Here is a 60,948-nt window from a genome sequence, read left to right on the forward strand (position 1 = left end):
CAGGTCATCATAGGTTTTGGCACAGTGATGCCAATGTGCTTGCCACGCTTCGTTCTTATAATGATAAATCATGCAAATACAGTCAGTGTGAGATGTGTCTTCAGTTGTGGTACTCATGCTGGAAAATGCAGGCCAAGAAGCAAACTTTAAAGCAATAGAGTTGATTTCCTTGAAAGTTGGAGCATTAAGGAGCATTTCTCAACTGATGCTTAATATGAAATATTTGTCTGCAGGGGACAGCACAAAATAGGCTATGTCTACTAGTCTTTATGTCTATTCATGATTTTTATACTGCAAAAAGAAGCATGTGAATAGTCACCTGCTCTGTCCCATGGTAACAAGTAGGGTTGCCCTGCAAAAAAAACCCCCAGTATTTGAGAAGTTAAACCCCCCAAATTGTCTTTCCTGTTTTTGCTGCAAATATAGAAGCCACATGGTCATGCATTTCTAGAGGCTATGCATAGGGGCCTGACTCTCCATCTGCAGACATAACTGTTTCCTCCTGTGTTCCTCCTTGAGAGTAAACAGAACTCATTAGATTTTAAAGGGAAATCCAGCATAAATACCCAATTTATATGAGGAGGACAATAGCTCATTATCATTACTATATTTAGTTCAGTATCTTTAAAAAGATAAAGTCGATGTTGTTTTAGTTTGAGTGGTCAGTACTAGACTTACTGAAGAGGAGAATTCCCAAAAGTGATCAGGAACTTTGGAAAAAGAAAGCAGAGCATGAGAACACTCTCTTTAATAGCCCACTTAAAATTGGAAAAAGAATCCCTGGGCAGTTCCAGATCTTACTTCCTCCTCTGAAGATCTTTCAGAGACATGCAGGCCCTTTGCTTTGTGATGGCTTCTCCATAATTAGCAATGCTCAAAGTAAACCCATACATTCCATCATAAGGTTTTTCTTTGTCTGAGCACACATCTAGGTTGTTTGTACTTGTGATGAAGGCACCCTACCAATTCCATTCTCTCTCATATAACTATTGGCTTGGGCATGTTTGCTTTCAAAGCACATGTTCCCCTGCTGCTCATGTTCTTCTTTGAGATGAGGTTTTGTGATGACAAAAGGATGATAAATGGCTTTTTTTTTTTTTGGTTCAAATCAGTCACCTCCTGGTGACTGCATTGACAAGTCCATGCAGTTTTCTTGCCAAATTTTTTCAGAAGTGGTTTGCCGTTGTCTCCTTCTTCAGGCTGCGAGATAGTAACTGCCCCAAAGTTGCTCAGCTGGCCTTGTGCCTAAGATGGAACTAGAACCCATGGATCTCCTGGTTTTTAGCCAGCTGCTTTCAACCACTACTCCAAACTGGCTCTCTAGATAGCATTCAACTAATATTTACTACTGCAAAGGTTAAAGGTGAGACATATGAGAAACAGGATTCAGAATTATAGCACTGCTGCAAATTCATTAGAAGGTAAATTCACTAAAAATTATTATGTTATTGGTCTTAGTCTCTCAGTTACAATAAAATAATCTGTGCACTGATGTTGTAAGGAAATAATATTACTGAAAATTTATGAAAATGTAAAAACAAGGAGGGAAGGGAAGAAATAGGTGATTGTATATACTGTGTATTTTTTTTTCCTGTCAGTTGGCCATGTCTGCAGTTAGCCTAGTTGTTTGAATTCATAGAATAAACTGAACCATACACTACAGTCTAGGTTCAGTGCTGACAATTTATGTTGTCCTTGGTTGCCATTATGTATATATATTATTGTTTAGTTATATTTGAGTTTTTAACCCTAACATGGGTGGCTAACCCTACATTAGCCATCCAGAGTTGCTGTTACAAGATGGGCAGCTGTATAAACTGATTACAATATATATATACTAGGCTAAAATGTTGACTAGCGTGTCACTGAATGTATCATGTGAACTCAAGTGGGATATGGAATCTAATGGAGACCATTGGAGGTTTCATACCAAGGACCTCTGTGTTTTCAGTGCTAATAATATGCATGGATAGAACCTGTTATTGATCAGATTACTAACATATAAGGATGTTCAGAGTCCATGCTGGATATGTTTTGAAATTGAGTTTCACCTCCAAGACAAGACAAGACAAGACAAGCTGCCAAAGCAGACTGAGACCCATTGCTCCCTGTGAGCCTATGGCAAGTAACGTTCAGCTACTTCCACCATGCCAAGCCTAAATATCAGAATATTACAAAGTGCAGGTGTAGGCAACAAGGTGCTTATAAGAAGCTGTGTACTAATGGATAGCTGCTTTGGCACCCACCAGTCTCCACACTCCATTTGACGTTAATTTTTTAAAAATGATTTTACTTAAATAAATCAGAAGCAAAGTACTTGCTTCTAGTACCGCCTTTCTTTGCAATGGGGTATCAACAATGGTTGACTAGGCAAAATGCATGCCCAGGCTTCCAACACATAGCCAACTCATCAAGGAATGATGTAAGGGGAACCCAACATCAGCTCTTTTTTCCCTGCCCTGCTGATCTCAGTGCTTGTGACATTAGGTCTGACCCTTGAGGTATATGTCTGATGATGGGAAGTTATCTCTGTGCTTGATGGGGCAACAATGTCTGCTGACCATTTTGAATTGAACAGGCTGTCTCAAGCTTTTGGACCAGTATTGTGAGAGCACTGCTTTTGAGTATCTCACATGTTAAAAATAGTTCCATGTCTTTTCCTGTCCTGAGGTCTTTACGTTATCATCTTGCATTAATAATCTGTTCCACCTTCAGATAACCTCTGCCTTTATATGTTTCAAAGCAAATGCATCTGTCTCTTCATTGCCTCTTCATATAGCATACAAATTGTGGTACTTGACCCTGGGCATAGCCAAAGTTTTAAAAGGGCCCTGGATTGATTGATTGATTGATTCATCATATTTATACGGTCGCCCATCTCACAAAATGTAACTCTGGGTGGGGTACAATAAAAAAAACTATAAAATTATAAAAGCAACAAGTAAAAAAAAAAAATTAAAACTGTAATTAAAAGGCAAGGAGAGGGCAACAGATATTAGCAGCAATGGAGCCACCTCAGTAACTTACCATCCCCTTGGGACCTCCAGGCCTGATGACATAACCAAGTTTTGAGGGACTTACGGTAAATTAATAGGGACAGAGACAACCTCTTGGCTTTTTATGATCAAACTTTTCAAACTGCAAAGTGGGATTCCCACTGCGTCTTGGCGGCCACATAGTCTCTTTCCTCCCTTTTTAAATACTTAATTATTTCTTTGACTATCTGTTTTTCCTCTAGAGACTGAAGATGTACTTAGCATTCTTTTCCTTCAAAGTCACCCAGCACACTTCCATATTTGAGGGTGAGCTTGAACCTGAGTATCCCTAGCCCAGCATCTTAACCATGTTTACAGGTGGTCCTCACTTAATGACCACTTGTTTAGTGACTGTTCAAACTGACAACAGCACCGAACGAGTGGTACTTACAACTGTTCCTCGAAGTTCCGTCTGTCACAGAATCCCACAGTCGTGCAGTTACCATTTGCAACCTTCTTTGCCAGCTTTCTGCAAGCAAAGTCAATGGGGAAGCCGGCAGGAGGTTGCAAATGGGGACCATGTGATGTCCTTGCTTAATGATGGTGTGGGATTTGCTTAGTGATGACAACTGGGACTGCTGGAACTGCTGTTGCTAAGTGGCACAGTCACATGATGTTGTGGTTTATGACCATGTCGCTTAGTGATGGAAATTCTGGTCCCAATTGCCGTCTTTAACTGAGGGCTACTTCTATATGTTTTTGTTTCAAAACTGAGTTCATTTCAAAAGCATTGCTCTCAATGAATGGATTGTATTTGCACGTCCCTTCAATTCAACACCTCCTCACGTGCCACTGGACTAACGTTGTTCCATGATTCTTTTGGTCTGGGGATGTATGCTAATAATATGGTACTTAGGGTGCAATGAGAGTAGTTCCAGGGGAAGTAAACAACTGTACGCAGAAAGGGCTATCTCCTGGACTCTTCTCATCACTCTATAAACATTAAGAGAATGTATCATGTTTATATTTAGGAAGAGTGAGCTAGGTAAGGTGCAGTTTTCCTACATTTTGCTCATAAAATTTATACCCCCAAAAACTTTTTTTATTGGCCATTTTCTGTTGCTGAGCAAACGCTTCCCAGCTGCAGCTGGATTACTGCAATGTGGTGCTGCCCTTGAAAAACATTCAGAAGCTTCCGTTGGTCCAGAAGGCGGTGGCAGGCACGCGGAGGCCTACCCATATGAGACCAGTGTTGTGTCTGTTGCATTGGCTCCCAGCATGTTTCCAGATGCAATTCAAGGTACTGGTCATCATCTTTAAGGCCCTGCATTGCCCAGGACCAAGTTACTTGCGGGATCACCCATTTCCAGTGGTTCTGCCTGTCCCATAAATCTAACAGGGAAGCATGCTCCGGGCCTCATTTTGAAACAGTGTCATCAAGTGGGACCCAGGAGATGTGCCTTGTTTGTCGTGGGGCCTGCCCTATGGAATAGCCTCCCCCGTGAGATCTTGGTCTTCTGTGAAGCCACAAAAATCTGGTTTCCCCCCCAGGTGTTAGGCCCAGGATGCTCGTGGAGCCTAAAATGTGTGTTCTTGTGCTGAGAGTTAGTTATACCATGTATTTTTCATTTTGTTTACAAGAATTTTATCATATTGTTTCTTCTTATGTATTGGTTGTTAGCCTTTCAGAGTTACTTGTTTAAGACGGGTGGCCGTATACATTTTCTAAACAAATAAATACCTAATCCAAGCAAACAGTTACACTAAGCTGCTAACATAAAATCTTAATTACTTCAGATTTTGGCAGGCCAATTTGTTCTCATATCCAAATAGGTTTTTATATTCTGGCCCTGATTAAAAGCAAACTGACCCTAAATTAGAGACCAAATATATACACAATGCTTTATGTGTAATTTAAATAAGATCCAATTTCAGGAACAATCATTTGCTGCCACCTACAGACTGGTGTATGAATGACCATCTCTTTATTTAAAAATGCGATACCTGCACATTTTTAAACTTTGAGAGATAAACTTCAACATTTTAAAATCCATAATTAATCACCCAGTGATGAGATGAGTTTTCTTGCTCTTCAAATTCTTATTGGTAAGCTTGTCACCATAAACTGGTGTCACCTCTCTCTTTTCTTATTTTGGAACGGTGAAGTTGGCTGCTGCAATTTTTTTTTCACCCTTACTGACTTCAAAGTGCCATGTGGAATTCCACTAGTGAGAAGTATGAATAAGAATGCTGATGGATCAGTCAGATCATACTGTTTATTTTGGGGTGCGCAATGGCAAGCAAAGCACAGAAAAAAAGTATAATAAGTAGTAAGCAAAACAGAGGCAAGAGGTAAGAGAAAAGAAAAGGAAATCTTACTAAATCTAGTTTACACCAACACTGTTCACTAACTTCACTGTACCTGTTCTTACAAACCCTCCTTGTTTCCACTACAGTCATACTAGTTCATAGATTGTTCTTTAAATTTGTCGCCACACATACTCCTTATAGAGTACATTTATCCATAAATACATTAAACAGCTAAGGAGACATCATATATCTCCAATGGAAGAGAATATATGTACCTTAGGGGTAAATTGTGGAATCAGGTAATGAAATGTCTGCAAGCAGAGAGCACCAAGGACTCCACATCATATATCTGCTTGTCTTATTCCCTGTTCAACATTGAGCATCTGATGTGCATTCCATTTATTCCCACACATGCTTTATCGCCATCCTATATGGCTGTTAAGACATTCAGCAACCAACCTTCAGTTCTGTATTTGTTCTAAACATTTCATAATTCAAACCTGTCTGTTTTATCACATGCTTTCTCTAAACCAACAAATGCATAGTAAGCTTTTCCCCCCAAATTCATACATTTCTCAGTAACTTATTGGAGACCAAAAATCTGTTCTGTACACCCTTTGACATAAAATTGTGCTGCATTTTCCAGTTTGCTCACTGTCACCTTTCCTTCCACTCACAATCCTTCCAAAGAGATGTAGAGGGCAGAGGGAAAGGCCTTAAGGGACAGGAGGAAGAACTGCTAACAAGGGAACGGTTAGATAAGAGAGGGCTGAGTCCAGGGAAGAAGGTAATGTAATGCTAAAAGGCTAAGATTATGGAAACTGTTATGTAATACAGTGCAGCATAGATGGTATGATATAAATGTTAACAAAATTATGGAATAATAGTTAAGAGTAAAAACAGCTAACACAAGAAATAAAATCAATATATAATTGAAATGTACTAGAAAATTTATAATATTAATGTTGAAACAATGAGAACTGTAATACCGTGTAATATAAAGTAAGGTGGTATAGAGAAATCAAATGCGGTAAAGCTGAAGCACTAAACAATTAAAAATAAACCAGTAGTATACAGATGTATAGGCGTGGTCTTGTCTTTGTCAGACTTGTAGCTCTAATGGCTGTGAATGAGTGAGTGAATTATTTTAGTGAGGTTGTAGACTATGACATAATAAAGTAAGTACCTAAACTACATCACTGGCTATCGCTGTTCATCTATCACAGAATTTACACATGATATAACAGAATTTTGCTATATTTAGGGAAGTACAATTATCTTTGTTGTCTAATAAGTAGCATAAATAAAACATGCCAGAGTACTCTGAAAATTTGAATTAGAGGGAGTGATCAGATGAAGATGAAAAGAGGACATGGGCTCTGGTTTTCATGGCATCCATGCTAGAAGGAAGGCATTGTGCTGCAAAGGACATTTTTCTGTTTTTCCTCTCCAAAATTGCTGTGGAAAGAACATTAAAATGGGGCAGAGATTGATCTTAGATATAAATAAGACTTTAAGAAGCAGAATAGATAAATAAATGAACAAGCATAATATTTTTAATACTTTTGGTTCATTTGGTTCTCTTTAGTTCTAGGGCCTGAGTGAGAACAGATCACGTTTTAGGTCACATTTATGCAAAAATATTGAAAATTCAAAAGGGGTCACCAGCTTTGAAGCACCACTGTATTTCTTTTACTTTTCAGGAGTTTAACCTGTGCTGCCATATTAGCACTGTTATTTGAGCTTGTCCATATTAGCTACTAATGCCTTTGTGACATCAATAACTAATGCTCCAGTCTCAAAATCCAGATGATCACTGTGGAGTCATTGGGGTTCTTTGAGCTTGGTTGTTTTCTTGCAAACGTTTCATTACCTGGCTAGGTAACATCTTCAGTGCTGGAATGGGATGGGGTTTGTTCTCTGTTTATATACTGTGGCATGCTCTGCCAGTGTTGGTGGGGGTGTGGGTTTGGTTTTGTTCTATTTTTTTCCTCTGATAGTTCCTTGATTAAGGTATTGTTTACTGTTTGTTTGTCTAGTGGTAATCTTGGTGTTAATCTCTGCTTATCTGGGTGATGATTGCAGTGAAGCCTTGATTATTTTGCCTTTGTGTCCTGCGTTTTGATTCCACACATACAACACTACTGGAAACATTTCTCTCAGTCCTAGGAAGAAAAGGGCATTGGCAAACCACTTCTGAAAATCTTGCTAAGCCAACTGCATCAACTTGTCCAGGAGTCAATTAATACCTATTTAGAAATGTTTAGTACTCCACTATGATAGCCATATTTTTTAATATAAATATGTATGTATAAACACTTGACATAAATTATCTCGAAATCCCTTTAAGGTAGACTAGTATTATAGATTCCAAATTACATGTACAGACAAACAAACTGTGGCTACGATTAATTTCTCTAGAGGCACCAACAAAGTCCATAAAAGATATGAAAGTACACTATCATATATTAGTGTGAGAGCAGGCTTGCAAGATTTGTCAAAGCAGAATTTGTTAGCATCCATCTTTACATATATTATAATATGAAAAAGGACATAAGTAGCAGTTATATATGAAGAAATAATTTACCATGGGGAATATGCTAGTGGAAAATTTACATTAATGAAACAGATTAAATTACAAATTGGTTTCTTGATAAGTTCTATGTACGTTAAGTTACAAAGGCTCCTATGTCAAAAAAAGTTGTAAATGAAATAATGTAGGGGGTTTTTGTACAGATCTTTTTTAAAAATAACCTTGATGGACTAGAACAGTGGCGTCAAATTCAGATAGAAACAGGGGCCACTAAATCATACATAAGGATCCTTGTGGGCCACATATTGACTTAGAAAACCACACATTTATATATATATCATTTTTTATTAATACATCAACACATTAATATCAGGAACTAGATATAACTAATACATAAAAAAGAAATATATTTTTGTTATGAATCTGACAATTTGTTTTCAGTATTTATGTGTATTCATATATATTTGTGTATGTGTGTATGTGTGTATATATGTGTGATGGAATGGAATTATGAAGGCCACACTCAGGGAGGCAAGCATCCTCTTTCATCTCCAGAGGGACGAGGAAGAGATAAGAGGATGAGGCTGGCACCTCCCTGAGGAATTCACTCTGTTTTCATAGCTACTGTGGGAACGGAGTTTTCAGTCTGGGAAGATTCTTGATAGAGGTTGTAGCTATAAACATTGCTGAACGGAACTTGCATGGTCTCCTGGAGTTCCTTGGGCTAGGCCTGACATCAGTCTTCCCAGACTCAAAACTCCGTTCCCACAGTAGCTATGAAAACAGAGTGAATTCCTCAGGGAGGTGCCAGCCTCATCCTTTTATCTCTTCCTCATCCCTCTGGAGACGAAAGAGGATGCTTGCCTCCCTGAGTGTGGCCTTCATAATTCCATTCCATCACAATATGTATGTGTGTGTATTTATTTATTTATTTCCCCACACTGAGTTTTCTCCTGGCTACTGACAAATTATTGGACAAACCACCTCCTACTCCCACTTATCATCTCCCTGCAACGTTCCCTCTAATTTCTCATGTTCCGTGTGTGGAAAAAAAATTGTTTTGTGCAACTTTTCCCAAACCAAGTACAAATTTGTGTGCCACAATATGAGAAAATGAGTAAATTACAAATACATGTAATAGTGACATGTTAAAATATTTACATATTTCTTAGTTTCTATGGAAACTAGAAAGTATAATACTGTAGTATGTTCCAATAGAAGAGAATATATGTAGCTCAGAGTTGTACTACATCAAAAACATCTCAGAAACAACCAACAGACTGTTATAACCACATGGCATTACTGTGGCACAAAACCAACTAACGTCCTCCAAAACATCTTAAGTAAACCAAAAGACCCAGTAGCCTAAGAAGAAAAAACAGGAGTCTTCTACAACATACTGTGCAAGAATTGGACAGTATGTTGTCACTATGTAAGACAGACAGAATTGGACAGTATGTTGTCACTATGTAAGACAGACAGGCAGAAGACTAGCAGAGCGCATCCATGAACACCAACTAGCAGTCAGAAGACACAAATGAGAACTACTTACTGCTCCCTATATATAAACAGAGAGCAAACCCCACATACACTTGCATTGATGATGTTACCTAGTTGGGTAATGAAATGTCTGCAAGCAAACAACCAAGTTCAGAGAGCACCAAGGACTCCACTGTAGTATGTCACATACATCCTTGAAAGTTCTGCCTTCAAGTCATTTTGGACTCCTGACCACTGCGGTCTGAGCTTTTCTTGGCAGCAGTTTTCAGAAGTGACCTGGCAGGGGTGAGAGAAATGACTGGCCCAAGGTCACCCATCTGGCTTTGTTCTCAAGGCAGGGCTAGAACTAACGTCTCCTGGTTTCTAGTCTGATACCTTAACCACTACACCAAACTGGCTCCATGCATAGACACTCACAGATTATAATATAAATTCATTAGTCACTGATAATATTTTGTAATTTAATTTAAATTTGTTCCTTTTTTTTTGGGAATTTGATATTGTGGTTAAAGATTTTTTTTAAAAAAAATGAAAAGTAGTATACAAAACCCCTTCATGGATCACTGCCTTGTCATGGTGAAGGGGCTTGCGTAACTCAGTGAAGCCATGAGCTATACCGTGCAGGGCCACCCAAGACGGACAGGTCATGACAGAGAGTTCTGACAAAATGTCCACTGGAGAAGGAAATGGCAACCCACTCCAGTATCCTTGCCAAGAAAACCCCATGGACAATGTCAAAAGACTAAAAGATATGACGCTGGAAGATGAGCCCCTCAGGTCGGAAGGTGTCCAATATGCTACTGGGGAAGAGCGGAAGGCAATTCCAAGTAGCTCCAGAAGGAGTGAAGCGGCTGGGCCAAAGCCGAAAGGACGTTCAGCTCTGGATGTATCTGGAAGTGAAAAGAAGGTCCGATGCTGTAAAGAACAATATTGTATAGGTACCTGGAATGTAAGATCAATGAACCAAGGCAAGTTGGATGTCGTCAAACATGAGATGACAAGATTGAACATCGACATCTTGGGAATCAGCGAATTGAAATGGATGGGAATGGGTGAATTTAATTCAGGTGGCCATTATATCTACTACTGTGGGCAAGAAACCCTTAGAAGAAATGGAGTAGCACTCATAGTCAATAAGAGAGTGGGAAAGGCAGTAATGGGGTACAACCTCAAAAAAGACAGAATGATCTCAGTGTGTATCCAAGGCAAACCATTCGACATCACAGTAATCCAAGTCTATGCCCCAACCACTGATGCCGAAGAAGCTGAAGTTGACTGGTTCTATGAAGACCTACAAAACCTTCTAGAACTAGCACCAAAAAAAGATGTCTTTTTCATCATAGGGGATTGGAATGCTAAAGTAGGAAGTCAAGGAGTAATCGGAATAACAGGCAAGTTTGGCCTTGGAGTACAAAATGAAGCAGGGCAAAGGCTAATAGAGTTCTGTCAAGAGAACAAGCTAGTCATAGCAAACACTCTTTTCCAACAATACAAGAGACGACTCTACACATGGACATCACCAGATGGTCAATACTGAAACCAGATTGATTATATACTTTGCAGCCAAAGATGGAGAAGCTCTATACAGACAGCAAAAAAGACCAGGAGCTGACTGTGGCTTCTTACTGCAAAATTTAGGCTTAAATTGAAGAACGTAGGGAAAACTACTAGACCACTCAGGTATGACTTAGATCATATTCCATAACAGTGAAGGTGATGAATAGATTTAGAGGATTAGATTTGGTAGACAGAGTGCCTGAAGAACTATGGGCAGAGGTCTGTAATATTGTACAGGAGGCAGGAAATAAAACCATCCCAAAGAAAAAGAAATGCAAGAAAGCAAAATGGCTGTCTGATGAGGCTTTACAAATAGCTGTGGAAAGAAGGAATGTGAAAAGCAAGGGTGAAAGGGAAAGATATAAGCAACTGAATGCAGATTTCCAGAGAATAGCAAGGAGAGATAAGAAGGCCTTCTTAAATGAACAATGCAAAGTAATTGAGGAAAACAATAGAATGGGGAAGACTAGAGATCTCTTCAAGAAAATTGGAGATATCAAAGGAACATTTAGTGCAAAGATGGGCATGATAAAGGACAAAAAAGGCAGGGACCTAACAGAAGCAGAAGAGATTAAGAAGAGGTGGCAAGAATACACAGAAGAACTCAACAAGAAAGGTCTTAATGTCCCTGATGTCCATGCTGGTGTGGTCACTGACCTTGAGCCAGACATCCTAGAGAGTGAAGTCAAGTGGGCCTTAGGAAGCACTACTAACAACAAAGTTAGTGGAGATGACAATATTCCAGCTGAGTTATTTAAAATACTAAAAGATGATGCTGTTAAAGTGCTGCACTCAATATGCCAGCAAGTTTGGAAAACGCAATAGTGGCCACGGGATTGGAAAAGGTCAGTTTACGTTCCAATTCCAAAGAAGGGCAATGCCAAAAAATGCTCAAACTATCGCACAATTGCACTCATTTCACATGCTAGCAAGGTTATGCTCAAAATCCTACAAGCTAGGCTTCAGCAGTATGTGAACCGAGAACTACCGGATGTACAAGCTGGGTTTCGAAGAGGCAGAGGAACTAGAGATCAAATTGCCAACATTCGCTGGATCATGGAGAAAGCACGAGAGTACCAGAAAAACATCTACTTCTGCTTCATTGACTATGCAAAAGCCTTTGATTGTGTGGATCACAACAAACTGTGGCAAATTCTTAAACAGATGGGGGTACCAGACCATCTTACCTTTCTCCTGAGAAATCTGTATGTGGCCCAAGAAGCAACAGTTAGAACTGGTCATGGAACAACTGATTGGTTCAAAATAGGGAAAGGAGTACGACAAGGCTATATACTGTCACCCTGCTTATTTAACCTATATGCACAGTACATCATGAGAAATGCCAGGCTGGAAGAATCACAAGCCGGAATTAAGATTGCAGGGAGAAACATCAACAACCTCAGATATGCAGACGATACCACCCTAATGGCAGAAAGTGAAGAAGAACTAAAGAGCCTCTTGATGAGGGTGAAAGAGGAGAGTGCGAAAGCTGGCTTGAAACTCAACATTAAACAAACTAAGATCATGGCATCTGGACCCATCAGTTCCTGGCAAATAGAAGGGGTAGAAATGGAAGCAGTAACAGACTTCATTTATTTGGGCTTCAAGATCACCGCAGACAGAGACTGCAGCCATGAAATTAAAAGACGCTTGCTCCTTGGGAGGAAAGCTATGGCAAACCTATATAGCATATTAAAAAGGAGAGAAATTACCTTGCTGACAAAGATCCGCATAGTCAAAGCTATGGTTTTTCCAGTAGCAATGTATGGCTGTGAGAGCGGGACCATAAAGAAGGCTGAGCGCCGAAGAATTGATGCCTTTGAACTGTGGTGCTGGAGAAGACTCTTAAGTGTCCCCTGGACTTCTAGGAGGTCAAACCAGTCAATCTTAAAGAAAATCAATCCTGATTGCTCATTGGAAGGATTGATAATGAAGCTCAAGCTCAGATACTTTGGTCACCTAATGCGAAGAGAGGAATCTTTGGAAAAGACCCTGATGCTGGGAAAGATTGAAGGCAAAAGGAGAAGGGGACAGCAGAGGATGAGATGGTTAGATAGCATCACTGAAGCAATGAGCATGAAACTGAGCAAACTCAGGGAGGCAGTGAAGGACAGGAAGGCCTGGCACGATATGGTTCATGGGGTCATGAAGAGTCGGACACGACTTAACGACTGAATAACAACAACAACAAAATTATACAAAAAGCATTTAGATCACCCCCTTCTCTTTTATTTCCCCCCCTTTCCTTCTCTGAATGTATTCCAAACTTAGACTTTAATTATTATTAATTTAAAAATTGATTTTTTTTATAAGATTAACAATGATTATGGACCTTGTATAGCCTGAAGCTCAACAGATATTAATTAAACCTTTTTTTGGAGGGAAGAGGGAAATTCAACTTGTTTGGGAGTGGGGAGGTCCTTAGTATGCTGGAGGCTCTGTGGTCCAAAGCAGCTGGACTACCAATGCAAGGCTGCCTGTCTGCTGTCCTGGGGAAAAGACACAACTTGATACCTCGGCTTATTTGCATCAGCAAGGTTGTTTGGTGCTGCTGCAGCACAGACTTAGAGGGAACTCCTGTCAAGTGGTGCTCCTGCTCAGTCCATGCCATGGCAGCATCAAGCAATCTTTGCTGTTGCAACTAAGCCAAGGGAGTGAACTTGCGCAGGACTCCTTTTGAGTTGTGAGCTGGGAGTTTTATGGTAGTTGGTAACTAAATTTATTATTATTTAGTTTTAAACTGTAATGTTACCTATGTTTTACTGTGGTTTTATTTTATTTTGTTAAATATTTCCCAATTGCATTTTGATCTGATTTGGCCCACACTCAGTGTTTGACACCTCTGACTAGAATATTGCCCTAGTAATTCAAATAGCAAACTGGATTAGATTTAACTGATCTGCACATCCCCATTATGTCACAATTCCCATATTTTTATTGTATCATTAAGTGATTTAAAGTTTTTTTCTCATCCTATTAATAGTTAAAGTAGTCAGCCAATTCAAAATATCTGATTTTCAAAGATATTGCAGTTCATGCTAAAGATTATATTGATGTTTATTGTCATTCTCTTTCTAAATTGGATAGAGTATTGGGCGGAGAACATGTATACATAGGAATACTCATAAATACCTGCTGTGAAAGTTTGTAACTGAAATCTATCCCTTCTGTTTCTCTTTTTCTGCTTGGATATGGAGGTATTCATAAAAATTTGCCACAAGCTTCTTATGTATCTCAATAGGCATTAAATGGAAAATTGGGTTATCAAACTAAACTTCCTGTGCACCTTTCCTCAGATAACCAAAAGTTCCCCTGCTTCAGAAGGAGCATTTGGTGGTGGATGAGGTGCTACGGTCTGCTTCTACCAACACTTTAAAGCCTCCTCAATAAAGAGATTGAAATTCAGCTTCATTCCCTGCAGCTGCTGTGGTTTCCAAAACACTGTCTGAGAATGCAACTGAGCATTATACCATTTCTTTAAAAAGGTGGTTATAACTGAACTCATTATTTGTTGCGAGTGCATTTCTAAGACAATGCCAGAAATAAGCCTGAGACTGAGGATTGGTTGGCCATTCAAGACAAGATCTACTACACAATCTCTTCCGGAGACAGAGACACTTTGACATTTTCAGAAGCTTCTCAAGAAATATCAGGATAATTACATCTACTTTTTCATCCACGAGGCGCTGGTGTGCCATATAAAAGGCTGTTCTGAAGTTGCCACTTGCAATGTAGCTGTTTGTCAGCACAAATATTGTTTTTCTACTCATTTGTATGCTGCTGTTAAGGTTTTCCATGAGTGGGTGCCCTGGTAGCCAGTCCCTTTCTTCCAAACATATATTGAATTGTTTCTCTCTCCGATCTTCCAGTTTTTCTATTAGTTCTTTCAGGACCCATTCAGTTACAGCTGCATCTTTATTATCATAAACAACAAAAGCATCATACTTAACTTCAGATGAAAAGAGACGTTTATATCCTTTTAAGTTGGCAGTACAGAAATGGTAAATATACCAGACATCCCAAAAATATAGGTGGCTGATAACTGTAAGCATCATGAGAAATATGATTGATGAAACTGACACTGAATAGAGGATATGAGAGAAGTCCGACTCACAAGTATACAAATCTAATAAAACCAAATTTCTATCTTTCCATACACTTGGCCCTGCACAAGCCACATCTGTTCCCAGGAAAGGAATTTTCACATTTGTCTCATTAATCCACTGGACAAGCCATACAATATCACAGTTACACTTGAAAGGATTACCATTTAAGAGCAATGTTTTTAGTCCATTAATAACATTTTTGGGGAAGCTAGAGTTCCTGATTGTTTTGATCTTATTAAAACTAATATCTAAATGCCTCAGGAAGGAAGCATCTTTGAGAAAATTATCTGTCAGCTTTCTGATCTTGTTGTTTTGCACTATAAACTGCTGAAGTGTCTTAGTACAGTTGGACAGTTCACGGGGGACTGTAGTCAACAGATTGTTGCTAAGATCCAAAACTTCCAAGTTCTTTAGAGCTGGAAGGCACCCCCAGTTAAAGGTCTTCAGTTGATTATTGGTCAGCTTAAACACTTTGAGTTTTGGAGGCAGATTGTAGAATACGTCAGGAGGTAACGAAGTCAGAAAGTTCTCAGAAATGTCAAGAGTTTCCAGGTTGGTCAAGTTTTTGAAGAATGCAAAATATTCACTAGTCCCTTCCTTCCATAAAATATCTAAGCGATTCCGCCTAAATTCTAATGTTTTGATGGAACGGCTTATCATTGCTTTATCAGTGGACACAGAAATCTCATTGCCATTCATGATTAGTATTTTCAGATTAACCAGGTATTTGGTAAAGCCCAACATATGTGTGACGCCTTCTGCCTTAAAATAATAGCTATTATCACTAAGGTTGAGAACTTCCAGTTCTTTCAGCTGTTGAAAAGCATACACATATAGCAAATCAATCCGATTGTTAGATAAATCCAAGTATTTTAAGCTGGATAGATAAACAAATTCAGTTCCATTCAAAGCTTGGCTCATAGCATTATTGGAGATGTTAAGGCATTTAAGGTCTGTAAGTTGCTGGAAATCAGAAGATTTTATAAAAAAAATATTGTTTCTGCTTAAATCAAGTGTTTTTCCATACTTGCTGCACATAGACTCATTTCCAAAAGGCAAAGAATGAGCATCCTCTATATGTTTAGATTTGCAACTTCGACCATATATATCATATCTGAAATACTGCGTATCTTTCAGTACAATGCTATTATAATGATCATTTGATGAGTTGAGAATAGAGTAAAGCCTGATACTTGGCTCATTTGCAAAAAGAGATATTTTATTAAAAGAAAGAATTATTGTTCTAAGACTGTGGAATTCTTTAAACATAGCAATGTCAACATTCCTGATAAAATTGGTTCCGAAATCCAGGACACTAAGTTTTTTAAGAGGAATCAAATTGCGTATAGTCTGTTGATTTAGTTCCTTGAAAACAAATCCTCTTATTCTTAAGGACTGCAGATTAGACAGGGTAGAAAATGTTTTTGGGAGAGTAAAATTTGATGGGTATGATCCCAGTTCATAATTGAAAGATAAATCGAGTTTCACAAGATTGGGGAGATAGCTTAGAAATTGGGCTTGCTGAATTTCTGTAGCCAAATAATTTTGTGAGAGATCAAGCTCTTCAAGGTCCCTAGTATTTTTAAACCAGCGTTGATCCACTTGTTGAAGGGACGTGCTATGCAGCCTCAGCACCTTTAAATGCTTTAAGGAGTCAAAGGCTTTGGGATGGATGGAAATACTTGCCTTTCCTGGGCATTCCTCACAATGATAACCCGCATTGTGACAACGAGGGCAGTTTCCACTTAAATCAAGTATTTCCAAATTATTCAGAGAGGACAGATCATGCTCAGTGATAGTTTTAATTATGTTATTATAAAGGTAGAGTTCTCTTAAGTTTGATGGTAGATTCTGTGGGACACTTGTTAAGTTATTAGCTTTCAAGGACAACACCTTTAAACTGGTGAGAGATTGAAAGGCTGCTTCATTAATGTCAAAAGAAATATTGCAGGGATTGCGATAATAACAGTTCTGCCCTAGATAGAGTACTTCTAGGTTTTGAAGTCCTGACAAATTTTCTTTCTTGATAGAAAAAATGAAGTTAGCTTCCAGACTCAGAAGACGTAGGTTTGGTGGCAGATGCTGAGGGATTGCTGTGAGCTGGTTGCCATCTAAATAGAGTGATTTTAATCTGGAGAGTTTGGAAAAACTGTGAGCTTCGATTTTCAGACCATGGGTGCAAATGTTGTCTTTTGGTCCCAACCTGGTTGGCACACAGTTACATTTGAAATTAAATTCTAGAAGTTTCTCCAGGTCCTTAAAGTTACTTTTGGAAATCTTTGGAATGTGATTAATGGCAAGTGTCAGGTTGGTAACATTGGTAGGAATGTCCCTTGGAAATTGTGTGAGTTTACGGTCACTGCAGTCGGCTTGCACATACATTCCGGAAGTATCATTCACATCATTCATATCACAAGTCAAAGTTTTATGAAATGGCATTACTAAAATCTCTTTCAAAGCCAGTGAAATAACAAAGAAAACCAATCGGCTTGCGAGCCAGAGATGAACAGTCTAGAGAGAAAAGGAAGAAAAGCAATGTCACACCAACTAAACATAAAATAATTCTCTTAAACAATTGAATACTGAAAATTCTTAAATAATTTAGTTTGAGAAGAGGTGCTTGAAGCTCTACCATGAATTTCCCTTTCCCAGTTGATCTTTTCTTCACTTGCCCTTATGCACCACAAATATGCCCCAGAAATCTCTCTCCCCCTTTCCCCCCACTGGTTTTCCAGATCGCACCTTTGTTACTCCACTCTACAGATCTTGGCTGCTGTCTTTCTAAGCTCATCAAGTTTACCCAAAGCTCCTCCCTCCCTCCCTCCCTCCCTCTGTTCTCTAGTAGGAGCACAAATCCACCTGCATCTGAATCATCTTTCCTTTTCCTTCCTTTTCATGCTGGGCATGAGGAAAATCAGGAGTTACAGGGCTTTTGATATCTATCAAGGGATATGCCCGGAGGAGCAATTAGGTCAGCAAAAGAGCCAATAGGAACTTTTTTGATGATCCAGGTATATTGAAGAAATTACTGGCATGATATTATTTGAACTTCCTTATACCACCAGATATCTAGAGCAAGTGTCATCTATATACTACTGAAACTCTCATGTCTATAACCTTCAACTGGGTGAAACAGTGTATCATAGGGCAACAATTTTTGAACCAAGGTATCTCAAATGGGCTAACTTACAGAATGCATCCAAATTCCAGGACCCAATACTCCTATGGGATTAAAATTTGGGAAATTTGTGGCTGTTTCAGCATGCACTGCGGCAATCAGCCCTGGCCACGTGATCGTCACAGGCATATTCCTGACCTCTTTCCTACCTCCCTCTGTCCCCTGCGCCCAATTGGCTGGTGGCAAGTTCTGACAGGCAAGCACTGATTGGCTGCTTTAGAATGAGGCAGAAATTTGAAATCTCTTAATGGCAGTTGGCAATGAGAGAAGAACGAGAGAGCGACTCAGAAGCCTGCTGGCAAGGTAGGGCTGCTGGGGGGTGCTGGGGGTTGATGGATGAGCCCTGTTACTCCCTTGAAGGAGGGGGTCCTTGGGGATATGCTGGAATGGGGAGTAGGGGTGCAGTTTTCCTCACACTCTGCAGCTCCCTTTGTTCCACATCTCTCCAGCAAAGTGGCAGGCTGAGGAGAAGGAGAAGGGGAAGGAGGGGGAGGAGGAGAAGGAGAAGGAGGCAGCAGCAACTTTACTGGGGCTCTCCTGAGGGTTGTGAGGGGAGGGCAAATGGCACAAGCCTATATTATATGTGGAAAGGGAGGAAGGAAGGAAGTAGGTAGGTTTTTGACAGCTTCCCACTAGCAAATTCAATGGGGAAGCTGGCAGCGAGTCATAAGTCGCTCACATTCCCACTGCTTTTTTGCCCTTGGCCATTCTGTTTCTCTGTTTAGGTAAGGAAGTATCTCTGAAATGATGACCCAACTGGTCACAGGTTGTCTAGTTTTGCATAAAAAGCTGCATTAGAAGACTGTCACCTAAAATCATGCGCACATGGGAGAGAAGTGACATTTGCCTTCTTTTCTGGCTCACAGCCCTGTAATCCAGTTTTCTGCAGCCTGAGAGGGAGAATATTGCTTTGATCAAGGATGGGCAACCAGTGGGTCTAGCATGTACCTGATGCTTACTCTACAGAGCCTTCCATAGTTAAGGAAGAGGACCAAAAGGAGCCTTCCCCAAAAGCAGACCTTATTGTGCCTGGCATTGATGTCAAGCCAGGAACTAATCCCTCTCCCTGCCCTGGACTCAGCAGAGATTGGACCAGACCAGTCTTCCCCACTTCCCCCTTCAGCAGCTGAAGGACACTAGAAGCTAAAGAGGAAGCAAAACAAATCAGAGAAGCAAAGGAGGCTTGGCTACATTAAGGGGCAGGTGCACTTGGTGGAGCTACTTAGAAGGTGCTCGCTGAAGTGAGATAGAGCTTGTGAAGGCCAATGGTGCTTCCGTAGGGTCAGAGGCTAGTGAGCAACTGGGACTCAGGAAGGCTGCTTGAACAATGTTGCCCTGTGAAGGTCTTGTGGATTCCTGCCTTAAAAATGCCTAGTTACTAAGACATACTCATGGAAATATGAGTGTGTCTTTGGATTCTTTTGGTTGTTTCCATGTATAGCATCTGTTGGTAAATCTTTGTAGGTGTCTATGATACTTTGACTGGATTTATAACCTTGAGATAAGCCTATTGTGTCCATTACTATTTGCCGACAGATAAATGTTTCTATTTGTGAGGTTCAGACAGCATATTTGACTAAAACTCTCAGGGCAATCTTGGTTAAGAATTAAATGTTCTTTGTATCTGGAGGGCAGCAGGATAGAAATAGTTGCTTTATTGTTCTATCCAAATTCAGGTTTCTTAGCACCCAGTGTTTGGGTCTGGGTGAAAGAAAATTGGTTTCAGCATCTTCTTTAATTACTCTTACTCCTAGTCTTACCCAAGTGGAGCACAACAAGGATGTCCTTCTGTATAATCAGCATAAGGACAATTTTTGTTTTCTTTCCAAGCATCCTTCCATAACCTGATGTAGAATTCTAAAGTTGGCTGCCTTAAGAGTACAGGAGCCTCTTATTTGTTGAAGTTGGGCTTTACCCATGAAGAACCAACGAGGAAAGAGAGATTGAATGAGCAATCAACCAGTCTGGGCTTCAGAAGGGCAGCAGAAATGATAAGTAAGTAAGGCAGTATAAAAACTACACTGGCCAATGTTCTGTCATATAGAAGGCCTGAGCATTTAGATTGCTGGAGTGCCTTTGTGCTTGGTAGAGTTCTTTTGACAATCATTATTTTACTTCTTCTTCTTTTTTTTTTAAAGGAAGTGCTAAATATGGGTGTGGATATCTTGTAAGCTTTTTTTCCCTCTCTTCTTGGCCTCTGTATGTGTGCATGCCTATGTGTGAAAGAGAGAAAGAGAGACAAAGAGAAGTGGCAGAGAAAGGGTAATGTTTCTGCACTTACCTGGTGGAAAGCAAAAGACATTCTGTCTACATTCAGAGGCACTCTTAATAGATCTCTTCTGGGTGGCAGTGGAAACTTACACATTCTTATATGCCTCTAGATCTCAGGGAGCCTAGAAAGAGACCTGATAGTAAATTTCCAAGCTGAAAACAATATTTACAGAGCTTGATTATCTGTTTGGGAGAAAAGCTAGGACCAGCAATAGTTTCCACTTGGTCAATTGTTATTTGAAGGAATTAGGGTTATGCAAAGTCTTCATAGGGTAGAGACACGTGGCTTTTTTTTCTCTTTTTTTTCTTTGTTTGGCTAAAGGCTGCTTTGGAAGCTGATCCCAGCTCTGTGCTTTGACTGCATGTTCTGAAGCATCTCTTTGGAAGGATTTGCACAGTTCTAGCAGAACCCCGTGAACTATATGCACCATATCAAAAACTGTCATCTGGTAGTGGACTATGTTTTATTACAGGACCATCTGGGGTCAAAGAGATGGAGGAACCATGTCACCTTTAATAAATTATGAGCTTATTTATTTTGGCAATATTCTACAGATATCAAATTATTTTTTCCCTTTGTAACCCCATTTTAAACGAGGCCACCACTTAGATGATTTACATTTTATTTAAGCACCCATTATTACAATTTTTGTGCAATTTTCTTTTTACATGGAACCTTTATGAAGTAAATGGAGATCAGTAACTAACCCCAAAACCTTAATATTATACCTTTACTGATACCATTTCCAACCCTCATGACAAACTACTGCATACCAATGATTTCTACTGCAAAAATAACTAATGGCATGACACAATGCGCGTTAAGAAATACAACTGCTCAGTTAGGCAACTAATTGTGCTGAAAGATAGATGCTTACCCTGATGGTCAAGAGAACGCAGGAATATTTCTTCTCTTTCTTTGTGATCTTGGAACATGAATAACTGTGTACAGTGAAATACTACCTGCTAAATTGAAGGGAGAATAGGGTAAGGGAGATGAGACTGCTGGTGCTGAATAAAGCAATATGTTGAACAAGAATGGAGGCTCTTTTCTGCCTAAATTTGTGTGCACTGTCCCTCAAATATACCTCTTTTTTTTTTTTTGGGATAACCATTTCCTTCTGATAAATATATTTTTATATTCCCATTTCTTCATACATTTTTGTTCTACATATTGATTAACTATAAGGCAATGTCCAGAAAATACAGTGCAGATTTTGTCATGTGAGCAGTTTCCAATCCACGCATACATTGGAATAGGCAAAGTAGCCAAGTTTACAATGAAATGCAGGCCAAACAAATGCGTCCTCTGTCTGCTGAATAACCTGTGCTTGGAATCCCAAAGAAGAGGCATACAGTGGTTTAAATAAACAAGGATTTCTGGATAAACACCACCATGATATCTGTTGCAGTAATTATTGTATCATCTGCTGTAAAGTCCACAAACTTCTAATACTGTATACTGTACATCACGGTATCATTGATGTTTTTTAATTTCTCTATTAGATGTGAGATACAAATGTGAGACTCCCCCCAATGCATGAGAAAACTGGTCAAATATATAACTTTATGATTTAAGTAAAAATAAGGATACTAAGTAGTTAACTTGCATTACATTTTATTCATCTGTCACTGACATAAAAACTTCAATTAGTAGTTATATATTAACGCAGCTTCCAGGGAGTAATGGCAGATTGAAGATGGCTCTGTTTTTTGTGGAGCTGAGAGCTGTGGCAGTTAAGAGGAGCCGACGAAGGATCCAGCTCTTCGGAACCATCTCCGGACAAAGGAGATGATTGGATCACTCACAAGTACTCCTTACAGAGGCTGTCTATGAAGTAATCACAAATTAGTGGTCTCCAGTGGGCTGAGCACTCTGGGAGTCAGGGGAAACATCAAGCCCAAGCCATGGTTCAGAGCCTTCAAAAGGACCCTAGATTTGCATACACTTCCTCTTTCAGTTGACAAAGAAAACTACCAGTAACAGTTTATTTGGTATTAAAAACCTGAAAGACAACTTACTGCATATTGGGAGAATTTCCTTCTATCTTTGAATAAAGAACATTTAAGTAAGTTTAACGATTAAAAAGGAAAAGAAATCTTCAAGTTTTGAAACAGCAAAAGGGAGTTTAGAACATTGACTGTGGACAGTTAAGGGGCCAGATGGATTTTAAATAATAGTTTCTATAGACTCTTTTAAATTTTATAACAATACAGCTGAAGATTTTGGAATTAATTGTAAGAAACCTTAATATGGGAAAGTTTTGACTCTGAAAAGAAACAAAAGATAAGACTGGGCTTTGAGGATTAACTGGAGAGATCCAAAGAGCAATTAAAGGAGAAGATACTTACTAACAAAATGGAGGAACATTATCTTACTATAGAAGAATTTAAGTCAGTTTGGGAACAATGTGTTCAGGACTTGTTTTTAAAAAATTTTGATACTCCTAAAGTGGAGTTAAATTATTTGAATAGAGATCTTAAAGGGACTTCCGGTGAAGGATAATGGTGGAAGGTTAATTCAGGCTGAAACTCCGCTGAAGCCAGAATTATAAACATGGTAAATTGGATGTCTCAGGATTTTTTTCCGAGACACGAAGCATTCTCCGGGCAAGGAGAAGCCATCGAATCGCACCTCGTGTCTTCCAGACCACTATAGCTAATCTAATGATTGTGGATCGTGACTGAATGGTGAGCAATCAGCTGGGAAGCGGGTGGAACAGCTTGTTGGAGCTGTGTGTAAAACCTCAAAGAAACATTACTTCCGGCCACCCCACTTCTAAAATCACTCCTGTTGCATGTTACTTAAAGAATTAAAAGAGGCTATCCCCACTACAGAAATATTTCTTCTCTTGGTTGGCTTTTCATTATTTTTTGGGACTTTTAAAGTGCATTGTATTGAATTTGAAGGTCTGAAATATGAGCATGCAATTTGGAAGTTTTAATGTTTTGTAGGAAGTTTTCTACACTTTTAGGAGATTATTTTTACTTACATTTTACTTTTGATTTTAAAAAGGAAGATTTTTATATTAGTGTTTTCTCATGGAATTGAGAGTGATCTATTTTTAGATGCTGTGGGAAAGTTTTGGTTTGGTGATTTTCTCAAGTTGTGATTGGCTACAGACTCAACCCTCCCTTGCTTTGTTGCTAGTTGTGGATATCTGGTTACATCTGACTTTGGGAAATATTATTTTGGGCCACAAGAGGGAGCCAAAGCATTATATTTGGATTATTGGATTATAGAAAGGAAGAAACAGCTTTTCCTTATTGTTTAAGCAAGGGAGGGAAGAAGAAGATAGAAATAGAGAGAATGGCTGCTAAAAAGCAAACAAGGCATGGGTCTGATGAGGCAGACTGGATGAAAGCTATGTTTGAAAAATATGCTTGGAAAACTACACAAATGGATACCCAAGCGCTTGACCTAAGGATTGCTGAACTGGAAAAAAGGCTTGATCAAAAAATTGCTGAAATGGAAAAGAAATTGGAAGGAGGGATCAAAAATGTTAATGATAGTGTTGATTTGATGGAAAGGGAAAGGGGAAAAGAGCTGGATAAAATAGCATTATTGGAGTTGAGAGATAAAGAGTTTTGTTTAAGGCTCAGGGGAATCCCTGAAGTTAAAGAAGAAAATTTAACAAATATGATTACATGTGCTTTGGCGGAACTAATTGATTGGGAAGAAGATAAAATGTCAGATGAGATAGATAAAATTTTCCATATAAATTCTAGATATGCAGTTGCACATGGCAAGTCAAGAGATGTGTTGGTCCAGTTTTCTAGGAGAAAAACGAGGGATTTGATTTTGCAAGCACATTTGGACTCCAAACTTAATATTGAGAATGTGGATATAATGGTCCTCAAAGAAACACCAGTAAGGATTTTAAGGAAGAGAAAAGAATATGCATTCCTGACAAATGTCTTGAAAAAGAACAAAATCCCCTTTCATTGGGAAAAACTAGGAGGGATAAGTTTTTCTTACCATCAACAAAGATTCAAATTAACTTTGATTTCTAAGGCTAAGGACTTCTTAGATTTGAAACTAACTTGAAACAGGATATATCTGGAATTAAACAAATGTATGTTGCTACATATGGGGAAGAGACAGCTGTCATTCCCAAAGACTGTGGTGAATCATCTGTATAAAGATGGCTCTGAAGTGTCTTACATGGAATATAAATGGGGCAAACACTCCACAGAAAAGGAAAAAAGTTTTTCACTGTCTGAAGAAATTGAAATATGATGTAATTTGCTTACAAGAAACACATATAAAGAAGAAAGATATAAAATACTGTACTTGATAAATAAGAATTTGGGACAAGAATTTGCTTCAGTTAATTCGAAGAAAATAAATGGACTTGTATTATATGTTAAAAATCACTTGAAACCATGTTTGTTGTTAATAGATGATCATGGTAGATACATAGCAATTGAAGTGGAGATATATGGACTTAAAATGATTGTTGTGGGAATATATGCTCCAAACGATAAGAGCTATTTCTTATGCAGCCTTTGAATGAACTGTCAGCTTTCTTGTATCAAAGTTGGTGTTTGATGGGAGATTGGAATGGAGTTCCAATCTCCCATCAGATCCTGGTGGTTTTCCCAATTTAATTCTCTTTATAGCTTTAGCTATTTCAAAAATAGTTATAGGATTGTTCAATATTAATTTCTGTGACTGTGAAAATTTTGGTAAACTATTGATTGATAGAACATCTGAAAAGCAAATTAAAATCAAGCAAGGAAAATTACCAAAGTCATTTTTTGATTTAATGGATAATTTGGCATTGGTGGATTCATGGAGATATAAAAATGGACCTGCAAAAGATTTTACTTTCTATTCAGAGAGACATAAATCTTTTTCAAGAATTGATATGATATGGGTTTCAATGGACTTGGTAAATAAAATTTCTACAGTGGATATTTTACCAAAGACTTTTTCTGATCATAATCCTATGAGTATGGTAATTAAAAAAATTTCTAGGTCTTTTAGATAGAGATTGAATGAATCTATTTTGCAAAAAGAAAAGGTTGTGGAGGACTGTAAGAGGAAATTAAAGGACTTTTTTGAAATTAATCTAGATAGCTATAGATTTAAAAACAGTGTGGGATACTAGTAAAGCAGTTATGCGGAGAAATTTCATTTATCATAATCGTACTCTTAAGAAAAAATCTCAACAAAAATTACAAATGGTCTTGTTGTTGTTGTTGTTTAGTCGTTAAGTCGTGTCCGACTCTTCATGACCCCATGAACCATATTGCGCCAGGCCTTCCTGTCCTTCACTGCCTCCCTGAGCTTGCTCAGTTTCATGCTCATTGCTTCAGTGATGCTATCTAACCATCTCATCCTCTGCCATCCTCTTCTCCTTTTGCCTTCAATCTTTCCCAGCATCAGGGTCTTCTCCAAAGAGATCTCTCTTTGCATTAGGTGACCAAAGTATCTGAGCTTGAGCTTCATTATCGATCCTTCCAATGAGCAATCAGGGTTGATTTCCTTTAAGATTGACTGGTTTGACCTCCTAACAAATGGTCTTGGATCAGATTAAGTTAAAAGAGAAGGAGTTGCAGAAAAAAAGTGAGAAAATAACATTGCCTATCAACTTAAGTTACTATACCAACAAGTCTCAATGTTGACTGTGATAGAAATTGAAATGAAATTAAGATATCCTAAACAGAGACATTTTGAATTTACTAATAAACCAGGAAGATGGTTAGCATACAGATTCAGAAAAGAGAGAGAGAAGAAAATGATTTCTAAAATTCAAGAAGGAAATGTGGAATTATTGGACAATGAAAAGATTAAAAAAGCATTTTACAACTTCTTTTCCAATTTATACAAAAAACAAGAAATCTCTTTGGAAAAGATGAATATTTGAATAAGCAAAATTTACCAAAATTTTCACAGTCAGAGAAATTAATATTGAACAATCCTATAACTATTTTTGAAATAGCTAAAGCTATAAAGAGAATTAAATTGGGAAAACCACCAGGACCTGATGGATTACCTGCAATATAAATGTTTTGAAGATGAGATTCTTTTACCTTTTAAAAGATTGATGAACTCTGTTTTGCTGGGTGTGGCAATGGCTGATTCATGGAAGGAAGCCAACATTGCACTTTTACCAAAAAAAGGACAGGACCCTCTCTTAATTAAGAACTATAGACCAATTTTATTGTTAAATAATGATTATAAAATATTTGCTTCAGTGTTGGCAGAAAGGTTAAAAAAAATCTTATAGGAATTTATTCATCATGACCAATGTGGATTTCTGCCTAAAAGACAATTAAGAGATAATGACAGAGTTGTGGTGGATATTATAGAATATCTACAATATCATAATGAATGTCAGACGGCTCATATTTTTTTGGATGCAGAGAAAGCTTTTGATAATTTGAACTGGACGTTCATGTTTAAAGTTTTGGAAAGTATGGACTTTGGAGAATATTTTATACAGGGAATAAAGTCATATTCCTATACGCTCAGAAGGCTAGTATTATTGTGAATGAAGAATTAACTGAACCATGTCATATACAAAAAGGAACAAGACAAGGTTGCCCGTTATCGCCTTTGCTCTTTATCTTGGTTCTCGAAGTTTTTAATAGAGATATTAGAAGAGACGAACAAATAAAGGACAAAGATAAAACAAGTTTTTGTTTTTATTTTATTTTGGTTTTTAAATTGAGGGCTTTTGCTGATGACTTAGTTCTGATACTACAGGACTCTCTAGAATCTGCTGAGTGTCTGATGAAGAAACTGAGGGAATTTGGCTCATTGGTGGGTTTTAAAGTAAATAAACAAAAAACAAAAATGTTAATTAAAAATATGACCCTGCCTAATCAAGATTTGCTGATGAGCAAGATGGGCTTCAGGATGGAAAAAAAGATGAGATATCTGGGGGTGATTTTGTCAACTAAAAACAGTATGTTGTTCCAGAATAATTATGGTAAAATTTGGAATGAAGTGAAAAAAGATTTGGTAAGATGGGAAAAATTACAATTGTCTCTCATGGGCAGAATCTCAGTGATTAAAATGAACATTTTGCCTAGAATGCTGTTTCTTTTTCAGACTATACTGATTTTGACCAGTATAGAGATGGTCAAACAGTGGTAGAGAGATATATCTAAGTTCATTTGGCAAGGCAAAAAACCGAGAATTAAATATAAATTGTTACAAGATGCCAAGGAATGAAGAGGTCTGGGTCTCCCTAATTTAAAATTGTATTTTGATGCTTGTTGTTTGCTTTGGATGAAGGAGTGGATAACTTTGGAGAATAAAGAATTATTACAACTAGAAGGTCATGAATTAAGATTCAGGTGGCATGCCTATGTGTGGTATGATAAAGTTAAAGTTAATAAGGAGTTTAAAAACTATTATATTAGGAATGCCTTACTGAGGATCTGGAATAAATATAAGGTAAGACTGTCTCCTAATGTACCTTTGTGGTTGTCACCTCAGGAAGCATTTACTAGAAGAGAAAATGTAGGAGAAATGAAGTGATTAAAATATAAAGACTTGTTAAATTTCGAGGAGGTTGAACCAAGTTTTAAAACAAGAGAACAGAGTCAGAAGGTTTTATATGTCATTGGTTTACTCATATGCAATTGTTTGAATGTTTTAAGCTGGACAAAAAGAATTATAGATTTGCTAATGAAACATCTTATTTTGAGGCTCAACTTTGTACAAATGATGAACATGTTATTGCTAAAATGTATAAGATATTTTTACAGATGAATCTAGAAGATGAACAAGTCAAGGAATGTATGATTAAATGGGCTAAAAACTTCAGATATAATATGTAGGAACAATGGGAAAATATGTGGAACAAAGGTTTGAAATTTACGTTGAATTATAATTTAAAAGAAAACGTTTAAAAAAGATGTATCATTGGTATTTAACTCCTGATAAGTTATCAAAAATGTATACTGGTATAACAAATGTTTGTTGGAAATGTTCGCAGGGAGAAGGAACCTTTTATCATCTTTGGTGGACCTGTGAAAAGGCTAAAAAATGTTGGGATCAGATATGTATTGTTATTCAAAAGATTCTTAAAGTGAGCATTCAAAAAAAAAAAAAGCCCAGAACTGTTCCTGTTGGATTTGATGGAGAAAGGACTGGAGAAACAACATGGAATCTTGCTTTTATATATGATCACAGCTGCAAGACTCTTATATGCACAAAGATGGAAGGATTCACAAATATCTACAGTGGAAGAATTGATTATTAAATTAACGGACTTGGCTTAAATGGCGAAATGAACAATGTTAATAAGAGATAATACTGTTTCTAAATTTGTCTCCTCATGGCAACCCTTCTTAGGGTTACATTACATGCTTGAGTGGGAAAAAAATGAAGCTTTGATTGTGGGATTTAATGATCAGATGGTTTGTGCTGATAGAAATAATGTAAATTTGGATTACATAGTAGTAAGAGATTAACCTTTTTAAAATTTGTATTTATATCTGTACTGGAGATAGTCGGAAGTCATTTTCTGTTTTATCTTTCTATCTATTTTAACTATTTTAGTTTTTTGTCTTTTTCTTTTAGTTCTTTCTTCTTTCTTGCTATACTTTTCGATTTGTATTTTAACTGTGCTTTTTATACATCATAATAAAAGTTTTAATTAAAAAAAAGAATAGGAATCTTAAAATGGGCTTTAAAACTATATATAGTTTATATAGTTTTATAAACTATATAAAACTATATATAGTTTTAAAGACTATCTCTTTTATACAGACTATAAAAGAGATAGACACGGAAGACACAGAAGAAGATGTGGATTTGAAAAGGGACTATGTTTGACTATAAGAGTGTCATGGAGAAAGAAGCTGCATGGGACCTACAAGTTATGTTAGATGATGTTTTAACAATTAAAGAGGATATTCAGATTATAAATCAGAAGAGTGACTCTGAGAGCCATATTATTTTGGATCCACAGAAGGGAAGTATGAAAACAGAAAGGGAGAAAATGACAAGAGATTATTATATGGGACTTTATTTGTAGAAGTGACTGAAGATCAAGCCTCTTAAAAAGAAGAAAAAGGAGTTCAAAGTGGACTTATTTGATCAGGGTTAAATTGTGATTCTGGGTTGTTACTATTGGAATCCTTTATTATGACCAGGATTGTATGATGAAGATTTGAAATCTTTCATAGATTTTTTCATATGGGGATAAACTTTCGATGTTCTATTCGTTAGAGTAAGTTATAGGTTTGAAGGCTAAAGGGACATATTTGATTTAGTCTAAGATATATATGTTACTATTGTTAGTATTTTTATGCCTATGGGCATAAATCTTCTATGTTTTACTTATTAATGAAAGTTATAGTTAAAATGCATAATGGATTTATTTGTTTAAGGTTAAAATATATGGGTTATTATTACTGGTACTCTTACTACTTTTGCTGTGTAAGATTGATTGATGATTTTTTTAAATAAATTGGCTATTGCAAATGGGAAAAAGAGGGGTTTTTTTGTAATAATAGAGAAGGTCTTAAGTTACTGTAAATGTTTATACTTGTTTAGAGAGGGGGAAGTCATCTTTTATATGTCTTTCTTTTTTCTCTTTCTTTTCTGTTTCTCTCTTTTTCTTTTTCTTTTTTATTTGTATATCTTTTTAGTTCTCTATTAACTAGCTTTTATCTATGCAAAATTTTAATAAAATGTGAGTTATTTATAACATCAAATTCAAAACATATGAGTCTGTGCTTGAACAGTTATTATTGTTGTTGTTATTATTATTATTATTTATTGGATTTCTCCCCCGCCCATCTCCCCCACAATAGGGGACTCTGGGCGACTTACAAAAAACATTAAAACTATAAATACATCTAAAACACATAAAACATCCAAAATTTAAAACAATACTAAAAAAAGGAAGATCCAAGAAGACGGAAAATTGCTCTTTAGAAGTTCAATTCCCTAGGTTAAAAAGTATAACTTAATAATAGAATTACTAATTGTATTCATAATTAATAATATAATCTGCCCTGTCATTTTAGTATGTGTAGTATATATATAGACACGCACACACATACACACACACATACACAATGAAAGTTGAGAAATAATGAATAGTTGCACCTATGAATAAAATGGCAGGTTAATTGGGAGAAAATATGTAGAGAAAATATTATGTGCTGTAAGAAAATAAAGATATTGATATAAATTAGAACTGGAAGGTCTGAAAGATATCTATAATTACTAATAGGATGGAGGAAAGGGAACTGCATGGAAAGTTGGAACTGGGTAGTAGAAGAGCTTATTTTCATATAACATGCTGTTCCTTCTAATGAGAAGCCATCCTTCTAATTTCATCCTTTCAGTGACCTGATGAATTAGTTTCATCTGAGAGCTAAAGGCTAGTGAGATTTGCATCTTGGTTTATGCACTTCTGCTATAACACACAACTTCATTCATGAGAATATGAGAATGAAACGCTTACTCCCAAAAAAGTACAGACCCCACTTCTTTCCCATTTACAAGGAAGGAAGGAAGGAAGGAAGGAAGGAAGGAAGGAAGGAAGGAAGGAAGGAAGGAAGGAAGGAAGGAAGGAAGGAAGGAAAGATATTTTTCCACACATTTATACTTTTCAGCAAGGACATCTTTATATGCCCATAGCCCATTCTCATAGCATCTTTCTTTCCAGAGAAAGCAGGAGATTAAAAAGTGAATAAAAGCAGTTAAAGAGAAAGGGTAATTTTCAAACTAGACTAAGGGACTGTGTAGTGAAGTTAATGGATGCTTCCAGAGAAATCACTCCTGGTGCTTTCTGTCAAAATGTATTGCGGCTATTCCATCCTTGATTAATGAATTTTCTGTGGTAAAGGGAAGGGGTGGGGGGATGGAACATGGATTTCTGTATGTTTGTATGTGTGTGGTGCAAATGAAAGAATGGGAAATCTGAATACGCCCCCCCCCCATTTATATAGTGTTATTCCCCCCCCCCCCCCAATTTATCAGGTAATATCTGAATAGAATGATGAACAGAGAAGGGACAACAAATAGGGTTATAATCTAAAAAAAATTTAATTAACAATTGGCCTTAACTGCTCCTTGATCTGCGGTTAGTAGCAGGTGATAATGGTAATTTCTGTAAATGTTTTCACTTCTACTTTTTTTTTATTTCCTGAATAAAGCAGTTAAAATGTTAGGCAAACTTGGCAGAGACTTGAAAATGTGTGGGAAATGTTGATACTTAAGAGAAAGAGGGATGAAGAACATATGGTTGTAGAAGTGAGAGAAAAAAATGTACGAAAGGATGCAGAAAACCTTGTGTGGTTTCATGACAGATCAAATTGGTCGAACACGTTAGCTGAGTTTCATATTGACTAGAGTTAAAACACCAGGCTACATTCCTGTAATCGCTATGATTTGACCTATCTGTGAAACGATACATCTTTATAAAAGTAGCTAAAAAGCCTATTCATTTTACTGGCAAAGTTGTAAAACTTGTAAGAAGCTAAAATCTCTCTCTCCATACCTACACTAATTCTTCTTAGGACAATCTTTTCAAGATAACCACTTTTTTATATGCAAGAAGCTGTATAAGTAACAGAATTTCTTTCCCAGTAAACAGTTTTCTGTGAAACCAGAACAATGTTGGGCTTAAAGACTAATCTGTTGGATATCATTTTGGCTATGTTTGTCAGAACCAAGGCTGCAAACTAAAACCTTTCTGAAGAATGTATTGAGATTCTTATGTTTTCTGCATGATGAGTGTGAAGTTCAGGCTTATAATCTAAAGTAGGCATACTAATAAAAGCCAATTTTCAAGGGTAATAAACCCATTCATTAGCCTTTTTTTTTTTTAAAATAGCATTCATTATTTTTTTTAGAAAATAACAGTTTTAGGAAATGGAGTAGATTCAGTATAAATTAAAAAAAAAGAACAATGAAGTCTGGGAAAGAATGATTAGACACAAAAATCAGTTCCAAATACAATTATTTTTTAAAAGAAATGCAAAGATTTTTAATGAACCTACCATTCTATGTATTCCTCTACAGCATTCAGAAGACTTGTTCTTCAGGAAGACTGGTAGAAGGGAGCCCTGAAAGAAGCCCCACAGTTTCAAATCAAGTAGAAGAGTACAAAGCAGGCTTGTTTACCAGGAACCTTTCATTCACATATGTTGTAAGTTGTTGCACAAGAAACAACTTACAACATAAATAGCATGTGAGACAGCTGCCATCACTACTCACTTCCTCAAAATACTGCATTTGAAATGTGCAACTGTCACTTCTTATTCTTCTCCAGTTAAAAATAGTTTGGTCCACTGGTTTGAAAAAGAAAATCTCCTTTGTCCTCTGAACTGTGAGTCTTTTACTCTAATGCAGCTGTTCATAGGCTTAATTCTCAATAAATCGGTAAACGTTTTTGGGATGAAATATGCCACTTCAGAATGCAAGATGCTCTTCACCCATTTCCCCCCCCCCCCCCAAGCCCATTGATGGCAGAGAAATCGTCCCCAATGTCTGGTCCATAACTATTTTACTTCATGATGTAAGCCTTCTTGCACATTTTGAAGCAAGACAGTTGTGATACAGGTCTGCTACTTCAGTAATAGGTAGGCCATAATTTTATATGCTTGTGAAATACTGATTCCTTTTCAGTTCTGTCAAACTCTCAGGTGGTGTGCTGGATACAACACTCTTCCATTTCCTTGATTTTAACAAATATCAGGACTCTTCAAATCAACTGCATCACCATTATCAAGAAACAGTGAAATATCCACAATCATCATAGAAGGTTTATTATCTAATCAGACATTCCAAATCTCTGTAAACCCCAGGTTGGCAACATGGCAACTGTGGGAAGCTGTGAAAATGCCCTCAAAGCTCTTGGCTATGGGCTGGGCTTTGTCAAACCAAGGGCCACTCAATAATATATTCTATGAAGCAGTGCAAGCTGCATATCTTCCCCTTTGATTTTATGAGATTCAGAATTCTCTCACCCTGCAATCATTTGTTAATATTGTATTAATATTTATTTGGTAAATTTATATCGCTGTCCATCTCTCCTATGTGGCTCTGAACAGTGTACAAATTTAAAAACACAAAAACAATAGAACAAAATAACCAAAAACATAACAAAATTCATTAAAAACAATAACAATTTAAAAAACCATAATATGCAGGAGAATGCACTCAATTCCCTAGCAATGCAACCACTTTACAAGCTCCATAGCCATGCTACTAGATCCCCAGGCCTGATTGCAAAGCCATGTTTTCAGGCCCTTCTGGAAGGCCAGCAAGATCTGGGCCAATCTCATGTCAGGAGAAATGATGTTATTTGAAAATTAATATTTCATAAACCTTGCCTATAATCATTGTAAGTTGTATCAATTTTTAAAAAATCAGATTCTTGGTATCAAAAGTTGTTCCTTGATTTTGCTAGCTCAGGCTTTCTTAACCTGATCAAGGTTGCCATCTTCACACTCCTGACAATTACCCCAGTTTGAGAAAGACTTTTTGCTAGTTTGTAACACTGCTGACAGTCCAAGAGTTCCCATGGAAAATCAGACTAGTTTTATTAAGACCTTATTTTCTTCCACTTTGGGGAGTTTCGGGAAAGGGCGTGTGCTATCTATCCATCAGCCACCTTAGTTTCAATTCACAATAAAACGAAAGTTTATTGCAAAGACATTCACAAGCAAGGCTTTTTTTTCATGCAGTAGTCATTCAAGTATGACTTCTTGTATAGAAATCTAAAAATGGTATTTTCTAAATAAGAATAGTATGGCTTCAGAAGGATAGTAGTAGAATTTTGCCAAGTTCCACTTCATGAAACCAGTATTATGATTGAGAAAATCATTGATTAAATCTTTTCAGTAAATTTTTTTGTACATATGAATTAAATGGCTGTAAGGCAATTAAAAAATATGAATATTTTCAATAAAAACTAAAATGGGGGACACATTTGTCATTCATTAAAATGAGCATTAACTCAGTAAAATAATTTTGACTTAGCTCCAACCTGTCACTGATTTAAAAGACATTAGTCAAAATGTCATGTAAATAATATAAAGGTCTTTTTCCCCCTATTTCTGATCACAATAAATTGCTGGTTCAAGAACACCCAATAAAAGATCCCAAACCCTTAGCAAACAGAATTTTAGAAGCCCCAGTAACATTAAAAAGCTTTAAAATACAAATACTTAATTTGAATGAACTGCCAAGAAGCTTTCTGAAGCAAACTGAGTTCAACATTTTTTCAAAGGGTTTCAAAGGTTTTCAATTGTTTGAATGGATTGATCCAAAGTTGTAAAATTATGGGATTTAATAGTTTACCCAATGAATGGCAATATGAGTTCTTGTCCTGTAAGTTTGCATGGGTCAAAGCTAATGCTTGTGATATTTTCCAAATATTGCCATTTGGCAGGTAGTAAGCTGGATCCCCAGCCAAGGGTTCTAGGGCTTGCAGTAAGTCAAGTTGCATCCAAAGGTGAGCTGGTTATTGAGACAAAATACACTTTTGTCAATTTCTCACTGTTCAATTGACTACAATTTTCGTTCTGGATCCAGCAGGTCTAGAAAGGTTTCCTATCTTGATGCAATTCATGCTTTTTTCTCTCTTGGTGCTTTATTGGTTAGTCCTGTTTCCTTTATATGTTCCATAGTGATAGCCAAAACAATTCATCTGAAATAGAAGCTAACAAAAAAAAAAGAAAAAGAAAAAACCAGCCCTGTATTTCTGAAAGGCTTCAGATACTGCACTTTGGTTATGGAGTTAGCTCAGCTGTCTCCACTGTTTTCCAGTGTCATCACGGGATGGGGAACTGGGCATCACAGCTTTGGGCGAATAGCAACTATTTCTGTTGCCAAGCTGAAAAAAGAACACCCAGATGCTGCTGCCAGCTCATGGTCTAGAAAAAGGATGCCACGTGCCAGAGAAAACAGTATGTATGCATATTCACCAGACTGTTCCTTTTTTGGATAAGCAGTATTATGCAAAACACAGCAAGTTATTCTACTTTCTCTAATACTTCCAATGAAACCAAATGTAAGGAAGTCAAATACAAGTTAAACTGGCATTTCTTTCTGTAAAGTATGGTGGCCACTGCCAACTAGGATGGCTTTTAAAAGTGACTTAGCAAATCCATGTAGAATAAGGTGATCCCTGGATACAAGCCCTGTCTATATGTTTCTTATTAGCATTGTACTATGGAATATTAATAGCTTGGGGTTGGGGATAGCAGGAGGAAGCTATTTATGCCTTATGGCTGACTTTTGAAAATAATAATAATAATAATAATTATTATTATTATTATTCCCTTGTATTATATTGTTATAAATCTTGATACATTGCATTGTTCCAATACAATAATGTTTATATGTTATGAGTAGAGATGATTAACATTCTATTATTTAGATAGCTTAAAGTATTGACAATGAAGGAAAGAAAAAAAATCTATCAATGTTCATTATAATTTGGGATATCAATATTACAAGCATAGAATTTAATTAGATTTTTCATCCAAAGTTAAATATAACATTAAAAAAAGAACCACTGCAACTCACATCATAGTATTGGTTGTATAATGATTTTGGTCTTAAGCTAATTACTTAATATTAAAATCTCCATTGTATTGTTACTTTATATACATGTTTTCTCTCATCTATGATGGAGGAAAAAAGGATAATGAAGCAAATTTAAAAAGTTAAAATGCTTAAAAAATAAAAAAGAGTAAAATAATAATAAAAAGAACGATTGGTTTCTGACTCCCCCCACCCTTATGGCCACTTGCTGGCTTCCCAGATGGCCACTGTGGGGGAGGCTATTGACTAGATAGGCAACTGGTTTGACCCAACAGGCCTTTTGTTTGGGTGTTACAATCACTGATGTGAGCCACAGAGGAGCGAGCAGATCGACCGTGACAGGCCGTGTCCAAAGAAGTTATCAAGTCTAGAGAAGGGGATGGGGGTGGGGAGAAAGGATAGCTTTGCTTCTTTTCTCCCTCTGGAGCACTAGCCAATCCACAAGAGAGACACTCATGCAGAGGATACTGCAGGAACCACCCAGTTATGACCACAGCTGTAACCAGCCATGGGAGAAAAAGATGGCAGAGAGCCACTGCCAGATACCCTGCTACAAAATGACTGGGACATGAACAATAATAGAACAGAGATAGAATGATACAGATTAAACAAGGCTAAGATCGAAAATGTGATATCGATAAAGAAAAGAATGAATGGGTACAAAGGAGATGACAAGCCAAATTGAAAAAACTAGCTGTTGGATAAGGACGAAATAAGGATAGAAAACTAAGTATTGAAGTAGAAAATAAAAAACAAGCTAAAACTGAAGTGATTAAGCCAGGTTAAAATCAGTTGGGAAGATCTAAGTATAGTACTTGGAATATAAGGTAGAGAATTGACAAGTAAGGGTAGAATGAAGATGTAACAGGGAAGTCCCAAAGCCTTGCGAAGTATGTTAAAGCTAAGGTATAGCACTAAGCTCTAGAAAATGTTAAATCAGTTAGGATAGGTGAAAGTGTATAGAAACAAAGTATAATGAACGGAAAATGTCCAGTAAATTAAAAAACACTTCCTGCTGAGTTAATAAGCAAAGTTTGTGGTGCACATTGATAACAAGCTTGTTTTTCAACTCCCAATGGGAGTTGTTCTCATGTTCTGCCTGGGTTTATCTCCTGAACCTGTGACAGTAAACTTAGCAATTATGTCTGAGTTGTGAGTATCCCAACAGTAGCAGTCAAAAGTTCAGCAAACATGGAATGGCATGGGACAATTAACTAAGAGATAAACATAATGCTCATGATTATGTTAGATATTTTAAATCCTTTAAGGAATTGAGGGCTGGCAGAAGATATTCATCCTACTATATGCACAGTGTAATATAAAAAACAAATATACACCAGTGCTCCTGGCCACCTAAATCTGAGACATTGTACATACGTGCACTTATGTGTATGGAAACAAGCTCCTTGACCTATGTGTGTTCACAAATTCTAACTATCAAAGGGCTTTTGTGATTCAATTAAAAGTGTTACATGGTCCATTTACATTGTATTTAGGCTCAAATTATCCATACACACAGCATATTTACTCCAATATTTGTATCTCATTGCTGGTGATTCTGACAATACACAAATGAAACTAACTGGATCAAAAATCACTATTTTTGGAACAGAGAGGCTTCTTCTGGGAAACATCTGGTATCACTAATCCCTCCCCCATTGGTCAGGGAAACAGCAGAAGGCTTTGCTTAGATGCCGCAGATGAGTGCTGGGAGTTGTATTCTGCACTGTGGGCAACCGGAACAGTAAAACATAGGTTCAGTTTTCTTGTTGCTTTTTCTTGGATGACTAGGTAGGCAAAATGGGTCAACTGAGTGGCCTTGATATCCCAACAACATGTCCAACAGTTTAACTCTATACAAGACCAGATCAGGTTCAGGCTATATCTAAATCCTAGGGAATTGGCGCAGTCAACTTTTTTAGGGTGGAATTTTTAGTCTGGAATGGACCTTGTTCTTCCTCAAATGAGCTAAATATCATCACCGATCAATCAGAATAATGCTGTTTTAAGATTTATTGAGAAATTTTGAAACAATGAACAGATTTTTCTGATAGCACTTGAAGTGGAGACTTGATTTATAACTTAACACATTAAGAAACTTTGGCTCAGCTTTCTTAGGATCACACTAAAAGACAAATAGCAGAAATACAAAGAAGGAATGCTATATCAAATATTACATCAGGGTAACAAAAATGTAATACACAATAGTTTGGGCAATGCAACACTTCGATCATACACTACTTTTGGTTTAAACTTAAGAAACTTTGCAACTCTTCTCTGCTTTGTCAAGAATTTCAAGTTTTAATGATTTCATTTGGGTTAGGGATGGTCAAGAAAATAAATATACTTACTTTTAATAATTAAATTTTAATCTGTATCAAATATACCGACAGAATTTTTATAAAATAAATTCTTTTAATTGAAATAAAGAATAAAACAATCAAACTTAAAATTGTATTTTTTAGTAGGAAGGATGAGCTTGCAAGTTTGGGATAATTCCTGAAACCTGGGATTTATTTTTAAGATAGACACTCTCATTTCTCATTCTGCATTTAATTTGGATTGATACATGCTATTTATAGTAGCAACTGCAGAAAATCCTAACTTTGTTGCTGGCTTGTCAAGGCAGGGCAGGAGTAACTACTGCCAGCAATCAATCCAGCTCGCACACCCAAAGCTGGAGCCCTCTCAGAATTCACTCTTGTCTTTGCTTAACAAGCTGGCTGCCAATTTGTCCAAACACAGTAGAAGCAAGTTCATGTGATCCACTTTTATACATATAAGGCTGCAGTGCAGGTGGGAACGAATTTTGATAGCAATCCAGCTTTGTGTGAACAAGCCACTAGATGGTATAATTAATTTAAACATTAATTATAGATGTGTTTATAGTTTGAAAGAACTGCATATTTTTCAATCTTAAAAAAGTCACTTAACAAAACGCATGGTCTAGTTTGACCTTCATTTAATTGTGATAGAAAGATCTGCAAGGTTAAGCATAATTCAGTAACTGGAGATGAACAATGGGGTATACTGAGATCCTATTATTTCAAGCAAACATTTGAAGCAGAAGATTCTTTGGATGAGAGGACACGGAGTTAATAATTACTCCAAGCCTAATTTCAAGAGAAGTAGAACAATTACCACCTTCCCATAAAAAATCTGTAGCCTAGATCATGTCTCCCCCAGAAAGGGATCAACCTGAACAATGCATCTAAATGTCTGAGGTCTATAAACAGATGTAGCATTATGTTGTAAATGCAAACTCCTTAGGCAACTGTGGCTTTTGAACAATGTCATGTTATTTTTCATTGATATTTACTTATCTAAATAAATCATGGCAACTATTATAGTTTCCTCTTTTAAAGCACAAAGTTTGTAAATCTGCAACCAATAAAAATGATGTTGCCCATTTTACTCATTGTCCATGTTAGAAGCAGGAAATGCATAGTCGACCTAAAGTTTTCCGAGATACTAATTATCTTAATACTGAATTGTGTTCTTCACTGCAGGGCTCCTAAATGTAGAATGGTGTTGACTTGAAATTATAGAGGGACATGGCTGAACAGGTAGGACACAGATTCACCATTGTGTGTTCTTCTGATTGCCTCAGCCAGAATCATAGAAATATCAATAACCTAGAAGAAAAGGCAACAGCTTATTACAAATCCCATAATCCACACATAAAGGTTCATTCCTACCCGAATGCTACATCAAAAAACAATAACAAGCAGTCTCATGTGACAAAGCCAAAGAATTGTGAGTGGGAAAAAAGGAGCCTATTTGTGTGAAAAATATTGTGCATAAATCACTTAGCACTGATCACCCTTATGGCAAGACCAAGATAGAAGTGGTACAAATTTCCTGGTCCTGCCTTATCTTGGAGCAGCCTCCAATACCATCAATTATAGTGTTCTTTTGGACCATCTCTAGGGGTTGGGAGTAGAATGCATTGTTTTGCAATGGTTATCCTCCTTCCTCTGGGGCTGCTTCCAGTTAATGTTGGTAGGTGGGAAGAGATACGGCATAACATCCTTGCTTTGTCAGCTCCCACATGGCTTGGCAACATTTACATGAGGCTGCTGGGCAAGGAAATCCACTTGCATGTGCCAGGTATCATCAGTATGTTGATGATACCAGCTTTACATCTCGATCCTTGGTTGAAACCCTTGACTGAACAAGCAGTGCTGTGGAGGTCCTATTCCAGTGCATGGAGCCTGTAAGGGGCTGGATGTGGAGGAAGTCTTAACAAGATTGAGTGGCTTGAAGGACCTACTGGTCACAGTGATTTATCATCTTTAGTTCTTGAAAGGATGGCACTGCCCCAAGAAGAATTTGTTTGTAATTTGGAGGCCCTCTTGGACTCCTGGCTCCTGCACAACAAGCAGGTGGCAGCCTTTGCCAAATGGACTTTTGTGTAAAACCATCTTGTGTGCCAATTATGTCCCTTCCTGGATTGGGAGGCCCTATTCATAGGCATTCATGCTCTGGTCACTTTACATGCTCTGGTCACCTCTCATCTGGATTACTGCAATGTGCTCTACACAGGGCTACCACTGAAGACCGCTCAGAAGCTACAACTGGTACAAAATTCAGCTGCATGAGTAGTTATGGGCATTTCCATCTTTGTCCACCACTGCTCCATGAGCTACCATGATCACTGGTGAGCTTCCGGGTACAATTCAAGGTGTTGGTTATCACCTAATGTGCCCTCTGAGATCCACATGGACAAAGCTGGAAACAACTTTGCAAATAAATTAAGAAATAAACACTAATGTGCGTGTGTCTGCACTAGCTCTTGTAAAATATATACTGTGAGCAGAAAACACCTTTCAGTGCAGACTATTTTACAGACTGGAAAAAAACACAGAGGAGAAAAATGCTTAAAAGCAAAGATCCAGCCAAGCCACTAGAGGGCAGGAGAGTGCTACCTTCCTATGACTCCAAAAATTATTTTCTCAAAATCCTCTTATTTCATTGAATTAATTCTTTTAAGCAAGTTGCCATTTGCTGATATTGTTAGCTTATTTAATCCTTTGATCCTGTTTTCAAAGAGAAACAGAACAGCAGCAGACTGCACTGCATGTTTCAAACTATATTTCCCAATGATGTTAGTACAGCAGGTTTTTCACTATTAACAGAGGGTGGCTAAATCACAATGATGTGAGCTTTCTAAAAATATGAACAGGAAAAAGCTTAATTTTTGGAAAATATTTTCAATGTGCAAGGTCATTAGTTTGCTTTGGTTTGTAACTTTCTACTGGATACCAGCACTTCAAGATATTTTTAAGATAAATTAATAACCGTCATTGCCACCATGTTAACAAAATGCTCCTCATACTGAACGTTAAATTTGGCAGTTCCTATTTTTTTAGGTAAAAGCCACAGAAGGTGTGTGATTCACATCCTCTTGTCTTGCTCCAAAGTTTCTTTAGCCTAACATCAGTAGAATTCCCAATCAGTAGATTTCTCCTTTGTACTGTGAAGTTCAAATAAACTGCATACAAGGTATTAAAAGGATGTGGTAAATACCTGGATCTTAGGACAATGTTTCATTTTTTCCTCCTGTGGGATTGTGTTAGTTACAACAACAGCTTCGAATGCAGCATTATTAATCCGAGAAATAGCAGGGCCAGAAAAGATCCCGTGAGTGAGAATTGCATAAACTTTAGTTGCTCCTGCAGAAACCAGCCTGTTAAACACACAGGATAGGGACAAATGTTTCTACGAACATCAAGATATTAATTATAGATTAGATTTCAGGCAATGGCAAATCTAATTACCCCCAATATCTACCAGAAAAATTTAAGGTAGTAAAAAACATGCGCGCTTTTGTTTTGTCTGGGAGATAAAACAACCAGATAGAACATTCCTTTAGGGACTTAGGAATGTTTAAAAGCAGCCTATATTATGCTCCCCATTGTCTGTGACATGCCATACATGTTCAAGTGAACATTAAAACTGTTGCATTAATATGAGAAGATTCTCCCTTAATAAACCAAGCTCCTAAGATACTCTTCTTTTAAATTCTGTCCTCATATTTGGAGCCTTCTTGAACAGTGGTTCCACTACCGGAGCATCTTCAGAGTCACTAGATGTTCTCAACACACTTCATGAAAATAATTTGTACGCATGACTATGTGGGCACTGTAAAGGTGTTGATGACCCTATGCAGTGATAGACTATTACATGGCTTGACGAGTCAAAGTTAATTTTCATCTGGGAAAGCTCAATTTTACAAAGCTTTTATAATTATTTTGCTGTATGAGTTGCCTTAACTTTTTGGAAGCATCCTTTTGATGGATGGTAGGAAAAAATCAAAATGCATATCTAAGATTTTGTGCATGCACGATCCGCTTTTTCTAAATTAGAACTCCTTGTCCTTTTACGAGAAACCCTTCCATTACATTTGCTTTTGTTTGCCTGTCGTCCTCATCAGAAAATCAGCCTAAATTCCTCAAGGTTTACTTACTTGTCAGCTGCATGGCATATTGTGCCACACGTGTCCGCCATGTCATCCACAAGAATTGCCACGCGATCAGTCACGTCCCCAACCAAGACCATTCGGTCCACCTCGTTAGCTTTCTTCCTTTCTTTGTGAATCAGGGCAAACTCAACATTAAGCCTGTCTGCGATTGAGGTGACCCTATAGCAGATTAAAGAGGAAAAGACAAAGGAACAAACAGTTTTAAATATTGCACGTAACCAATGTCTTAAAGTAATACCAGACTTCCCTAAATTCTTTATACACTAAATGCCTAATATGCGTGCTGGAGGCTCATATTTCAGTCATTTGTTTAGTCCCATTGCAACATCGGAATAAACTGCCTCACTTTTAAAATGTTACATCCTGACAACAAATCATAGTTATTTTATTATTGCCAGAAGTCTCTAAACAAAGCAGTGGATATTTTTAAGTAAAGATACTCATTTTCAAGTGCTCTCTAAACAAATGCATTCTGTGCTTCTGTGTATGTGTGTCTGTCCATATACACAAAATTAAAAAGAGTGACCTCTAGTACTTCACTATATATATAAACAAAAGGAACTAACAGATACTAAAAACCTGGATAATGATTTTTTAAATATTGTGTGATTGATTGTGTATATCTACATTTAGATAAAATCTAAGACGCAGAGACTATGTACAGTAAGTTTTCAAAGTATCAAGGTCATTTTCTGAGATACAGAGAACCACAGGCAAAATGTGTATCTTTGGATATGGTTACACATACACTATGGGTTCATATTTCTTATGGAAGTTCTGTATTCTTGAACCCAATCATGACTGTTTGTTCGATTAAGCAGGTTAGCATGATGAACAAACCAGGATCTCTCTCTCTCTCTCTCTCTCTCTCTCTCTCCAAGTTATCATACAAGACCTTGATCTGAAAAACTGCTCATTTAGGTGAGACTTTGTTGGACTTTTAAAAAAAAATCACTGTTGCCATCTTACTTATGTCCATGACTAATATTTTACAAGTTTGCTATTTCTGTCTGATCTTCTTGCTTTACCTACTGTAGCAAATTTAGTATAATGAGAACAATCTTGATTTAAAAAAATTACACTGAAGAAGCATATAATTCTAAGGAGAAGAAACTCTACTTTTACACTGCCTGTATAGTGATGTTACAAAACATTTCAAATTTGAAACAACTGTTCTGATCTTACCAGAAGTGTTTCAAACCCAAAACAGATCGGTTCAAGCTTGGAGCACTACCAGCAGGATCAGAACAATTCCATTGCAATGTTTTATACAGACAGAAACGGGAATCCTTTTGTAAGGTCTTAACCCTTCGGCAAAAAAATGAACAGAGGGAGTGCCAACTTGGCCTCCCAAGGTACCAGATTCCAGAGTTAACTCCATCACCAAAAAGGCTCTCAGTAATATGTATTAGAAAAATAATCCCTTTTTCCCCCTCAAAGGACTTGATTAATAAGGTCAAAGTGAAGAGGTCAAATAATCTTTATAGCTTAAAGCTTTCCAAAGTTGCAAAGCTAGTGCGCAAGACTGCTTTTTGAAACACAAAGCAAAAGAGAAGTATGCTATGCAACCTGTTGGCTTCCAAGACAAAAAGTTGCTTTGGAATGCATAGGGTAGCAATGTAGCAACTCTTTCAACCACACACATCTTTTTCTGGGATTGTGCTGCAACCACCAAAGGCAGACACACAAATATGTAGCTGTTTTAGGAACTGCAGAGAGTTGTCAGGTGAGCACCCATATTGCTCCAAAGCACCTTTTTGCCTTGGTATCCAAAGTACCCAGAGCCCTATCACATAGTTTGTTAACTACAACTTAGTCAAACACTGAATACCAGAGCATTTTCTCCTTTTTAGAATGAATGCTTATAAATACACAATAACTGCAGTGACCTTTTTGCTCCACCTGCATCAGGAGACACAATGACACAGTTTCTCCAGTCCACAATATTTTCTTTGATCCACTGCAGCACAGCTGGTTCTGCATACAGGTTGTCCACAGGGATATCAAAGAAGCCCTGGATATTACAAGAACAGAAGCAGTCATATATTGAATTTACATGCTTTTACTGTCTTCATCTGGCCTGATTAAAAGAACAAGCAGAAGAAACAGAGGATGATGTTTCCTGTAGTGTTTTTTAGGCAACCTGCAGGGCAAAATGTAGATTTGTATTTTTTTAGTCTTTCAGAAAATAAGTTTTTAGACATACTGTATGTACAAAGGTGTGTTAAACCAGGGTTAGCCTACTGATGGTGCTCCCTGGAAATACTTGCCAATTATCTATCTTCTTGGAATTTATGTATTTTTAGGATTGTTTTTCTGTTGTATTTTAATGTATTGTTATCTTGTAAACTGCCCAGAGTCGTTTCACGAGATGGGCAGTGACAAATCTGATGAATAAAAATAAATAAATCACTGCTACAATAATGATTGAAATGTAACATCTAACTAGATGTACAGATACACATTTTACAACAAAAAGGTTTAAAAGGAAATACCAATTTACTGACATTAAGTACTGACCTACAATCTATTTCAGCCTCAGCTAAAAGACTATATAAAGGGCTCTGCTTTGTAACTGTTCATTTTTCAGGGCTAGTTCATGATTTGGCCCCTGTATTTATTTTTTAACATAATATTCATTTCTTTTTATCCTGCATTTTTTGGATCATCCAGTTTTCCCACTGAAACTGTCCCCACACTGGCAATTTATTTTACACACTCCCTAAATTCTTGGGAATTTATCCTTGTTAGAGGGCAGCATTTGTGGAATTGTGGCGTGAAGGACTATGAGAACCAGGCACAAGAGTTCAGAGAATGTGAGAAGAGGCACTGCAATTTAATTTGCTTGCTGTAAGTTTACCTGGGAAAGTATTTGTTTTCAAGGTTATGTTTTTACCCCTGATTAGCACTCAAAGCTTTCTGAAATTCATGTGCTTTTCAATTCTTGGGTTTCATAGCTATGTGGGGCCTGACGCTTGGCCACCATCCACATCCTGAATCTTAGGCAAATGCTTTTCTTGTCCATCCTGTCAATTGTATGGAAGATCTTTAGTCTGTTCATATTTCTTCTTTGGTCACTCTGATATTTGTCTTGCTCCAGTTATTTCTCTTAAAGTGTAATTTAAAGGACACCATAAAGATATTTAATTTCTTTTGGTTTGCTTCACTTCCTTTTGCTGGTTATGTTCATTATTGTCCTCATGTCCAATTAGTTCTTTTTTGTTGAGAATGATAATGTCCTGCAGTGTTGGATATCTTCTTTCTATAATCTTTCAGGTACATTGAAAACTACAAAGAGATTTCCATGAAGTCACCAGGAGGTACGTATACCTAAGTTTCTCTCTGTCTCTGACTCATAATTACCTGTATCTGCGAAGCGTGCAAATCCATGGTGATAATGTGGTCTGCTCCAGCAACCGATAACATGTTGGCAACAAGTTTTGCAGAAATGGGAGCTCTGCTCTAAGGAAACAAAATATGGATTTTATGAACTTTGAAAAGAATTCTTAAAGTCTACATTTAAAGTTGTTTTTATACAGAACAAGTAGGAGTTGCATCAAAACTTGTACCGTGCTTTCCAAATAGTAATGCTCCTATTCAAGTTGCAACTCAATAGCCATGCTTCTTCTGGGATATTATTTTCTCATAGCATTGACCCTAACAAGCTATATAGCTTCCTGTCCCTCCCACTTCTGTTGTCCATTGTTTTTCTTTTAATGTCACTTAGCAAGGGCCAGTGGAACCGTGCAGTGCTTCAAGGCAAAAAAAGTGTTTCAAAGCATGAAGAAGCACTCATGTGATATCTGTCTACACCTCCTTAAAACAGCCACATATTTTCCTGGGATTGTCATCCTCTATAGCAGTGTTTCTCAACGTTGACAACTTTAAGATGTGTGGACTTCAAGTCCCAGAATTCCCCAGCCAGCATTGCTGGCTGGGGAATTCTGGGAGTTGAAGTCCACACATCTTAAAAGTTGCCAAGGTTGAGAAACACTGCTGTATAGCTACTCTGGGATCCCTTAAAAAGATGTTTGGTTTATGGAGTTGAGGACATGTGCTACATTAATTAGAAGAGACAGGCAAAGTGCTTCTTCTTAATTCAGAACTCTGTACTACACAATTCAACCAGACACTGCAGTTGTACAATTCCTTTGATTTGTGAACAATCTATGCAAAAATCTCACAGTGAAAGGAACAGTGACAGCCCACCAAACAGGCATACATAACAAAACTGCAAGATTTCAAGCACTAATTTAAATAGTAAAAAGCCATGAGGCAGAAGACTTTCACATGACTTTCATTTCAGCAAGCAAAAGACAAAAATAATTAATCATTCACACAAGATGCAGCCCAGTTAAAAAAGCTATTAAAGACTTAGTAGCTATATTATTACATCAACAGCTATATGGTAAAATTCAGCCAAAGGCTTAGTCCTGGACTCAGCCCTTAAAGACCTATAAATGGTTACAGGAGCAATAGTAGACAACTGAAAGAGTAATGTTTGAGCCTGATTCTCAGAGAAGATGAAGACAATTAGATACAAACATCATCAATCAGGTTTATTAGGCAAATGTGTGTTTACTGAAGAGAGGACAACTCTGAGAATAGGGCTTCAACTAGTTATTCTGGTTTACAGAATGCCCTGCTGGCACAAAGCCCAAACAAGGGAGAGCAAATTCTATTTTGAAGACAGTTATCTATGCTTAATACAAATACTGGACAGGGAATTAACTTATACAGGAATCCTCAGGACTTAAGCCCAAGCAGGTGTGGCTAAAATGCACCATCCCAAAAGGTGCCCAAAAGTAGCAAAAAGGGGATTTTTTGTTTTACAAAAAGCTAAAGATGCCATCAGTCACACCACTCTTTGTAATGGCACAGGCATATCTATGTAGATTTCTTGCCAGCAATAACATGTTTGCCATTGGCTTCTTCCAATATGTCTTTCCAACTTTCTAATCTACAGTCCTAGAATTTCCTGGTGGTCCACATCAAACTAGTAACAGGGCTGTTAATATCTTAAACTGAGTCATTCTGAACTAAAGAGGCAACAGATTATGTATTTCAAATTCTTCATCCACATATTTACATTTTGTAACAAACTCCCTGAAAGAAATGTCTGTCCGCTTGAACTTCATTACACCTTGAACTTTCAAGAATTCAAATCCAGTTTTGATAATAACACAAACGTTTGAGTAGTTATATTTTTCTCTATGTGAAAAATTTATTTTAGAGAACAGCTAGGTATTCCTAATAACAAATATCTGAAGAGCGAGCAATGAAGCCATTATCAAAATTCTAATATATAATATGAACATACAACTCTTTATGATGACACTGATTCAGAAAAGCTGCTCAACCTTACCTAGCAGTTGGGCTCAGGCAGGTGAATTTGTCTACCACACTTTTTGACTTACACTTTTCTAGAATGCTATGAGTTTGACTGACATGATCTTGCTTCTCATGCCTATGCAACCAAGTGATCAATTTTCTCTCTCATAATGTGCAAAGACGTCAACTTCTGCTACTTTGCCAATAATATAGGAACATACTTTACCTATATAGCTCATGTACAAACACACAAGATTTGAACAAATAGGCAGATTTAAAGCTTTCTTGGTTTGGTAAAGTTGCAAGTATTTAAGATAGTGTTTCAGCTAACATATTTACTTTGGAAAAAGTCTGATATTGATTTCAGTATGAACTTTGTCACACTAGCAAAAAATTACAAACTTATTTGTAATGGCAAAAGTCCCAGGCTCTTACTTTTACAAAGCCAAAGGATAGAGTAACGCTTGCTTCAATGGTAATTAAATATTATGCAATGAGATTCAAGTTGCAGTTAAAATGGGTGTGCTGAGATTCTAATAATCCATGGTACATTTTAGATTTAAGATAGCTGCAAGGTACCACTTACCCATCTACCTTGGTCCTATATAGGAAAACACAATAAAAGTAAATTAATGAAATGTGCAAATCCTCATATGCAAGAACAGGATAAATTTAAAAACAATTTCAGTCAAATTAATCAAAATCCCAACTGACTTTTCTCATTTACAAAAATGTAATATTGTAACAAAATATTATGGAGTTTATTAAGAAATAGATTTATTCATGCATTGAAAGATGGATATTGCATAAGATTTGAAGAATGAAACAGGAAATTACATTTGAAACATCTAGAGTTTCAATATTTTTAGTTAAGAAACTATGTAAGTCAGAAATGGGACTTTAAGATCATATGTCTGCATATAGAACTTACATATAGTTTTCAAGGAGAATAAAAAACATACTGTAACTATTATAAAGGGCTTCTTTGAAGTAGAAATAATTTAAAAATCCATTTAGGAAAAAAAAAATCTGCTGTCTAATATTACCATGTGAATGGAATAAGAGGCTTGAAGACTCTTCTCCTAGGCCTTTAGCAAGGATGAGCAAAGCCCTTGGATTGTGTGGGCCTGTTCCTTTTTTCCATTCCAGTCTGGTTTCTATTATCTTTGCTATATTTCATCCTTTATGCTTGTTTCTAATTGTATTTTTTTAAATGTTTTTTTACTTGTGAGCTGTCCAGAGTTGTTGGGAGGTATACAAATTTAATAAATAAAATACCTAAAGATAACTGTGAGGTGTATACCAATATAATTGAAGAGAAAGAAAACTGCGACAAGACATTATATATCATAGTGACTACTGAGTACAATTTAAAATGGTAATAACTACTGGAGATTATTATTCACATAAATGGTGGACTTTCCTTATTATACAAAGCATTTGGGTAAACATGGAAATGACTATTTCACTGAGTTCCAAGACTATCTTACTTGATTTTCTAAGCACAACTTTCTGACTGATGTGCTCACAGCTGCAAAAATTGTGGTAGCCAAACACCGAAACCAGGAAAATATATGATCAAAAGCAGATTAGCAAAGTATGGCCAGCAGCATAATTAACAGAATTAAATCAAATAATTAAACATAGCATGGAAAGATCTCTAGAAGTTAGCGTATTTTTCTTTTTTGAACCAACAGTTTACAGAAATATAGGCAATTGTCACTACTTTGATGCTAGAAACAACATAATTTACTTTGTATAGAGGAATATAATATTCTATGTTTAAATTTGTATCAGAATAATCTTGGTATGAATACACTTAAACTTTTTTTTTAATTGCTTTTGTCATAGTACCTGGCCAGCTTGTCACCACTGTTGTACAAAATATCCAGTCAAATAATGTAGAGCCCCAGAGGCACATGGGGTATTACAATGGAAGAAAGGATTCTCCCCACATTTCAGCTATGTCTCAAAGGTATGGAAGCTATGGCCCTTTAGATATTGCTGAGCTCCATCCATCAATACTGGCCGTGCTGATGGGGTTACTGGCAATTGTTGTTCAACACTAGAAAGTTCACGAATTCCACAGGCACTGCAGCATTAATTTTTTTTTTTTTGGTTCCATTCACATGGACACACAAATAGCATATATCTGTAAAAATGTTTTAGTAAACTATATTTTAAAAATAAAGACTTGAGTTTCTCCTCCTTCTCTTCATTGTAGAAAAGAAGAACAGCCTTTTCTCGCCTAAGGTAACTGCTGGAGGGAAGAAGTTCTGAGATCAGGGTATTGTTCCTAACTTTCTTTCCCCCTTTTCTTATACTTGGCTTGGCATCATACATTAAGTGAAAACCTAATTTATCTTTACCTAAGGAAACTATTATATGGAAAAATTGGGCATTCTACTTTCATGGCTCTGAATGAGCAATTAATCTTAGTTTGGGCCAGAACCTCTGTATTTCCCTGTAGTAATACCATATTTCCTGGCAATAGGAAAACATGTATAGCTCACACATATTAAGTTAATTTTAAAGGTAAGTTTAAGTCATGCAACATGACTACCATTGGTCAGGTAATTTAACCATACTTGTTTATCATTAACACATGTATGGTTAACATCATGCAACTTCCTTATCAGATGGAAGATGCAGAAACAACTGAGGTCATAATACAGCAGTAACCCAGACTAGGTTTAAGAATTCTTTAGCGCTGCATAAGTGCTAAAGGTTTGCAGTCCCATGGTCTGAAGAATACAGGAAATGCATTGCCAATTTCTCTTAATACTTCAGTAAATTTTAAATTTACTTTTAAAATTTTAAAATTACAGCTACTAGTACAATAAACCTTTTGCAGTGGTCTGGATGCTCAAGAAGTTTACTTTTCTAGTCAGGTTTAAGAACTTTTAACAACAGCTTTTAATGTTTTAAAACAGAAAACCTTTTTTTTTGCTATAGTTTTTGAAGTAAAGATTTCTGGTTCTGAGCATCTTAAGATAATATGGACAAAGTCTTCTGTAGCTCCATGTACCAGTTTCAGCCCCTTCCCTGCCATGGAAAAAGAAAGACTTGCCGTGTACTTAGCCAATCAGATCAAATAACTGTCTTATAAAAATGCTCTCACTTTTTTCCATTTTAAGTGATATCACAATAGCAAAAGGCAGATTTGTAATCCTAAAAAACTTTGGCTTCCTGACACATCATCATAGTTCTGCATTTTGTGCAACAACAACGATGTGGGCTCTCTTTCCTATCTTCCAGAACTCCTGATGGGTCAGGAGATGAGGAATGTAGCTACACTTCACCAAATGTTGCACCAAAAAGATCACTTATAGAAAAAAGGGTTTAACTGCAAATAAGTTCTATCTATTTCAGGGCAGCATTAGCTTAATACATCATTTCATAATTTGGCAAATGGAGAAGAATTCCCACCCCTCACTTACCTTATCTTTCTTATCTTGCCTAGCATAAGGAAAACATGGGATTACTGCTGTCACACGGGAAGATGATGCAATCTTGCAAGCATTGATCATGATGAGAAGCTCCATCAAGTTGTCATTTATTTCTCCACAACCACTTTGGACAATGTACACATCTTCCCCTCTAACACTTTCACCAATCTCTACGCTGAAAGAAAGATGAAAACATGTACTGTAACTCCGACGACACTAACCACCCTAATCTTATAGACCAGTAACATTTTGCATTCATAATTGGCTTCTTTCACTTTCCAACTTAGCTGTCCACAGAAATAGATAAAAGTAACCAGGGAGTGGCTATGTTCTGAGTCCAAGGGTTTGCACCCCTTTGCCAGATGAAGGCCTCCATGCATGTATGAACTTATGCCCATTCATATACTAAATATGCTTACCTTCATCATGGGATTCATTTATTCCTTTATACAGTTTAGAGCAGTGCTTCTCAACCTTGGCAACATGAGGATGTATGGACTTCAACTCCCAGAATTCTGGGAGTTGATGTCCACACATCTTCAAGCTGCCAAGATTGAGAAACACTGGTTTAGAAGCTGCCCAACTCCACAAGACTGTATCTGGCTTACAACTTTAAAAACAGGAAACAATAAAAGAACTTAGGTCATAGACATCCAGAAAAAAACAAATCAATAACAAAATCCTACAAGGTACTCAACATCCACCCTATCCCAAGGGCTGGGAAAATAGTCAGATTTTTCAACAACTTTCTGAACATCACCAGGGGGAGAACCATATAAACCTCAGGGGACATTTGTGAAGGGTGGGAATCAGTAACAATATGCCAAAAAAAATAAAGGTTTGTTCTAGATTTCCTTATGGAGACAATTAACACTTTTTAAAAGCAGATGCAGAAAAGCTAAAGACCTCATGTGCACCCAAACATGAGTCTTCTCTCAAGCATACGCCTGAGAGCAGTGTAGGTTTGCTATTGTTCATTGGCTATGTTGAAGAACTGTATATACAATTACTGCTTAATGTTTTTTTAAGTCATCCAATTCTGTAGATTGGGCAGTCAACAGCATCCAGCCTGAACTACTGCTGCTCTTAAAACAAAAAATGAGGGAGAAGGGATTTTTGAGGTCCCATTATTTTTGTTCTAGAACTTATTTTTAAAAATAACAAATATCCGTAACAAATAAAGGAAGCACCAGTGCAGCAAATGTATGCAGCTTCACTGCACAAAGAGCAATAGAACTGAACCTGGGAAAGAAACAACAGCAGTGGAGTCACTTCAATCCAGCCCATGAGTAAGAGTGAAAATACATTTTTATATCTACTGCCAAGTACACACTTTTTGCATTTTGCAACCTGAAAACTCAACAATATATCTGAAATGCACATGGAACAATACTTTCTGTTGCATTTCGCTCTCTGCTTGAGAAAAAAATGCAACTCAGAAAGGAACCTACACCTGTTTTACAAACTAATGCATTATCAAAACCATTATCAAAATGGAGGAATGTAATAGTATGCCAATTTGAACTTGAGCTTCCCACACCTATTCCAACATCCTAATCACTATACTATATATTTTATAATATACAAAATAGCCCTAAAATTATAATAAATTAGCAGAATATGCAATATGTGATTCAGCCAGATTTAACTAAATATGGAAATATTAAAGACATTTCTTTTTTTCTATTGAACTTAAAAGGGCCTAACTTTTGCATCAGACTGCTACAAAAATTCACTTTATTCCACATGTATCAAGGACAAAATTACTAATTAACTAATTGTCCTCTCCTCCTCTTCCCCCCACCCAAGTTTAAACAATCTTCAGCAGTGACGATATAGATGAAAGGGCATTAAAGTAAGATTTTTTTTCTCAATAGGACATCTATGTTTGTTTTATGCAACTTATTAAATTTGGTGGTTCAGAACTTTCAGTTCAAATCTCCATTAAAACATGCCAAACCAGTAGTTAGGAAATGAGATGAAAAGGATGTGTAAACTTGCATGATCTGATTCTGGAAGTGAATCTTCTGGAATTGGAAGTGGCTACTTCTTTGGGAACAATAATAATTTGATCATACTGCCTTTCTACTTTGTCAAGCAACTGAGATGGTCAATGCAATTAAAAAAAGGAAAACAATGTAAAATTAAAACAGACTAAAACTGATAAAATAATCAATAAACCATATCACACAACTATAACATAACCCAATGGAAGCTGCCCAGATTTTTTATTGAGGTTTTTAATAACATTTTAAAATAAACAATATAAAGTAATATTAATGATAAAATACTAAGTAAACAATAGTGTTGAAGTTAAAGCTTTCAACTACCTGATTTTACTATAAAATAGTCTGTAAATATCCTTAGAAAATAGAAATGGTGAATGGCTGCAGCTCTTTCCCTCCCTTAGAAGCCTACCAGTCCAGAAACAAAAAATAAGAACAATACACAGCTATTGGGGCACTTGGGGAGAGTAGAGGCAATCATACCAGTTTGCCTTCAGGGCAATGGTCATTTTGTGACTGGCCTTGTCAACAATGGAAACCATTTTGTAAATAGTCAATCCCACAAGAGCAGCCATTTTGTGAGAGATCCATGACTGGCCCTTACAATTTTGAATTTGATTACTTTGCTAACCTTCTTTTAAAGGGGCAAGACTATTCAGTTTCTTATTTTAACTATACCACTCTACTGTCAATGCAACAAAATGCATCACTTATGAATACAGTTCATACCCCAATCCCTTTCACTGAATTCAAGTCAACGCAACCATTTATATGCACAGAAAGTTGAACAGCCAATACAAGTTCCACTTATGAAACTGGCCTTAGCTTGAGACTAAGGTTCCTCTCCTATCCATCCAGAAGAGTTGATTTAAGAAACAAGGTTAGTTTTTTTACAATTATACTTCTCTTTGTAAAACACTGTGACTATATTACAAATATATTTTTCTAAAGGGCAGCATTTTCAACCATAGTAAAACAGTATTTTTACTTATTTACAGTATTTATGTAATTTATATGGCCACCCCTCTCACAGCAGTGACTCTGGACAGTGTGCAAAGATTAAAGATTTAAATAGAAGACTGACACATGCAAACTGGGCCCACAGCTCTACCACTCAATCCACAGGAATTGATAAACAATTACTTCGGTCTGATGGGATAAAATGACTGCAAGCCCTTTCAAAATGACAAACACACTGACAAAACTGTTGGTAGAGTAGGGATGGAAAAATAAGGGCAAAATAGTCCCCCCTCCTTTTGAATTGGGGTAGGTAGCACTCATATTTAATGTGCAACTTTCAAATTCAAAGGTAAAAAGATGCTTTGGAGCATGCAGGGGGCTCAAACATAGCACGTCTTCAACTTTTTGAAGTTTCTGTGTCTTCTCCCAGGACCAGAAAAGGGTGACAGAGTAGTCTTTACCTCAAATCTAGGCCTTCAATCATCTTGAAATGGGTTCAGATAACCTATAACATCAAAGAACTTATTTTGATTTCGTTAAAATCTGAAATCTGTATTATGTTCAGGAGCAATGTTAAATTATAGACAGTTCTTTTGGGAAGCACCGTAAACAAAATTATGTTGTAAGCTAATATTTTAAGAACATTTGTCAGGCTACCTGTTTGGTAATACTGCCACATGAACTCTTAATTCAGGTAACACAAAAGTATAGGATGAGCAATTAATTATAGGTGCTTACATCCCATCCTTCAGTAGAATTCCCAGGGGAATAAATATAATTAAGAATACAAATTAAAATACATTGCCTATGCTTAAATGGACCATGGTGTGTGTGTGTGTGTGTGTGTCATTTAAACAAACAAACAAACAAAAAAACCAGGGTCAGTTCCCCCAGCCAATCAACCTTAAGGGTAGTAGATTTAGCCCTACACTACCTCAGGCCTGTTGAGGTAAATTAAACCCCTCCCCAATCAACTATGTTGTATGAACAGCTTACAAGGGATTTGTGATATTAACAATCTTTTCCCATCCATCCCTGGGGCTGTTTCAGTTTTCACGGCCTGTGGCTACATGGGGGTGAAAAAAGGTGACTAAATTGTTCAAGCATACCTTTTGTTTAAGGAAACAAGTGAGAAAGCAAGCAGAAATTGCCCAGTCTGCTTTGCACTGACTGGAGGAGTTTAAAAGTAGTCAAAGAATGACTATGCAGTGCCTGACTGCATAGAGATAAATCTTTTGGACAGGGAGAATACCAGTCCACGCTGTTGCGAGGACACAGCTATATTATCAAATGCAAAATACAAGATGTGTATCAATGAATTAAAAATGAAAATAATGTACAACCTCAGAGAAGAAATAAAGCTAATTAAGTGTGAGCAGCATAAAAGATTAACCGGGCTGTGTGGCCGTGTTCTGGAAGTTTTGTTTCCTAAGGTTTCACCAGCATCTGTGACCGGCATCTTCAGAGGGCAGGAGCACAGACAGGAGTAGTTCTCTCTGTGCCCCTGCTCCTGCAACTGCTCCTGTCTGTGCTCCTGCCCTCTGAAGATGCCGGTCACAGATGCTGGCGAAACGTTAGGAAACAAAACTTCCAGAACACGGCCACACAGCCCGGAAGACCCACACCAGCCATTGTATTCCGGCCGTGAAAGCCTTCGACAATAAAAGATTAACATTGTAGTTCTATGCAAGGCCACTTTGAAACTAATCTCACTAACCACAAGAGGATTTATTTGTAATACTTGTGCAGAGCAGAAATGGAGAACCAGTGGCCCTCCAGCTGTTATTCAGGAATGCCTCCTGAACATTAACCATGATGGTTAGGCCTGATGGGAGCTAATTTCCACATCATCTAGAGGGCTATCAGTTAGCACCCTAGTGCAGAGGAATGAAATCTTGCCAGACCAGAAGTTAACTCTTGCATTTTAATATAACCATACGTCAATCTCTAGTCAGGTAATGCTACCACCTTTCAATATTATAACCTGTTAAGAGACACAGCTAACAAGTGCCAAGAAACAATAATTTTGGAAGAGATTGGTATAAGGGATTGAACATGCTGACCAGATGTTGACTCTGGAATTCATTCCCTCAACTGGTCCAAAAGAACAAAAGTTTGTTGACCCTCAGGGCAAGTCTTATCAATGTACACAGACATTTTCCTTGGGCTTGTGTGGAAATAGCCTGAATTTCAGGAAGAGGATTAGTAGCATTTTAATACTGAGCCAATTGGTTAATTGTTCACTTCTACTAATACGCAGTGCTAAACAGCCACTCGTGTAATAGTGTTCCAATAAGAACAGAACAAATGCAGTCAGCAAGACCTTCTTTCAGCTGGTGCCTTCCACAAATGAAGGGGCTACAGATCACAGAATTGAATTCAGTCAGTCTGGCCAATTGTCAGCCATATTATATGAGAATTATGGAAGCTATAGTTTTAACACATTTGGAGGGGACCAGTTTGGAGAAGGCTGGGCTAGAAATATAAAGTGAGATGGTCTAATAATATTTTACTCATCAGCAAAAAGAACAACAACAAAAACTCAACTTACAAGTGTTTTTTTACCCATAGTTAAGCTGGATCCCTAAACAAACTCATGTTAGAAAGTACAGGCATTTTCAGTAAGTATACACATAATATTAAATGCAGAGCATAATACAAATATGAAATGTAACACATGGAGCAGGAGCATATCTACTGCTTCACGTGCCATTCACTCCAGTGCCAAGTACTAGTAAGGACTGCCATCAATTCCCTACTGTATATATAGATATATATGTAGTAACAAAAACATCAGCAATATATCAGTATCACTTCATTTCCTATTAATAGTCACATTTTGGCACTGGACTGCTTAAATATCTGAAGTTAACTCAGGTATGGTAAGGTGAGCTTGGATATAGGAAATCCAGCCCCAGAGAGCAACTTGTTTAACCTACTGTGAAAATTACTGGCTATCTCTCAGCCTGTAACATAGAATTACTCTAATGATAAAACATGATTCTATGCTTTCTTAAGAAGGGGTTGAACACAGATTCAGACTGTACTCTCTCTTAAAATGACCATGTTTATAAGTCACATTGGGAAAAAAAATTGAAGACAAAAAGGTAAATCACCATGAAGAGAATTTTTTTGGTAACAATACAGGAGTGGTTTGCCATTATTTTCTTCAAGGATGGGGGTTTTGGGGGGGGGGAATCTTCTGGTTTTCTCTACTACCCTGGTTATTCTCCAAGTCAAGTACTAACTAGATCCAATTCTACTTAGCTTTTTGAGATCTGTCAAAGTTGGCTAGCATTCAAATTAAGCTTACATGAAAAGGCATGATTAAACAGGCCAACCATAGACTAATGTAGCATAACAGTGAATTTGCAGTGAAAGTAAAAAGACTACAAACGTGCACTCTAAAATAGAGAGGCGTTTAATGTAAAATACTCACTCACATGGAGGCAGAAAAATTAAAGTGCCAAACAGTGAAACAGATAAAAAGGAATTGGCAAGCAAGGACTAACAGTGAAATCGACAAAAGGTTAGGGCTTCATGCTACTTTAGTCGTCCAAGAATTACAGGAAGAAAAGATGCCAAATACAACTCAGTTCTTAAAAGATTTATTTTCTATGAAATATTCTTTGATCTCATATTCCCTTTACAACCATAGTACAGTAATGGGTAGTTTAGCTTATAGAAGAGACGACTGAGGGGAAATATGATCATTATGCGCCATCAGTTGTTTTCAACTCCTAGTGACCACATAGATAGATTTCCTCCATGATGATCTATCCCTAACCTGTTCTTTCAGGTCTCCAAACATGATAAGAGCATTTAAGTATCCTAAGGGATGACACATACAAGAAAAAGTAGGCTTATCTTGTTGCAAAATCAGGACCAATAGGTTAAAACTACAAGGAATTACATTCAGGCTAGCTGTGAGGAGGAGCTTCTTGACTGTACAATGTCAGCCACTGGAACAGGCTGAGGCCTGGAAGTGGTGAATCCTGTCCTAGAGTTCTTCTGTCAAATATGCCCTAGTAGATCCTATACTGAATAGGGGGTTGGACTAGTTGTCCTTTATGGTCCCTTCCAATTCTATTATTTTATGACTATGAGACAACATAATAATTAGAATAGAGTGTTTCTCTTAATCAAAAGGAATAACATCAGAGCCTATCAGAAAAAGAAGAATAATTAATAAAGTGAACTCAGTTCTTGAGAAGCAAGATGAGTGCAACTTATTGTGACTGACAATAAAGGAACAGATAAAGTAGAAAAATAAGCCTATTACATATGCATGTTAATTTAATTAAACAGCTTTATATTATTCTGTTATTTGCTTTCACAACAACTATACTATTTAGAAGAACCATTATTACTGGTTCTTAACTGTTTTAAGTTTAGAGAAACATAAGCAATAAGCTTTGTTTATGTAATTATTAGTGAACACACAGGGCATTTCTGAGCTCAAAGCTAGGTCACAGGGTGGAGACATAATGGGGGCTGGAGCAAGTAAAAGTAATCCTGTTCCCTCGAGTTAATTTAAGACAGTTTAAGGAGGAAATACTAAGCACATATATTTGAAAATAAAGAACTACAGTTCCAGTCCCTGTGCTTAGAAACACTATGTCCAGTGAATTTTAAACTATTTTTAGATACTGTTCCATGCATATTCTCCTAATCTCAGAATATAAATGCAACATTTCCAGGTGAAATTAGTTCAGAAGGAAATTAACTTTCACTTTATTTGTAATTTTGCATGATGACTTGACTAAACCTTTTTCCTAGTCACATGATCAGTGGAAAACAGATCATTTGCTGAAAAGCAGCAAGAAGGTTAGGTAATCATGCAGTCAACAGTGTTTTTGAAACATTATTCAGTTCTTTTCATAATCAGGACTGTCACCACAAAGAGAAAAAAAGTTCAAAGACAGAAATAGTTTTACGGTACTGTATAGGTAAAGCAAAGTGAGTAGAGGGAATCATCAATCTAGACAGTCTTGGTTAGTTGTTACTTACAAATTATGACCAAAAACAGCCTTTAAAGTACATCTTGGGAATCCTAGACAAGATGTATTCTGAGTTTATGACAATAACTGGAGTATTTTCCAACCAAGAACTAATTTGCACATAATCCTTTTGGATATTACTCGGAGATTTTGTATATCTCTGAGTAATATTTGTATTTTAATGACCAACATTAAAAGACAGGTATCATACCGGCAATACTTTTAGGAAATGAGATAATGTTCCAGATAGTATAACTGAGGCTACAATTTGTGGCTAACCAGGTTTGTTGATCTATAACGCAGAAAGCAGCTTCCAGACTAAACACACGGGTGTAGACAGGAAGCAAAGGGATTAAAGAGGCCTGTAGCAGGAACTTATTTTTTTTTTAAAGCCAGCAAACACAGCGCGAGCGGTGTGCCTCGGGACACGTGCAAGATCTCTTTCGCAGAGTCCTCCTTGATTGTTTATTTAGCAGCTCCCGCCCCCCCCCCTCCCGCTAGCCAGATCACAAGTGACACTCATGGTAGTCTCGCCTTCCACCCGAGGCCCGTCCACGCAGGAACGGGGCGAGAGGGGCTTACACGCGACTGGAGGCAGGCTGCCCATTTCCAGAGACCCTTGATCCGGGTGCCCAAGCGAGCACATTCACCTATGGGGTTTACACCCGACCCTCCTTTCATCAGCCGCTCCAACTTCCACCCCTCTCGGTGCAAAAGAGGAATCTCCGTCGGGGGAGAGCGCTGCGAGCCCGGGGATAGCCTCCAGGGGAGGCACAAACACACGCCGCCCCGTCCCCTTTACGCTCACCTGGTCTCCTGGTTGCTGAACTTCTTCGTCACCACCTTCCCCAGATCCAGCCCCAGGCGATCAGCCACGCGCTGGGACAGGTCCTGGTGGGAGCTCCCGCTGAAGAGCACGATGTTGGGCATGGCTGGGCACGGCGGGCCGAGATGAGCCACGGACGGGCAGGAGAGGGGGGACAGAGCCACGCGCGGAGGAGAAAGAGAGAGCGGGCGCGCGCCTCAGGCCGACCAAATAACCGCGGCCCCGCCCCCTCCCTCGCGGAAAGCGCGCCAGAAGGCCGCCCTCTTCTCTGCCCGCCCTCATCACTTTCCGGGCCGCGGCCGCCGAGACAACGGGACGGAGTGGGCGGAGCCAGACCCCGGCGACGTTCCAGAAGGGCGGGATTCGAAAGGGGAAAGAAAGGTCGTGTGGGGGAATAAGCCTAGAGATAGAAAAGTGTCGCGCATGTGAGGTCACAATCCCAGTTTAAACCGTCTGCGTCGAAGGCTTCGTGCTTGAAGAACTTGGGGGGAGGAAGACTGTCCTTGGCTCAAATCGTTTGGCAGTTAACGTCGGGAAGTGTGCCTTTTAGGACAGCATCGCTCTTCCTTTTTCTATCTCTATGACGAGAGGGAGGCATTATGGATGGAAAGGCGGGGATGATGGGAAGGAGTTCCTGGTGGATGGAAAAGGGATTCTGAGAAGGGAGGGCGCAGTTTGGGTTTCGCCGTGGACGTCCTGCTGTGTCACGGAGTTGTTCCGTGCTAACTGCGGCCTCGCACTTCTGCTGCTGTTAAGCTGCTCGTAATTCAGGAATTCTGTACAGCTGAAGTGTGCTGTGGTGTAGTAGGGCAGGCTACCAGATCTGATCTGCAAAAACCTGGAGGTCCTATAGATGGCTGCAGGGGTCTCTCCAAATGTTTGGAGACCAGCTCTGGTAGCCCTACGTTTACATTTTTATTTACTTTTTAT

At 37.5% G+C, this 60,948-nt stretch overlaps 2 protein-coding genes across 3 annotated transcripts; both read right to left on the bottom strand.

Annotated features, from left to right (window-relative positions):
• Positions 1 to 13,312: 13,312 nt before the first annotated feature.
• Positions 13,313 to 32,557, bottom strand: LOC103054114 (toll-like receptor 7). Its single transcript, XM_007435644.3, has 4 exons — positions 32,410 to 32,557; positions 21,309 to 21,396; positions 20,441 to 20,552; positions 13,313 to 17,492 (listed from the first exon to the last, which is right to left on the bottom strand). The coding sequence occupies exons 3-4, from the start codon at positions 20,522 to 20,524 to the stop codon at positions 14,340 to 14,342; spliced, it is 3,237 nt and encodes a 1,078-aa protein (XP_007435706.2). The 5' UTR covers positions 20,525 to 20,552; positions 21,309 to 21,396; positions 32,410 to 32,557; the 3' UTR covers positions 13,313 to 14,339.
• A 5,403-nt stretch (positions 32,558 to 37,960) lies between these two features.
• PRPS2 (phosphoribosyl pyrophosphate synthetase 2) lies at positions 37,961 to 60,276 on the bottom strand. Of its 2 annotated transcripts, XM_025171431.2 has the most exons (8): positions 60,001 to 60,276; positions 51,218 to 51,401; positions 48,364 to 48,378; positions 45,810 to 45,908; positions 44,336 to 44,460; positions 42,432 to 42,605; positions 41,492 to 41,651; positions 37,961 to 39,597 (listed from the first exon to the last, which is right to left on the bottom strand). In XM_025171431.2, the coding sequence occupies exons 1-8, from the start codon at positions 60,120 to 60,122 to the stop codon at positions 39,505 to 39,507; spliced, it is 972 nt and encodes a 323-aa protein (XP_025027199.1). In that variant the 5' UTR covers positions 60,123 to 60,276; the 3' UTR covers positions 37,961 to 39,504. The 2 variants fall into 2 exon arrangements, with proteins under 2 accessions (XP_025027199.1, XP_007435702.1); XM_007435640.4 differs by lacking the exon at positions 48,364 to 48,378 and having other exon boundaries at positions 60,001 to 60,271.
• Between the last annotated feature and the right edge of the window lie 672 nt (positions 60,277 to 60,948).

This window comes from Python bivittatus, unplaced genomic scaffold, assembly GCF_059951505.1.
Source record: "Python bivittatus isolate LINGU-HERP-01145 unplaced genomic scaffold, Pbiv_v1 ctg000350_np1212, whole genome shotgun sequence".
In the NCBI taxonomy this organism is placed as follows: Eukaryota; Metazoa; Chordata; class Lepidosauria; order Squamata; family Pythonidae; genus Python; species Python bivittatus.

Bases quoted from the DNA above. Each gene is read 5' to 3' on its own strand.
- PRPS2 (XM_025171431.2), bottom strand. From the start codon at position 60,122: ATGCCCAACATCGTGCTCTTCAGCGGGAGCTCCCACCAGGACCTGTCC. The intron at 42,606-44,335 runs GTCACTGCAGTT...AATCTGCTATAG, and splicing joins GATGCAGGTGGAGCAAAAAG to GGTCACCTCAATCGCAGACA. The intron at 41,652-42,431 runs GTAAGTAAACCT...TGTGTTTAACAG, and splicing joins ATATGCCATGCAGCTGACAA to GCTGGTTTCTGCAGGAGCAA.
- LOC103054114 (XM_007435644.3), bottom strand. From the start codon at position 20,524: ATGTGTAAGTTTCCACTGCCACCCAGAAGAGATCTATTAAGAGTGCCT. The intron at 17,493-20,440 runs GTAAGTGCAGAA...TTTTCTCTCTAG, and splicing joins TGTCTTTTGCTTTCCACCAG to ACTGTTCATCTCTGGCTCGC.